This window comes from Myodes glareolus, chromosome 2, assembly GCF_982192425.1.
Source record: "Myodes glareolus chromosome 2, mMyoGla1.1, whole genome shotgun sequence".
NCBI classification, from domain to species: Eukaryota; Metazoa; Chordata; class Mammalia; order Rodentia; family Cricetidae; genus Myodes; species Myodes glareolus.
Genome location: NC_142027.1, coordinates 124,177,318 through 124,248,481, shown reverse-complemented (window position 1 = coordinate 124,248,481; position 71,164 = coordinate 124,177,318). Strand labels below are relative to the sequence as shown.

At 45.5% G+C, this 71,164-nt stretch overlaps 1 protein-coding gene across 1 annotated transcript; it reads left to right on the top strand.

Annotated features, from left to right (window-relative positions):
• The first annotated feature begins 10,818 nt into the window (after window positions 1–10,818).
• Mlxip (MLX interacting protein) lies at window positions 10,819–70,813 on the top strand. The gene is made up of 17 exons (XM_048447166.3): window positions 10,819–11,351; window positions 53,034–53,140; window positions 53,805–53,890; window positions 55,205–55,294; window positions 55,656–55,697; window positions 55,961–56,132; window positions 56,799–56,888; window positions 57,346–57,437; window positions 58,791–59,445; window positions 60,157–60,278; window positions 60,397–60,553; window positions 62,045–62,169; window positions 62,717–62,815; window positions 62,915–63,042; window positions 63,246–63,369; window positions 65,273–65,402; window positions 65,999–70,813. Exons 1-17 carry the CDS (start codon window positions 10,939–10,941, stop codon window positions 66,118–66,120), a joined length of 2,754 nt encoding a protein of 917 aa, XP_048303123.2. The 5' UTR covers window positions 10,819–10,938; the 3' UTR covers window positions 66,121–70,813.
• The last annotated feature ends 351 nt before the right edge of the window (window positions 70,814–71,164 follow it).

Sequence of the window (71,164 nt, the reverse complement as noted above, 5' to 3'; positions counted from 1 at the left end):
CCTAGGGAAAGCCTTATCCTTCTGGTTCAATGTAAGAATTAAGTTGGGCGGTGGTAGCACGTCTTTAATCCCAGCACTCGGGAGGCAAAGGCAGTCAGATTTCTGAGTTTGAGGTCAGCCTGGTCTACAAGAGCGAGTTTCAGGACAGGCTCCAAAGCTACAGAGAAATCCTGTCTGGGATAAAAAAAAAAAAGAGAGAGAGAGAATTAAGCTTTAATTTCTAGGAGGAGCAATGACTGCTAGCCCTGCTGTGTGGTTGTCAAGTGCTCGCAGCCTCTCCGGAGTGGGGACTGATGGCCGTGGACATCATCTCACTTTCAGTTGGATCTTTTGAAAAAAAACTTGAAGTGTTGTCTATATTTATGAATGACGTAGATGGGATCAGGACTTCCCAAGATTTTAAATTTGTAATGAAAACCTCCTTGCCCCCAGACAGGATTTCTCTATGTAATAACCCTAGCTATTCTGGAACTCTCTCTGTAGACCAGGCAGGCCTCAAATTCACAAAGGTCTGCCTGCCTCTGGCTCCCGAGTGCTGGGATAAAAGGTTTGAAGACTTTCTAATGTCCTGCGATCCTAGCACGTGAGAAATCAGGCGGGATAATTAGGAGGGCAAAGTCATCTTCAGCTGTATAGCAAGTTGGAGGTCAGTGTCAGATACATAAAACCCTGTTTAAAAAAAACTTTTTATTTTATTTTATGTGTGTGAGTATTTTGTCTTCTCCTACGTATGTGTACTATGTGCCTGCCTGGTGCCCACAGAGGCCGGAGAGGGCTTAGATACTCTGAGACTGGAGTTACAGGCTGTTGTTAGCTGCTTTGTGGGTGTTGGGACCAGAATCCGGGTCCTCTCTTGAGACACATGTTCTTAGCTGTTGAGCCATCTCTCCAGCCCTGAATATTCATTTTTCATAAAACTAGAAAGAAATACACAAACCCAAACCCACAAGCATCTGTGTCTTCACCCACCTGTGCTTCTAGTTTCTTCTCTAAGACTGGAGTGACATTTGCTCTCAGCCACCTGAGTCTTGTGTGAGGACACAGAAAATGAGGAAATGAGAAGCTGTGTAAATTGTTGAGGGTACTCCACCACAGATTCTCCTGGGTCCTCCTAAGATTAGGAGCTGACTTGCAAAGCTGACGGTGTCTCTTTGGCCAGAGGTGACACCTGAGGCACAGGGGATCCTGTTTGACTTAGTGTATCCGACCTGCCTCGGCCCGGGCGGCCTGGGCTGCCCAGGCACGCGCAGCGGATGCACCGGCCCTGAACTCTTTCTCCGAGTGGTCCCCAGAGGCAAAGACTGCCTTTCAGTTTCTTGGCTTGTTTATTTTTGAAGGGATGCTGCCAGACCACAAGGCCACCTCTGCCCTTTCATGGTTTGCTCCGGAGATTTCAGGAAGAGAGAGAAGTAAAGACCCAAAAACAAATCCTCTGCCAGAAAAGAACTGCAAGAAGCCCCCCTCCCCGGTTGTTAGGTTGTAGGGGTTCATCCAGCAGATGAAGGATCAGAAGGTCCTCTAAAAACCAGGAACCTGGAGAATGCTGATAGTGTTGACGCTGATTGTGAACATTCAATAAGTGATGCTGAAATAATCTAACATCTGTCTATAAAAATAATGATTTGGTACCTTACCACAAAATTCACCAAAAATAGCCCACAGAAAGGGCCAGAGAGTCGGCTCAGCTGTTAAGTGCGTATACTGGCTGGGCATAGTGGCCCATGCTTTTAATCCCAGCCCTTGGGAGGCAGAAGTAGGTGAATCTCTGTGAGTCTTCATAGCAAGTTCCAGGGAAGCAGGACCAAATAGTGAGAACAAAACAAAAGCAGGAAAAAAAAAAGAGGGGAGGGGGCTGGAGTCATGACTCCAAGAGGATTGGAGCACTGGCTGCTCTTGCAGAGGACCTGGATTCAATTTCCAGCACCTACATGGCAGCTCACAAAGTTCTGTGACTCTAGTGCCAGGGCCTTTGTGGACATATGCACTTGTGTGCACATACCCACACAGACACAGAAATAACTAAGGAAATCTTTTCCCCCCTTGTTCCAGTCTTTTTAATTTTTTTATTGCTTTATAAATAATACCATTCAAAATTTCCACTTCCTCTCCTCCTCCCATTTCCCTCCTGCTCCCCCACTCACACTCCCCCCTCCCCTAAGTAAATCTTAAAAAAAAGAAAGAAGGAGAGAGAAAGACACAGAGAGAGACAGAGACAGAGACAGAGAAGAAAAGAAAGAAGGCAGTTTGGTTCCTTGAGATAGTTCAGTGGGCTAAGGCACTTGTAGTCAACTAAGTCTGTCAAGCTCAGTTCAGTCCCCAGACCCCGCCTGTTGGAAGGAGAGAAATGACTCCAAGTTTCCCCCTGATCCCCCTGTAGGTGCCTGGGCACTCTCACGCCCACACATGTATTAGAATAAACAATGTTTAAAGAGAAAAAAAGAGGCGAATTTCACAAGACAGAGGAACACCATTCAAGTGCCCCAAAGTGCAGTTCCCAGGAGAAGGTGGCCAGTCTTCTCTCGTGTTCCCAAGGGGTCTTTGGAACTGGAGACACCAGGGAGAGAAGAAAGCGAGAGACTAGGAATGGGGTGTGACGGTCAGTCTTCATTGCCCACCTAACTATATTTGGAATCTTCTAGAAGCACACACCTCTGGTGTCTGTGAGAGGGAAATTTGGAGACGTTTAAGTGAAGGCAAGAGAAGCATTCTGATTGTGGGTGGCACCGTCTCGTGACCGAGGACCCAGACTGAACAAGAGTCAAAAAGAAAAGATGAACTGAGTATAGCTGTTTGCTGACTTCTGAGGCAACCTGACCCTCCTCGAGCTCCCCCATCAGACCTTCCCGCCATGATGGACTGTATCCCTTCAAACCATGAGCCCAAACAAACCTTTCCTTCCGTTTGTTGTTGAGACACTATCTCATATAATGCCTTGAATTCCTAATCCTCCTGACTTTGTCTCCCAAGTCTCATGATGACATGCATGTGCCACCACAATGCCAGGTGTAGGGTCTCTGTAGACCAAGCTGGTTTGGAAGTAACTATGTCGCCTGGGCTGACCACAAACACATGGCAATCCTTAACCTTCTGAGTACTAGGATGGCAGATAAATGCCAGGCTGAGTACTGTATGTATGTATGTACGTATACATGTATGTATGTATGTATGTATGTATGTATGTATGTATGTATGTATGTATTTGTATTGGGGATTAAACCTAGGGCTTTGTGTATATTAGGTGAGTGTTATCTACCACTGAACCATATCAAATGATATGTTCAAATCAAATGATGTTGCAGGATGTTTAACTGTGCAAAGATGGTTTGCATTTGTTTATGTTGCAGAATATTTGTTTAACTGTGTAAAGATGTGTTGCATTTGTTTAATTATGTAAAGATGTGTTATGATTTTACCTTGCCTGCATAAGGCACCTGATTGGTCTAATAAAAAGCTGAATAACCAATAGTGAGGGAAGAGGTATAGGCAGAATTCCCAGATAGGGGGAGTAAGTAGGAGGAGGAATTTAGACTCAAAGGAAAAAGAAAGGAAACACCAGGAGTCAGACAGACAGACACGGAGGAAACAGAAAAGTAGGACATATAGATTGAAATAAAGGTAAAAAGCCCCAAGACAGGGGCTGGAGAGGTGGCTCAGCTGTTAAGAACATTGACTGTTCCTCCAGAGGACCTGGGTTCAATTCCCAGCACCCACAAGGCAGCTTACACCTGCCTGTAACTTCAGTTCCAGGGGAATCTGGAGTAAGGGGAACACTTACACAGACATACATGCAGTCAAAACACCAATGCACATAAAATAAAATAAATAAACATAAAAAAAGAGTGAGTTCCCAAGTCAGCTTGGGCTGAAAGACTCCCGAGGGCGTCTTCCTTCGGGAGAGACCCTGTGCCCAAAGATCAGTCGAAAACACGCAGCCAGATGCAAACAGCAAGAGGTTTATTGGATACGCAGGTACCTGGGGCGACAAAGTCTCTCAGAGGACTTGTGCGCCCACAGGTTGGGGGTGAGGGGTTTTTATAGGAGAGCAAAAAGCAAGGTTTACAGAAGCAAGATGCGGGGTGGTAAATTCTTAACCTAAATAACAATGAGGGGACTACTCAGCGGTTTACTGTTCCTCTTATCCTGCCCCCCCCTTTCCTGGCTGGCGACCAGATGTCTGATTGCACAGCCCCTGACTCGTGACGAGCCCCGCTTTATACGTGACTCAGGCCTCGCAATCCTCTCTTTCTTTGTTTCTATGACCAGTCCATAAATCTCCTGTCTTGCAGCCAGATAAGGCTGTCCTTGCTCTAACCTCAGGTATCTTTGCTCAGCATTCCGGAGGCCCTGAATTCCGGAGGCCCTTAATTAAGCCTGTTATTTGCTCAGCATTCCGGAGGTCCTGAGCTTGTTATCTGTGAACCTTTGCAAAACGGTATAACTGTGGTTAAAACGAGTTGGGGTCCTTCAGGGCTACATAGCAAGACTCATCTCACAAAAAGGATCAATGCAAGAAAAGAGGCCAAGTGTGATTAAAGAATCTCAGCACATGGGAGCATGGGAGGCAGAGGCAGGCAGATCTCTGTAAGTCTGAGAGCAGCCAAGTCTACATAGTGAGTTCTGGGTCAGTCAGTCAAGGCGAAATAGTGAGACCCTGTCTCAAAAACAAACAAACAAAAAGAAAAGGGGGAAAAATGAAGTTGTACCTCATTATTCTTATAAAAACTGACAGATGATGTGATCACGTCATGGTATGTAAGGTTAAAGGGAAGGTTTTTATTGTAGATATAAGAGAGAGAACAGATAGAAGCATCTGGAAAGACAGAGAAAAAATAGACTGAACATGGCCCAAAGACTGGATCTGACTGTGAGAAAAACAGGAGCAGTGTAGATAGAGGGGGAGGGGAATAGAGGAACAAGGGAGAGACGACGGGGGTGGGGGGAGAAAACATGGAGAGAGGGAGGGGGACCTAGCCATGAGAAAAACAGGAGCAGTGTAGATGGACTGGGGAGGGGGATAGAGGAACAAGGGAGGCAGGGAACCATGGAGAGAGAGAGAGGAATAGAGGGAGAGAAGGAGACAGAGCAAGAGACAAGGGAGACAGAATGAGAGCGGTGAGGTAGAGGGAGACAGAGAGAGCATAGCAGGGTTATAAGGAGAAGAAGTAGCTGAGGGAGAGAGACCCATGAGCTGGGGGAGTTTAGGGAAGAAGGGGAGGTGAGAAGGGCTAGGGTGCTACATGATTGTGAAATCGGTAACTGGTGCTTGTGGTACTGAGGGAACCTGGAGGCCAGCATGAGCTTTGGGGAGCTAATTTGTACCTTCTGCTGTTTGGAATTTGGGGAAATGGTGTTTCCTTTGGACCTGATGGTGCTAAGTTTAGAAAGCTACTGCAAAGCACATACAAGGTGGTACCTGCAACCCCAGCACTCCAGAACTGGAGGCAGGAGATCAGAAGTTCAAGACCAGCCTGTTTTACATGAGATCCTTTTTGTTTTTTGAGACCCCTTTCTTAAAGATTTATTTCTTTTGTTTTATGTGTTTGAATGTTTTATCTGCATGTATACCCCATATGTACCACATGTCTGCTTGTTACCTGTGGAGATCAGAAGAGGATACCAGAACACCTGGAACTGGAGTTACAGACAGTTGTGAACCACTGTGTAGGTGCCCGGAATTGAACCCAGATCCTTTAGAAGAGCAGCCAGTGCTCTTAGTTGCTGAACTGTCTCTCTTTCCAGCACCAAAACCCTGTCTTGAAAAAACAAAATGAGGAGCTGGAGAAAGGGCTCAGCAGTTGAGAAAGCTCGCTGCTGCATGTGTAAGCTAATCTTGGCTGTCATCTCCACACACTTGTAAAGAAGGAAGGTCTGCTGAGGAATTGTCTCTATCTGATTGCCTGTGGGAATGTCTGTAGGGCATTTTCTGGACTGCTAACTGAAGTTAGAGGGTCCAGCCCATGGTGGGAGGTGTCATCCCTAGGCACACAGACCTGGGCTGTATTAGAAAGGTATCCGAGGGGGCAGTGGTGACAGTGGTGACAGTGGTTCATTAGGGAATGCTGAGGCACAAGCCAGAAGGCAGGAACTGAAACAGAGGCAATGGAGGGACAGCGCTTACTGGCTTGCTTCCCCTGGCTTTTTTTTGTTTGTTTTTAATTTTATTTTTGAGACAGGGTTTCTCTGTGTAGTCCTGACTGTTCTGGAACCCATTCTGTAGATCAGGCTGGCCTCAAACTCACAGAAGTCCACCTGCCTCGACTCCTGAGTGCTGGGACTAAAGGAATGTACTACCACTGCCCAGATCAATTATTAAACTTGTAAGGAGTATGATTTTAAGGTTGTATTGTGTTTTATACTGTAATGTCAACATATGATCTTGGGAACAACAAAAGAAAAGTTGTGGTTTTCATGTTATTGTATTTATTTGTTTGTTTGCTTATTTATTTATTTACATATTTATATATTTATGAGACAGGATCTTTCTACATAGCCCTGTCTGTCCTGGAACTTGATCTTCAAATTCAGAGATCTGACTGCCTCTGCCTGCTGAGTGCTGGGATTTAAGGTGTGAGCCACCACTGCCCAGCAGAAAGATTATGGTTTAACACTGACATGTCAGGGATTGTCATGAGCCACTGTGTGGGTGCTGGAAATCAAACCCAGACCCTCTGCAAGACAAGTGCTTTAAACTGCGGAGTCACTTCTGTAACCCGTATCTGAGCTCCAGATAAAATAATCGGAGCAGGGGCAAAAGCTCTGCCCTAATTAAATAGTCCCATACAAAGTGTGGCTTGAGCATCGTCTCAGTTCAGGTTCTGTCAGGAGGTCAGAAGAGGATGCTACAACCGCCAACACCAGCGGGGACCAGTAAGAAGACCTGCTCCTGGGTGGAGCCTCCCTCCCCATCCTACACTATTTCGGTGGTTTGGAGTGGGTTGCATCGGTATAGGGAAGACGCTGTCCCTGGAGGCTTTGTTCTGGAACCCAAGGTGACTGCCATTTAGGAAGGAAAGTGACTTATTTTTGTGTCTTCAGCCTTGAAGAGGGATGAGGAAGGTTAGGTAGACTTACACCTCTTGAGAGATTAACGTGCCTCTGCAGAGTTAAGCAGAGACAGAACTAATGGAGGCAGAGACGCTAGGCTTTCATTTTGCTCTTAGTTCTCTGATGCGCCAAAATGAGGAGTCGATGTTTTTTTTTTCTCCCTCAAAGCAGCATGTGATGCCTGTGATGATGCAGCATCCCTTGCACACATGTCCTTAGGATACCCCCTTCCTTAAAGCTTTGTCCATATTGTGTTTAATTATGTGCATGTGTGTGTCTGCGTGTGGGTATGCACATGAGTACAGATGCCTGTGGATTTATGAATGAAATTATTTTTAGAAATGTAAAACAAAGCAAGCAAACTAACATGGCTGACATAGCTAGTCCCCACCTGCTAAGATGCTGAGGCAGGAGGATCATCTGTGGGCCAGGAGTTCAAGACTAGCCTGGTGTGTGGGCTAGTTTTATGTCAACTTGGCATAGACTAGAGTCTTTTTGGAAGAGAGAGCCTCAACTATGAAAATGCTCCGACTAGAGGGGCCTGTGGTGCATTTTCTTGATTGACAAATGATGGGGGATGGTCCAGCTCACTGTGGGTGGTGCCTTCCCTGGGTGGGTGGTCCGGAGTTCTGTAAGCAGCACAGAACAAGCCTGGAGAGATCAAGACAGTAACAGTACTTCTCCATGGCCTCTGCGTCAGCCCCTGCCTCCGAGTTCCTGCCCTGTTTGGGTTCCTGCCCTGACTTCCCTTCCCTCAGTGACGGACTGTGCTGTGAAACTGTAAGCTGAAATAAACTCTCTCCTCCCCAAGCTGTTTTGGTCACAGTGTTCATCCCAGCTATAAATACTCTGAGAGACCTGGGCAATACAGAAACACTGAGTCGGCCGGGCGGTGGTGGCACACGCTTTTCATCCCAGCACTTGGGAGGCAGAAGCAGGAGGATCTCTGTGAATTTGAAGCCAGCCTGGTCTACAGAGTGAGTTCCAGGACAGCCATGGCTACACAAAGAAACCCTTTCTCAAAAGCAAACAAACACAACAACAAAAAAACAAACAAAAACATTGAATTATTTATTTATTTATTGAGACAGAGTCTCACTATTTTAGGATAGCTCTGGCTATCCTAAAATTCACTATATACACCAGGCTGGCCCCAAACTCCAAAGAGATGTGCCTGCCTCTGCTTCTCAAGTGCTGGAATTAAAGGCATGTGCCACTCTACCTGGCACCTAGGCTAGTCTTGCACTCTTGCCTCAGTGTTCCTAGTAGCTAGGGAACTACCTGTGCCAGCCATAACCCCATTACTGTTTCCAGGAATTTGTCTTTGTCATTTGCTTCTTCCTCTCTCCTTTCCTTTCTTCCTTTCTTTTTTTCTTCCACCCTCCCTCCCTCCCTTCCTTCCTTTCTTTCTAAGGGCTCTGTCTGCACGAATGCCTGCAGACCAGAAGAGGTCATTAGATCCCATTATACATGGTTGTGAATTACTATGTGGCTGCTGGGGATTGAATGCAGAACCTTTGGAAGAGAAGCCAGTGCTCTTAACCAGTGAACAACTTCTCCAGCCCTCAAATTTTATGCCTATGGGTATTTTTGTTTTTTGATTTTTTGAGACAGGGATTCTCTGTGTAGCCCTAGCTGTCCTGGAACTCACACTATAGACCAGGCTGGCCTTGAACTCACATGGATCTACGCTTCTCTGCCTCCCCAGTGCTGGGACTAAAGGCAGGCCCCACTACGATGCCCTGTTTTACACTTTTTGATACAACTTCACACCCGAGTACTGCCTTTGCATCTCTCACACTCCACTCAGCCCCCTCCAACCGCACCTGTCCTCTCACTCCCTCTGAAACATGACCTCTTCTTTAATTATTATTTTTAAACATGTAGGCACACACATATGCATATATAAAAATAGCCTGCTGAGTCCATGTAGTGTTGCTCTATCTTCTTCCTGGAGAAGACTGATTTTCCCTCTAAGCAGTCGTTCACAGCCTGTAGCTCTTAATTTAGGAGCGGGGTCTTGTGAGATTTCCTCCATCTATGTTGGGATGTTAGCTGGTGCTGCCATTTGGTAGGTCTTGTTTAGGCCATGGAAATTACATCAGTGTAGTTACCCTGTTATATAAAGAAGACACCCGTTCTCTTCTCTCTTATAATCTCCCAGCTTCCCTTCCACTTTTTTTTTTTCTTTTTTTGAGACAATTTCTGTTTGTTTCTGGCTGTCCTAGAACTCATTCTGAAGACCAGTCTGGCCTCGAACTCAGAGATCTACCTGCCTCCGCTTCCTGACTGCTGGGGTTAAAGGTGTGCATCATCACATCACGCTGCTTTCACTTTTTTAAAGGTGGGTGTCTCTATGTAGTCCTGGCCGTCCTGGAGCTTGTCCTTGAATTTGGATTGATCCTCCTAAGTGCTAGGATTACAGGCCTTATTTTTTATTAAAAAAAAAAAAAACAAACCAAACTTTTGGGAGGCAGAGACTGGAGGATTTTTGAGTTTAAAGGCCAGCCTGGTCCACATAAGGACTACTACGTAGGGACCCTATCTCCAAAAAAATAAACAAATACATAAAATTATTTATGTATGTATGTATGTATGTATGTATGTATTTATTTATTTATTTTATTGTGGTCGTAGGCATGGATGCCGCAGTATGGCGGTCAGAGGAGTTTGCTGGAGTTCTTTTCTATCATGTGGGTCCAGGGCTGGAACTAGGGTCTAATTTGGCACAAAGTGCCTTTACCTGCTGAGTCATCTCACTGAACTTCTTTATTAAAAAATAATTATTTTATTTTTTGAGGCAGGGTCTCCTGCAGTCTAAGCTAACCAAGGATTTCAGCAACTTCTTATCCTCCACCCTCTGCTTCACTCCTGTTGGGATCGCAAGCATGCGCATGCGTTACCATGACTGGCTCATTGCTATTTTTAGGTTGATACAACTTTCTGGGGCATTGGAATTGCAGTGAAGAAAGCTCAGAACTTCCCTTTTTGGAATTTGGTTGCTGGGCCAAACTTCCAAACAATAGCGAAGTATTTTGATTTGTAACTGAAGTTGCTGGGTCTGGATGCAGACAGCTGGGCCCCTGCTGGAGCAGGATTGTACTCTTCAGGAGTGGTGATGCCCAGGGGACATGCCTTAATCCCGGAGAGCCAGTTTCCGCCACGAAGGATGGGAGGACTCCATGTGCCGTGCTCCTGGTCGGTTTCGTCGGAACATCCCTTAGATGTCCCTTAGGAGCATCCCTTAGAGTTCAGGCGACTCAATCTTCGCATCAACAAAATGGGAACGGTAGTTTCTACGCTCCACAAGATCAGGAAGGCTTTTGAGGACTCAGTTCCGGGTACGGAGGGAGAAAGAAGACCGGAGGTGGGGGCAAGCGCTCCACCCCTACCCACCACGTGGAGTGCCCTCCTCGCCCGCAGCGAGGCCTCAGGGCGATTCCCGAGCTCCGGGCGTGGCGGAGGCGGGGCAGGGGCTGGGGCCAGACTTCGTTGGAGAGAGAGCCAACACCTCCCTGAACCCGGACACTGGGAGGGGCGAGGCCTGGCTTTCTGGTCCCCCGGCTCCCCGGCCAGCCCGGAGGGGGAAAAGAGGACAGCCAGGGGCGGGGCATGGAGGCGTGGCCTCCGGTTTTTTTTTTTTTTTGTCCTCCTAGATAAGGAAAGGTTCCCCTGCGCCTTTAAGAGTTAGACGCAGGAATCCGATTGGCTGAGACGAGCTGTGACATCACGAGGAGGCGCCCCCCCCCCCCCCCCCCCCGCTTCTGGCCGCGCGTTCCCGGGCAGTCTGCGCGAGGGCCGGGCCGGGCCGGGCCGGCGGCCTTTCAGTCCCCTCAGCCTTTTCGCTCCACGTCGTCCCGGCTCCCGGGGGATGCCCCGGACCAGGTTCTCTTCATGGCTGCCGACGTTTTCATGTGTTCACCGCGGCGGCCCCGCAGTCGGGGCCGCTCGGTGCTGCTCAAGCCTCAGGTGCCGGAGGACGACGACGACTCGGACACAGACGAGCCGTCTCCGCCGCCCCCCTCCAGCGTGGCCACCTCAGCCCGGGCCCACACGAGCACCGCGCCGCTGCCACCCCGGGCCGGGCCGGGCCGCGAAGAGCCTCCCCGCCGACAGCAGATCATCCACAGCGGCCACTTTATGGTGTCCTCTCCGCACCGCGAGCACCCGCCCAAGAAGGGCTATGATTTCGACACGGTCAACAAGCAGACGTGCCAGACTTATAGTTTCGGCAAGACCAGCTCCTGCCATCTGTCCATTGATGCTTCGCTCACCAAGCTCTTCGAGTGCATGACCCTGGCCTACAGGTAAGGACCCGGTGACGCCCCCAACCCCACTCCCGGACCTGGCCGAGGCACCCCCCTTCCCATCTTTACTCCCTTCTCTTTGACAAAACCATCGGGGGCATTTGGCTTCACGCTTTCCCTTTGGGGGCTGCTTCCAGGAGGATTTGTGGGTCTGGGGTCTCCATAGTTAGGAGAGGCGCCAGGGTTGTGGCCTGTAGTTCTGTCAGCAGTGCCTGGGTTCTTCCGGCTTCGCGTTCCCCATCCAGGCCCTCCCCTCCCCTGGTGCCTGTGGGTCCGGTTTCGGACAAGAACTAGGTGTAGCTCCGGTTTGCGTGTTGTTTCTCCTGGCTCCGTGGACCCCCTTCCCTCCACTGCTTTGTGTGTTACCAGCACCACCCAACGGTTAAGATCACCTGTCCAGGGTGGCTAGGGCGCTGGCTGCACTATCTAACGATTGTGTAACGCCCTGGAGCCTATTTCCTCGTTTCTAAAGAGGGGTGCCGGTGGTATCGACCTCCAGAGGGCTGTCCCAGGGGTGGACTGAACTAGGTGGGGCGTGCAGTGTGTAGTAGGCACTCTTGAAGTGTTAGTGACTTTTCCTGCTGGTCCCGGCATCTGCAGCCTGGCTTCTTTCACCTCTCAGTTGCTGGGAAGCTCCGAGGCAGGGCTCCTTGAAGCACTGAGGAGGACTTGCGGATCTCCAGCTGCCCTCCCCTCCCCCGGACCGTCTATTTCCCTGGCAAGTAGGAAGGTTTTTCTATTTTTCTTTCGGAGTCAGGGTGTCATTGTAGCCCAGGAGCCTCCCAAACTTGCTCTTGTAGTAGGGGCTGGCCTTGAACCCCTCTTGACCTTCCTGCCTCCACTTGCCAAGTTCTGGGATCACAAACATGCCTCCCATACCCAGGTCTAGCTAGATGATTTTTTGGTTGGTCCTAAAACGATGTATGTGTGACATGTCCGTTTGTAAGGTTGACATCCCAGACTCTGTCCTGAGACGGGGACAGAGAACCCTTTCTTCAGAGTCACAGAAAGGCCTTTCCTGGGAGGTGAGCCTTTTTTTCCACACTCACCCTCTTGCCCAGTGTGTCTGCTAGGCATTCACCTCAGGTAGTTTTTCTGCCTCAGCTGCAGGCCTTCTCGGAGCTCCTGCTAGTGTCTGGAGCTGCCCAGTGTGTAGAAGCTTCTGTGGGGATCCTTGTTGTTTGGGCCTCTTGCTTTAGAAACTGTACTAACTTGGGCTTTGAGTCCTGCACAGCTGGCAGCATCAAAATCGTTTCCCAGATGACTCCAGCGACTGTGGAGTGAAGAGTAGGAATATTCCTCGTCCTTTTTGGGTTATCTTGAGACACACTGTCTCAAATATCTAGAAACTCACTGTATAATCTAGACTGGCCTCGACCTTGCAGTAATCCTCCTGCTTTAGCCTCCCAAGGGCTGGGATTACAGGCATGTGCTGCCACGGCCAGCCCTGTTTCAGTTTTATTTTTAAAAATAATTTATTTTTATTCTATGTACATTGGTGTTTTGCCTGTGCATGTTTGTCTGTGTGAGGGTGTTGGAGCCCCTGGAAGAGGAGGTACAGACAGTTGTGAGCTGCTGTGTGGGTGCTGGGAACTGAACCCAGGTCCTCTGGAAGAGCAGCCAGTGCTTTTAACCACTGAGCCATCTCTCCACTCCTTTTTTTATGGTTTTTATTATTACTGTTTGAGTTTTTGAGACTGGTCATGCTTTGGGAGGCTGGTCTTAAATTCGTGGGTTCAAGCAACCCCTCCTCCCCCCGGGAGGTAGATAATGAGCCCTGATAAATCCAAATTAAAAGCATTACTCAATTGCCTGAAGTTAAAATACTAGATAGTTGGCTCTAAATGGCATTTTCCCCTCTGGAATAAATGGTTAGCCAACTCATTCCTTTGTTATGTTTCTGAGATGCACCTCACCCCCATTTCCTCATGTGGAGGTTTCCCTGCTAGCTTATTCCTATAGCATAGCTCTTCCTTCTGTCACCCTCCCATGGCTCGGTGGTCAGACTTTGCTCCGATTCTTAGATCTTGCCAGTTTGAGCTGGCACTGAGCCTGTGAAGACAGTCTGTTTTCAAATAAACAGATGACAGTGAAATTGCAGTCCTGCGCACCCTCGGTCTCTTATTTTGAGCACTTATATTGGTATCAAACTCAATTAGATTACAGCATCAGCTGTTCTTTACGAAAAACTTCTCAAACAAAACTAGAGGCAAAAGACAGCAATGTGTTTTATTAAGAGAACATAATCCTCCTTTTTTTTTTTTTACTTTAATATAAACTTCTTCATGTATAGGGAGAGAAAGCTGCTTGAGCCTTTGGAGGCTTGGGCTAGAAAGATCTCTCTTAGAAAGCTCTGCCAGAGGAAAAATAAGCCGTCTCCTTTTGTGCTCTATGTGGATAACCTAAAGGATTATTAAATAACACCAACAGAATAATCCTCCCTCCCTCCCATTTCTTTCAGAAATATTTTGGCACCTGGCCATTACTGAGTTAATTTTCTTGATTGCAAAATGTATTACTAGTTTGGTGCAAGAAGCTTACCTTGCCCTATGGTATCTCCCAGCCTCATGGGCTCACTTGCTTTTGTTGTTGTTCCTCATGCCTACCTAGTACCTAGCTAGGTTTACCATCAAAGGTTCCTGGATGACCACCTGCTCGTAACTTCCTGTGAAGATGCTATTGGTGTCAGGAGCATGATTGAGGCTGATGTGGCCTTCACTGGGTTTAATTGGCAGTGTGGACATTTGGTACAGATTAACTGAGAAACGAGAGAAAGCTGGGTTTCTGCATTCAGTTTACCTGTCACGGCCACCAGCTGCTTTCAGAGAAGTAAGCTCCCAGTGGGGGAGGAAAGCAGACCGAGCTCAGAGTGCTTTGGCTTGACCTCATATAGGGTTAGAGCCTTCACCTCTTGTCCAGGTTTCTTCTGCTTGGCCTGGGGAGGAAGACCAGCTGGGTCTTCTATGTGACTGTTTCTGGCCTAGGTTCTTCCTAACTCCAGCTTCCAATCTGTTCCATGGGCTCTTGGTTCTACTGCCTCACTCTCTAGTACACTCTGTGCTTTTTGTTTGGTTTGATTTCCTGTTAACTGCTCCCTCCCAGCTGTTTCCAGATGAGGCTCAACAGCTTTTTGGAGGAGGAACCAAGTACAGGGGAAGTTGTTATTTTTTACCCAATCCTGAGAGGTGTTCTAGGAATCATAAGCAGTATCAAGCAAAGACTTTTTTTCCCTTTGGAGATGAACTTGGATTTGTTTTGTAGGTCAAGCTGGCCTGAAATGTATTGAAATCCTCCTGCCTCAGCCTCCCTAGTGCTGAGATTACAGAGGTAGCTGAACCGTTTGACCAGACTCTTGACGATGTAGTAGGTTTGGGGGTACTGGGAACTGTGAATATGTTTATTGGTCTGTTTGATAAGTGGTCATAAAATGGGATTTCAGTTTCCTCAGGGATAGTTTTTTAAAAACCCATGTCTTTCCCACTCTGGTAAGTAGCCCTGTGGATAAGCATCCTCATTTAGTTCTAAAACATGTGCTCAGTTTCTGGGACATCTTGGAGGGAAAGAAATTGCCTTTCTTCAAGGCAGACTTGTGTGATGGATGGCAGGGGAGAGCAGCCTGGTTTTCCTTTTCTAAGCCATCCTGTCACTGCTCTAGAATGAAGTGGATAAAACTTCCCTGCAGGGCAGAGATGAGGATTAACTGTGATAATGTCTGTGACTGGGTCTGGTTCCTGGCAAATTACAGGCAAAAAGAAGTTTATAAAATTGGATGTAAAGGATGGGCAATGTAGAATTTTAACTCTCTATCCTCAGTCAACTGATGGTTGAGCTAGACTGGTGGTACATAATGTCAGTCGCAGCACATGGAAGGCTCCCTAAGACAGGAGCTTGGCAAGTTCATGGGCAGCCTGGGCTGTCGGGGCAACCCTAGCTCCAAACAAACAACACCACCCAGACATCTAACAAGACCTAAGTTTCTCATCTATAAACTAAAGTAAACAATGTGTCTAATTGGAGTCTTTCAGTGATACTCTTAAGGGCCTGCCTAACAAATACTACACAGAAGCAATCTTGATTTGGCTGGGTCTATCCAAGGCCCCTATAGTGGAGCTGCACACTAGTTCATGGTTCTTAACTACCATTTAACATTTTAAGGCATGCCATGCATGTACACCCCTCCCCCTCTTACAGATTCTGAATACATCTTGTGTGTATCTTTTTGTGGTTGGTTTTGGTTTCACTTCTCTCTTTATTATCTTCTTTTGGTATAGATTAAAGGGTAGCCAGTGGTCTTTTGAAAAAATTTATTATGTTTATTTATTTAGTGTGTATGTTGGGATCAGAGGTCAACTTAAAAAGTTTTCTACTTCCATTATATAAGATCCCAGATATCAAACTCAGATTGTCAGGCTTGGCAGCAAGCACCTTTTATCTGCAAAGGCACTTTGCTGGACTAGAAATGACCTTTCTTATATTTAGGCGTAAGTAATAGGTATTTTTGGCAAGTGACTATTTAAGTGGATATTTGAAGAGACATTTTTCTTTTTAAACATTTATTTTATGTTTGTGTGTGTTTTTAAACATTGTGCGTGTGTGTGAGAGAGAGAGAGAGAGAGAGAACAACAGCTCAAGAGCTGAGTTCTTTCTCTCTACCATATTGTCAGAGCTTTTTTTACCCCTCTGAGCCATCTTGCCAGCCCTCAAGATTTTTAAATTAGGAACTGTCAGAGTCTAGGCTATGTTTTCAGGATGTAGCGCCCATGTGTGTGCCCTGTGTGGTAATTGTTCATGGCCCAGGGTGAAAAGCTATGCCAGACTTGAGGAATAGCAAGGACTAAAGACTTAGCCCACAATGTCCTGCAAATTTTAGGTGTCCAGTAGAGAAATCTTTTCTTTTCTCTTTGAGGCAAGGTCTCATATATACCAGACTGGTCTTGAACTCATATAGCTGAGGCAAAAAAAAAAAAAGAACTATCATTTCTTTTTTCTTTCTTCTGTGTGTGTGTGTATATGTATACATGCAAGTGTTTTGTGGACTTGTTGACTTAGCCCACAATGTCCTGCAAATTTTAGGTGTCCAGTAGAGAAATCTTTTCTTTTCTCTTTGAGGCAAGGTCTCATATATACCAGACTGGTCTTGAACTCATATAGCTGAGGCAAAAAAAAAAAAAAGAACTATCATTTCTTTTTTCTTTCTTCTGTGTGTGTGTGTATATGTATACATGCAAGTGTTTTGTGGACTTGTTGATGTGTGTTGCACTTGCTCCATGGTTCATATGTGGAAGTCAGAGGACAACTTCTGATGTCTATACCTCGCTTTCTATCTTGGGTAAGTCAGAGTTTCTTGTTTGCCATTGAATACACTAGTCTAGCTGGCTTTTAAGCTACTGGAGATTTTCCTGACTCCACTGTAGGAGTACTGGGATTATTACAGAATGTTTCATTTTACTTGGGTCCTAGAGGGCAAACTCAGGTCCTCACACTTGTACACCAAATACCTTATCTCCAGAGCCATCTCTCCAACCCCAGTCTTGAATGTCTAATCCTTTTGCCTCCCTCAGAATGCTGAGATTACAGGTTTATGCTACCATACCTGTTTGGTTTTTGTTTTTTTTTTTCACGTGGTACTAGAGATCAAACCCAGGGCTTTGTGCCTGGGATGTAAATACTAGGCAAGTACTCTACCATCTGAGTTACACATTCCACTAGAGCAGTGGTTCTCAACCTGTGGGTCCTGCATATCAGATATTTATGATTCATAATAGTAGCTAAATTACAGTTATGAAGTACCAATGAAATAATTTATGGTTGAGGGTCACCACAACATGAGGTACTGTATTAAGATGTCGCAGTATTAAGAAGGTTGAGTACCACTGTTCTAGAGGAATCTTTTTTTAATTAATTAATTAATTTTGGTTTTTTGAGACAGGGTTTTGCTGTAGCTATCGAGCCTGTTCTGGAACTAGCTCTTGTAGACCAGGCTGACCTCGAACTCATGGAGATCTGCCTGCCTCTGCCTCCCAAGTGCTGGGATTAAAGGCGTGCGACACCACCGCCTGGCTTTAGAGGAGTCTTATGATAGGCATGATAATAGGACTCATTTATAGAAATTACTTAGTTTTACAGTTTTGCTCCCATGTCACTGATAAGCTGCTTTTCTTCTCTTTCTTTCTCTTAGTCTATAATCATTAGACAGTGTGCTTACTATTATAGAGTGTGCACTGGCGTTGGCTACAGAGACAGTAATTTGAAATAGCTCAGAAACCAGGGATGAGGGAACAGGCACAGTTAGTTGTAACTGTCCTGTAGGATAGATGTAAAAGATGTGACAAGAATGACTCTGATTTAAGGGCAGTATTGGGAGGCATGTCTACACCAGGTCAAGTGTGTATGAGTCTGTGTCCAGAGCCAGTGTGTGGATGGTTTTGCTGATCTAGGACTCAGTGCTTATCCCTTTTCCCCAGTGTTAATTATCAGAAATAATGAATTCTCTTCCCTAAGAGAAGCCTATGTACCTCTTAGTCTAGGAACAAATTTCTATTTTAAGTAGCGTCTACTGGTTAATTGCCAGTCCAATAGAAGGGTGAGGAAGAGTTAATAAAATTGGAAAAGAAAGTTGAGACTGTCGCTCATTCGGCACAAATGAGTGACGTGGTGGTAGATACCTGTAGACCCAGCACTCTTGGAAAAGGGAAGTTCAAGGTCATCTACAGCTACATAGTGACTTCAGGGCAACCTGGTTGCCATGAGACTTTGCCTCAAAAATAAGCAAGCAAGTAAGTAAGTAAGTAAGTAAATAAATAAATAAATAAATTTGGACCTAGAAGTTAAGGATTAAATTTGTGTGTATGATGCCAGGCAGTGGTGATGCACGCCTTTAATTCCAGCACTTGGGAGGTAGAGGCAGGCAGATCTCTGCGCGTTTGAGACCAGCATGGTCTACAAAACTAGTTTCAGGACAACTTGGACTGTTACACAGAGAAACACTCTCAAAAAAATTTTTAAAAAATTTGTGTATGTACACATGTATATGTAGTACTTGTGTGTGTGTGTGTGTGTGTGCATGTAGGTACACATGTACACGTGTGTGTAGGCATGCAGAGGTCAGAGGTAGTGTCCATTATCTTCCTCTGTTGACCTCTACCTTTTTATTTTTTAAATTCCTCCCCATCCCCACCTTATTTTTTGAGATATGGTTTCTGGCTAAACTCAGATTATTGACTGGCCAGGCTGGCTGCTCAGTGATCTCTAGGATGTGCCTATCCCTGCTCCTTCTGCACTACAGTTACAAATGACAGAGGACAACTCGTAGCAGTAGGCTCTCTCCTACTACCATGTGGGGCCTGGAGACTGAATTCAGCTTCTCAGACTTGGCAGCAAGCACCTTTACCCATTGGACCATCTTGTGTGCCCTAATTCGAAGGATCTTATGCATTGTAGATGATTACTTTACTACACCCTCAGACCAGGAAAAGTCTCTTGAACTGAAAAGACCCCCCATTCATCCACTTATAGAAGCCTAGAGGAAATGAAGTTGCCACTTCCTCTATTGCTATAAGGCACCCGGGGCATCCCAGATAGGAAGGTGGATGTCTTTGGCTACTTAGAATCCTATCCTCACTGGGTAAAACTGTATTTCCTTCAATCTGAGCCTTCCTCAAGTCAATGAACCTCATATACTTTGGAAAACCACCACCCTTATTTGATTTAGCCGTGTGTATGATTATGTGGTCCTGACTAACCTGCTGTTTTCACCTTTGAGTTCCCTGTGGAGGCTAATAGTACCTCTAAAACAGACTGTGTGATTAAGAAATGTATGTTGAAGGAGAGGGAGTGGGAGGAGGGGCAGAAATGGAAACTTTTAAAATTTAATAAAATTACTTTCAAAAAAAAAAAGAAATGTATGTTGAATTGAGAAGGGATTCTCTGTTATCTGGAACCAACTTTATAAACTTGCCTTTGTTGAGTCTTGCTTATCTTTCTTTCAGTTCTTTGAAGATAATTGTATGGATTGATGCTTTAGGGAATGTTGGTGTGGAGTGGACATTTGTGTTGTTGCCCACTTGGATGGTGTGATAGGCAGGTTAACAGTACCCTTGAAGATGTCTGTGTTGAAACTGATGAGACAGCTTGGTGGATAAAGGCATTTACCACCAAATCTGACAACCCACATGGTAGAAAGGGAGGACAGACTTCCAGAAGAAAAAAAAACAACTCCAGTAAGTTTTTCTCTGACCTACACACACACACACACACACACACACAAAGTAAATAAATGTAACAACAACAAAAGGATAATTATGTCCCAGTTTACGAATCCTATGAATATGTTGTTACACAGTAAGGTGGATTTTAGGCTGGAGATGGAATTAAGTTTGCTGATCAGCCAATATTATCTGAGTGGGCCCAGTGTAATCACAAGGGTCCTTAACAAGTGAAAGAGAGAGCTGGAAAGATCACAGTAGGAAAAGACTCATGTTGATGCAGCTAACTTTGAAGAAGAGGAAGAAGGAAACTGTGAGCTAAGGAATATGGGTAGCCTTAAAAGAGCAGGCCGCAGGAAGCAGCATCTCTGCTAGTGTTTTAGAAGGATACAGACTTGCTGGATCTTGGTTTTAGCCCCGTGAGACCTAAATTTGATATTTGACCTTGAAGATTATGAAATAATAAATTCATTTCTGTATCTCTAAGTTATAACACAATAGGAAACTAATGCATATTAGTTTCAAAAGTTTCTGTTCTTATTTTCTTTCTTTCTTTCTTTCTTTCCTTTTCTTCTTCTTCTTTTTTTTTTTTTTTGCAGAGGGTGGGGAGGGTGGGCAGGGTTTTTCTATATGACCCTGGCTGTCCTGGAACTCACTGCACAGAGGTTTACCTGCTTCTTCTTCCCGAGTGCTGGAATTACAGGCACGCACCACCATGCCCAGCTTTTTTTTTCTTTCTGTGTTTTTTGAAGTGTCTCAGTATGTATCCATGTGTATGTTCAGGGTGTGAGAGGCTAGGGAAGGATGTGAGGTGTTCTGCTCTGTCACTCTTAGTCCCTTAGAAAGAGTCTCTCAGTAACTTGGAGCTGAACTGGACGCCAGAGAACCCTGCTGATCGCCTTTCTCTGCGCTTCACAGAGCTGGGGTTGAGTATGTGCACAGCTCCACCCAGCTTCTCTATGTGGGTGCTGGCTCTGAATGCTGCATGCTCACTGTGCAAGTGCTCATATACTCTCACTGTTAAGCCACCTTCCTAACACCTGTTTTTCTTCTTTCCTATTGACAGCTTTTCACTGAACTCACTATCCTCTTGTCTTAGCCTCTCAAGTGTAGATACTATAGTTGTGCAGTGCTCAGCCTGACCTGTTTCTTGAGAAAATGTTTCTAAGCACTTAACCTCTCTTTTTTACTCACTGAGCTTGGTAAGAATATCTTCAAGCCTTCTTCCTCCACAAAAGAACGTGCAGCCCGCCATGGAATGATAGTTATGCTGAATGGATTGGCCTTGGTTCAGGGGTCTCTAGTGACAGGAGAGCCCTGCTCAAAGGAAATGCCTGTAAAGTGTACTGTGGCCTTATTCTCTGCCTGGTATAATTTCTGTAAGAGGGTGTTGTTGAAAGTCAATTTGACGTTTTTGTTTGGGTCATAGAACTTAGGGCTTAATGCACTCTGGCCCAAGTACTGTCCCTCTTTTATTTTGAGAGAGAGTCTCACTAAGTTGCCCAAACAGGTCTCCTGTCTCAGCTTTTCAGATAAGTGGGATTATAAATCCAAGCCACTATGTCTAGCTTCAGTTTGACATTTTTGTTTCATTATGTTTTTGAGACAGGGTCTCATATAGTCCTAAGTGTGTGTATGAGAGAGTGTGTGTGTATGTACACATGTGTGTACACTCAGATCATGTGGAGGTAGCCCTTCCTTGGTGTTGGTTCTTGTCTTCCACCTTGTTTGGGACAGGGTCTCTTATTTGCCACTGCATATGCTAGGCTACCTGACTCTCAAGCTGCTAGGGATTTGCCCATCACTGCCTCATAACTTGCTATAGAAGTGCTGGGATTACAGATGCCGACTCTTGTGTCCAGCTTTATGGGGATTCTCATTTACCCATTGAAGCATTTCTCCAGCCTGACCTTTAGCTCTTTTTAAAATTTATATCTTGACTTTAATTTTTTTTTCTTCTTTTAGATTTGTTTATGTGCATGTATGTCTGTGCACTATGTCATGCCTGGTGCCCATGTAGATCAGAAGAGTGTGTCAGATTTCTTAAAAACTGTAGCTATGAATGAGTTGCCATGTGGGTGCTGGGAATGGGAATGATTCTCTGGAAGAACAAGTACTCTTAATAACTGAGCTTCTTAGCCGGGCTGTGGTGGTGCACTCCTTTAATCCCAGCACTCAGGAGGCAGAGGCAGGCGGATCTCTGTGAGTTTGAGGTCAGCCTGGTCTACAAGAGCTAGTTCCAGGACAGGCTCCAAAGCAACACAGAGAAACCTGTCTCAAAAACTAAAGACCAAACCAAACAAACAAACAAAAACCAAGAACTGAGCATCTCATCATCTGACTTTGAACTCTTTTTTTTTTTTTTTCCAGATAGAGTTTCACTCTGTAGGCTAGGCTGGCCTCAAACACACAGCTTTCCACTTGCTTCTGTCTCATGAGTGCTGGGACTAAAGGCATTGGACTAATCCTCCTGTTTCTATGTCCCAAGTACTGGTATTACTAGCATGGACCACCACCCATACACCAATGGATTTGACTTGTTTGTAGGATTCCTATAATGGCCCATGAAAGATGCAGATTATTTCTTCTCCAGAATCAAATTACTTATTGGGTATAAAATCTGCGGTTCAGGCAACCAGTGTTTGTGGCAATCTGTCTTTTGTTGGTTAGAATTCCAAGCCACAAAGGCTTGTGTTTCAGGTTGAGCTTATTTAGGTCACAAACTCCCTGATGCCAACCTCAGGAAGGGTTCTTGTTAATTCTTCACCAATTCTGGCACCTTCTGTACTACCAGAGGGCTGTGGAGACTGGAGCTAGAGCCAGGTGACCCTTATTCCCAGCAGGAGAGAGAACCTTCTTTACTGTTCCGTTTAGAAGTGACTTTCCAGCTGGTCAGTGGTAGCGCAAGCCTTTAATACCAGCACTTAAGAGGCAGAGGCAGGCAGATTTCTGAGTTCAAGGCTAGCCTGTCTATAGAGAGAGTTCCAGGACAGCCAGAGTCACACAGGTAAAACCAGTCTGGAAAAACAAAAACAAAAACAAAAAAACCAACAAAAAAAGTGACTTTCCTTGACAGTCTCACTCTTGCTGTCTACCAGTACTCCCCCCTTTCCTCTCTCTTGTCCTTTGCTACAGGAGCCTCTGCATCCTAGAGTTTGCTAAACTTCCTGTTACTATTAGAGCTCTTCAGCCTTATGACATTAACCCTATAGTCTCCAATCTCGATGTTTAAGAAGGAGGCAAGGAGGGAGGCTAAGTGGCTCTCTCACTAAGTAGAATCTCTTCAGCCACAGAGTTGAAATCTAGCTGTGATTTTGGTTTGTCTGCTGCCAAATCAAGTGCTCATTTCCTAACATATATTCACAAGGTCACCTTGTGTCACAGGGCACAAGTCAGGCTTTTGAGGTACACGAAACTTTTCTTACAGAAGTCAGTAAGCAAATTTGATTTTGTCTTTGAGTTGCAATGAAGAACATAAAACAAAACAAAAGATAGTATAACGAGGTTGGAAAGGTGGGTAGATACTTTGAACTGCTCAGGGAAGTGTTCTGAGGAGGTGACATTTCAAGTTAACCTGCAACCTGAGCGGAAAATAAAAGTCAGGCGTGAATGGTAGAAGAGGCCCAAGGTGGAGTGAGCATGGCACATTTCAGCATTAGAAAGACCAGCAGAACTAGATATTGGGCATGGACAGTGAAAAGAGGTGAGCTTGAAGAATCAAGAGGATTTATAGTGGGAGCGAGGACATTATTCTTACTGAATTAGGAATACTGATTTACCTTCATTGTGGCTCATCTGCTGGTGATTACTCTTAGGGAACTAGAAGCCAGAGTTGAAATGAGCATCTTTTTTTTTTTTTGACAATGTCTCTCTCAACATAGCCTTGGCTGTCCTTGAGACACACTACCAGGCTGAGATCTACAAGATTCACCTGTCTCTGCCTCCCCAGTGGTGGGATTAAAGGTGTGTTTCATCACAACTAGCGAACATCCCTCTTGAAGCTGTTGAACTCTCTTCTCAGACCAGTATGTCCACAGTCGGATGGTGTGAATTCAAGATGGTTTTGAACTTGCTGATGAATTGGACGTGGGAGAACAAGGGAGGGAAGGAATGAATTGACTTTCCAGGTGATGGCTGAGCCACTGGGACTATCAGTACCCTGTGTGGCTGGTATGTGTTATGGACCTTGGTTCCTAGGGTGTGTGTTGGCTGCCATCAGAGTAGTGGGCCTCACAATCACACTGAATTCTGATCCTGCCCAGTCTGAGAACTTGTATTTGTTCTATAGGCTATGCTGCTCTGTTTTGTCTCTCTGAGCTCTGTGTATTTATATTCATAGTCATATATTCTCCTCACCCCAATTCATTTGAGACAGGGTTTCACATTGCAGCCCAGGCTTCTCTCAAACTCATGATAATCCTCCTCTCCGCTGTGCCTCTTTTTTTCTTTTTCTTTCTTTTTTTTTTAAAGACAGGATTTCTTTATGAAGCTCTGACTGTCCTGGAATTCACTTTGTAGATAGGCTGGTTTGAACTCAGAGTTCCTGTTTCCCTAATGCTGTGTTTAATGAGCATCACACCAGGCTTCTTCTATTGGGCTTTGTGAAGAGGCTTTTGGGAGGAGAAACTTTGAGTTTGGAGATTGCTTTCTGAGTGACAAAGCTTTTCAAAATGCCGTGCTCCTAAATGTTATTTTTATTTGTATGGTTTAGTGACAGGAATATGGTTTGATCTCAGATTCCCTAAAGAAACCTCAGCCTAGTGTGCTTGTTGTCTTTAGGGATAGACTGTACCATCAGAACAATCTAGAAGGAGTGACATTGGTAGTTCCAGGGGAGGCTCTCAGATCTGAAAGATAATTTCAGAAGCAAAATTCCTTGTCTTTAGCTTTTGAGCCCTAGACATGAGCATGAAGATCCTGTTTGGATGACAATGAAGATACTAACTCGGAGATGACAGAGGGAGTCAGGTGACTGGTACAAACAAAGGATTGGGGAACTCTGAATTAGAGAGAGAAAATCTTGGAGATTTTTATGGCACTCTGTTGAGGAATATTCTGAGAACAAGAGATCAGATTTTTCTTTTTAGACAGTCTTCTAATAGCCTGAGCTGAATGATGTCAATCCTACCTCAGCCTCCTGAGTGCTGGCCTTACAGGCATGTAGCACTACACTCAACTCCGATGTGGTATTGGGGACTGAACCTTGTACTTGGTAGACAAGCTAGTGACACCCCTACTGCATGCATTACATGTATACCTGGTACCTGTGGAGGTCAGAAGAGAACATTGAATCCCTTGGAACTGGAGTTACAGAGGTTTGCTAGCCACCATGTGGGTTGTAGGAATTGAACCTTTGTCTCCTGGAAGAACAGCTAGTACTTTTAACTGCTAAGCCATCTCTCCGTCCAATATATACTACTTTTTGTTTATTTATTCGTGGACATACTTCTCTCTCCCTCTCTGAAACAATGTTTCACTGTATGACCCAGAGTGGCTCAAACTTGCAATATTCCTCCTGCCTTAGCCTCCAAAGTACTGGGGTTGTAGATATAAGCTACCATGCTTGATGATAGACTTCTATGTTGTTATTATTGTTAGACAGGTGGAGTCTCAACTATGCAGCTCTGGCTAGCCTAGAATTCATTTTCTAGACTGGGCTGGCCTCAAACTCTCAGAGATCCACTGCCTCTTTTGTACTGAGATTAAAGGCATGTGCCACCACACCTGGCTACAGACATTTTGTTTTTAAATTTTATTTTGTGTTTGTGCACATGCAGGGTGGAAGTCAGAGATTGATTTCAAGTGTACCTGTATTGCTCCCGTTTTGAGAAAGGGTATTTCTCTGAACCTAAAATTTGCTGATTTGGATAGACAAGCTGGCCCGTGAGCACCAGAGTTCTTGTTACCACTTCCCCAGTACTAGGATTATAGCTGCGTGCTGCCCTTGCCCAGCCTTTTTATATGGGTTCTATGAATCAAACACAGCTCCTCATGTTTTGTGTGGCAGGCACCTTACCAAATGAACCATCTCCCTAGCTCTCAACAAACATATTTTTGAGGAGACTTGAAAGTATTTTGTTATTTGGACATTGATTTTTCCATATACTGTAACATGATTCTCTTATGGCGTCAGGTAGGAACTTTCTTACAGGGTGTGATGGTTTTAAAGAAAATGGCCTCCAAAAGGAGTAGCACTGTTAGGAGGTGTGGCCTTGCTGGAGGAAGTGTGTCACATGAGGGAGGGCTTTGAGGTCTCTTTCACTCAGTGTAACAGTCAGTCGTCTTCCTGTTTGTTGTCTGAAAGATGTAGGACTCTTAGCCATGCCTGCCTGCATGCTGCCGTGCTCCCCACCATGATGATAATTGATGATTATCATCTGAATTGATGATTCAGAGGACTGAACCTCTGAAACTGTAAGCGAGCCACCTCAATTAAATGTTTTCCTTATAAGAGTTGCCATGGTCATGGTATATCTTCACAGTAATAAATAAAAAAACCCCTAAGACATAGGGCAAATGTAAAATATCTCTGAAACATTTGAAATTACATGGGACTAGAAGCCTGAGGTCAGTGTGACCTTGGGTAGGTACTTCTTACTTGGGTCCTTTAGGTCATGATGTTCAGGGAGAAAAATGACTAAGATAGACTAGAGTCATGGTTACTACACTAAGTTTTCTTCCACAGATATAGTTTTTGAGTGATATTGTCCCAGGAACAGATTACATCCAATAATAAAAAAATAAAAATTATTGAAAAACAAAACAAAAAGCCAGGTGGTGGTGATACACGCCTTTAAGTTCAACACTCAGGAGACAGACAGATCTCTGAGTTTGAGGCCATCTTGGTTGACAGAGCGAGTTTCAGAATAACCAGGAGTACACAGAGAAACTCTTTCAAAAAACCAAACCAACCAACAACCAGCCAACCAAAAAGAAAGTAGGGGGGAGAATTGCTCAGTGGTTAAACACTAGCTGTGTTTCCAGAGGACCTAGGTTTGATCCCAGCACCCACATGGCAGCTTACAACTAACTGTCCAGAACTCCAGTTCCAGGAGATCTGATACCCTCTTTTGGCCTCTTGAGGCACCTGCACACATATGGTGGTGTACAGGCATAAAGAAGAGTAGGACTGGAGAGATGGCTCAGTAGTTAAGAACACTAACAGCTCTGCCAAAAGACCTGGGTTTAATTCCCAGCATGACCTGGTAGCTCACAACCTTCTGTTCCAGGAGACCTGAGACCCTTTCTGGTCTTCACAGGCATGAGGCATACACACACAGTGCAGGTACATACATGCAAGCAAAACACTACATAAAATAAAATGAATTAAAAATTAAATAAATACATAAATATAAAATAAATATAAAAATTTATAAATATAAAAATAAGAAGTAACTACGTGGAACAACATGCTTGAATTTGGGGGGGGGTTGAGACAAGGTTTCTCTGTAACTTTGGTGCCTATCCTAGAACTAGCTCTTGTAGACCAGGCTAGCCTCAAACTCACAGAGATCCACTGCCTCTGCCTCCCAAGTGCTGGGATTAAAAGTGTGCGCCACCACCACCTGGTTCCAACGTGCTTGAATTTACGAAACCTGCCAAATAAGGAGAGTTTAAGGGACTGGGCTTTAGCTCAGTTGGTAGAATGCTTATCCTGCCATTCATTAAGCCCATGGGTTCAATCTCCAGCACTGTATACACTGGACATGGGGCAAGTGTCTAATCTTAGCGCTCAGGGAATGAAGGCAGAAGGATCAGAAGTTTAAGGCCATCCTTGGCTACATAGCAAGTCTAAACTTGCCTGGGATCATGAGAACCTGCCTTAAAAAAAAAAAAAGCTTTTAAGTATTTGACGCAAAATAACACCATAATTCAGAAGAGTATCCAGTTCCATTTACATGAAGTTCTAAATGGGCTAAAGGAGATGAGTACTTATGAATCAGGTGTGATGGCATGGGCCTGTAATGCCTGTGCTCTGGAAGATCCTAAACCACATAGAATGTTCAGGGCAGCCATGCTGCGTGAAGCCCGCTCAAAGAAAAACAAAAAACTGGTACTTACTTCTGAAGTACTAGAGCAGAAGCTGACTGGGAAAAGACATAAGAGGTGTTCTGGAGGATGCTGATTTTTAGCTTGTTTGTTGTTATCATTTTCATTGTTGTTCACCTTTATTTTTTATTTTGTGGGTGTGCACATGCACTCCCACCCGTGTGCACACATGTGCATATTGTAGGTCACATGTGAGGTCAGAGGAAGACTTTATGGAGTTAGTTCTTTCCTTCCAGAAATTGAATTTAAGTCAAAGGCCTGTATGGCAAGTGCCTTTACCTTTGGAGTCCCTCTAGCTATCTTGTTTTTGTTTTTGAGACTGGTATCAACTTTAAGCCCAGGTTGATCTGGAACTCACTCTGTAATACAGGCTGTCCTCAAACTCAGTGAAATTTCTACCTCAGCCCTCCAAGTGCTTTGATTTACTTTGTCTTTGTGGTGCTAGGATAAAACCCAGGGCCTCATTAGCACTGCACCACTAAGCTATATCCCTAGCCCTCTTTTGTCTTTTTGAGACAGGATTTCACGCTGTAGCTTAGGCTGATCCTGAACTCATGAGCATTCTCCTGCCTGACAGGTGCTGGGATATGCTTGGCCATTAAGAAAGAAAAAGAAAATAATTCAGATATTTCTGTATGTCTAATGTTATCTATATGAAATCTTATTTGGAACATGCAGGACTAGATGTCCTCAGTATGTCAGTAACTAGAAATCCCGTTATTCTGTTTTTTGTATATGCGGTAAGTACAGAAATAGTTGGGAAGTGACCTTGTCTGAGGCTTCCCCTAGAACAGAGACATGGGAATTGATTTCTGCATCTTACACAGGAGCTTGCCAAATTACTGTCTGCAAAAATTATCTCTTTATGACTTTTCTCTTAATATTGTTAATCTGGGTCAGAAGTCACAAACTTGAATGGCCACAAGGGCCAGGATATAAAACAGGCCATTTCTGAGATCAAGAGGCCCTCTGGTATTTTTTCTTGTCCTCTTTTGGAAGTCATAGTTACAGGGAAATATTTATTAGGAAATATTTAAGCAGCAGTGGACTCAGCCTCAGTGACGAGAAGGCAGCAGGAAGTGATGAGGACTGCTGTGAACTAGAGTCTTGGCCTGAGAGCAGTCGCCCCTTAGCCCCATGTGATGCTTGCTGTCTGGGAATATGAGCTCAGCGTAACATCTGGCATATCTGAAGAGTTGGAAGAATAAATCTGGATTTTTTTCCCCTTTCAATATTGTCCTATGTCACTAGACTACCTGTAGGTAATCTGAACCCTGTAGGATTCTCTGACCCAGAAATCTAGACTTTTATGAGGACTCTACTTTTAACTTTTGGTTTTGTTTGTAATTTAGAGTTTAAGCTTAGTTATCAGATATTAGGCACTTGGGGATGGGGGAGACTGAATTTAATCTAGATTGAATCTAGGTTAGACCTAACTGATAAAGGTAGTGTGTTGTTTGCTACCATTTGACTTTGGCCCAAGGACCATTCTAGAGGGGTCCTTTCTGTTTTATGTACCTTCTTGTTCTGTTTGAAGTCACAGGATCATAATCTCCTGATAATAAATCTGAGATTGCCTAGTGAACCCCAAAGATGTGCACGTTTTTTGAAGACCATTATTACACTGTGTTAGGATGTGCTGAAGCCCTGGTTTTGCCCTAAAGATGGAAGGTTCACCCCTCCCTTTTTTTTTTAATCAAATTCTTGGTTCTAGGTTGATCTTAGTTTTACATTATCTCTCAGTCTCATTGCCATGAGTGACTAGAGTGGGGTGGTCAGATTTGGATGGCCTTTGGTCACAGTTGAAACAAAGCTATAACTTTTAAGTTAGGCTGTGATGGTCTCCTGCTTAGTTCTCAACCCACATATTTTTCTTATTGTACATGGTGCTGGCCGTGTGTGTGTGTGTGTGCCTGTCTGTCTGTGTGTCTAGGCACTTACGTTTGGGGTGGCTTATACCGCAGTGGTACACCCGACAGGTCCCTCAACATGTGTGTGACTGACAGCACTGCACACTGTTCGCTTGTGCAGCTCACCTGGGGTGAGCTTCTTAGGCTTTCCAGCTATTTCCTTTTTTTCATCTCTTTGATCTGCTATATAATGATGTTGTCAGATAGCTTTATGATTTATAAGTGCCATTACTTCTGAGAAGATGAAAGTAGAATCTTTTCATCAGAGATGTAGTGCTTTCTCTGCTGAGACATGTTTGCTGAGTGCTGGGTAGCTTTTCTCAGCTTAGATGCTTGCTTTGGAGTTTTGTCTCTATTTTTAGTCCTCTTTCTAGACTTAACTCATCATTATTTCTGTGTCCATAGTATTCCATTTTTTATTTTTATTTTTAGTGAGACAAGATCTTAACATTGTAGCTCTGAAACTCACTGTGTGGTTTACGCCTGTCTTAAACTTGTGCCAATCCTCCTGCCTCAGACTCCTCTTTGAGATTTTTAGGTGTGATCTGTCAATCCAACCATTATAATTTTTGAACATTTTAACTTTAAGAGATGTCTCAGTGGATAAATATGCTTGCTGCCAAGGCTGATGAGCTGAGTTTTATTCCTGGGACCCACATGGTGGGAGAACTGAATTCCCAGGTTGTCCTCTGACCTCTGTATGCTCGCTGTGGCATGTGAGTGAGTAGATAAAATGAACAGACAAAAAAATTTAAAAAACCTACCCTTTTCTTTTAAATTCTACTTTTATTTTACTGTAGAAAATTTAGAAACTATGACTGTAGATAAAAGGAAAGCTAAGAATCGGAACCCGCAGGGGTACCCTCTCGGCTCCCCGGTAGTTATCCTTGTTTTTAAATTGTTTTTGGCGTGCTGAGTGTGCACTCTTCTTCCTCTTAGCAGCTGCTGAATACCTCCCCAAGTCCCCAAATGCTCATCAGCAGTGTTTTCAGTGCTCAGTAGGATCTCATTGTGGGATGTGTTGTTATTTATTTAATCTCTCTGTTGATCCTCGGGAATATTTTCATGGTAATTTTTTTGTAGAACCCCAGGGCCCCTGCTGTTTTGTTTGATTTTGGTTTCTGAGAAAGGATATCAAGTAGCCCAGGCTGGCCTTGAACTTACTGTGTAGCCAAGTATGGCCTTGACTTGATCCTTCTGCTTAATGCTGGAATTATGGGTATTTGCCACCACTCTGAGCTATGTCCTATTCTGTTCATCCCTGTCACATATTCTGAATTGGCTCCATTCTCTGAAATGTCCCTCTGCCTCCCTTTCCTTACTGATAGAACCCTTTACCCTGAGAACATTTTGGCAGTACCCTGTGTCACTACACTAGGCACCCTTACCTTGTCACCTGACCCTCTACTCATTTGGGCAGGCATGGGGGGATCATGGTTTCAGTTGCACAGTTGAACAGTGCCTCTTCTGTGCCCTAGGTTGCTTTTTTGAAAGCTTCTCATGTTTTCTTTTCTTTTCTTTCTTTTCTTTTTTTTTTTTTCGAGACAAGGTTTCTCTGTAGCTTTGGAGCCTGTCCTGGAACTAGCTCTTGTAAACCAGGATGGCCTCGAACTCACAGAGATCCGCCTGCCTCTGCCTCCCGAGTGCTGGGATTAAAAGTGTGCGCCACCACCGCTCGTGTTTTCATGTTTGTCTCTGTAGTTGGCAGAGGGGTTGGGGACAGTGACTGTCAGCAGCTTTTATGTCCCTGTTGTGACTTGAGGGCTGACAAACCCCAAAGACACTGGAAGCATTATCTTTGTCCCTGAGTATTATCCATTGACCTTTTATTGTTCTAGAGGCAGGGAGGAGGGCAAGGGCTTGAAGAGTGCAGTCTTACAGTGGGTGCCTAGTAGAGGCTGCACTCTGGCTGATTCAGGAAAGGAAGAGCTGACTAAATTCTGAAACACTATTTAAACACTTTGTCAGGAGGAGTCCTGACTGTCTCCAGATTTGTCAGCCATCTTTTTTTTTTTCTTTTTTCTTTTTTTGGTTTTTCGAGACAGGGTTTCACTGTAGCTTTGGAGCCTGTCCTGAAACTAACTGTTGTAGACCAAGCTGGCCTTGAATTTGCAGAGATCTGCCAGCCTCTGCCTCCTGAGTACTGGGATTAAAAGTGTGCACCACCACTGCCTGACTTTTGTCAGCCATTTTTAGAGCTGCTTAAAGAGTTTTCTACCAACAGCACTCTGGGGGACGTGCTGGACAGAAGGCCTGCTGAGCAGACTTTGGTTGTCTGACTTGCCCTGAATTGAGGTGGGGACCAGGGGAAAGGATTGGAGCCCAGGTGTCCATCCATGTTTTGCTGTTCTTCTGACATCTTACTGAGGGCTCAGTGATTGCTTTCTTAGAGTGGCTCTTGTCTACTGGACATGTTCCTGTTACCTTTTAATTTTGAGTGTGAGTGTTGTTTGTGATGCTAGTGGTCAAATCTAGGGCTTCATACATGCCAAGGGCACAGTCTACCCCTGAGCTCTATCCCTAGTGCCCACTGTTGAAATCCATTGGTTTTTCTCCGATGAGAAGCACTAAAAGAGATCACTACTGCACACTTTTAACCCAGCACTCTGGAGGCAGGCAGATCTCTGTGAGTTCAAGGCCAGCCTGGTCTACACAGCAAGCTCCAGGCTAGCCAAAGAGTACATAGTGAAAAAGAAAGAAAGAAAAAGGGGAGATGGGGAGGCCAATCCTGATAGAAAGCCATGCAACAGGAAAATCTGCCTTCACAAAAGCAAAGAACACACTTATCAAGTCAGCTGCATATTGTCCTTGATGTTGTCCTTGCACAGTGTGAGAGCAGACAGGCAGGTGGGGCTTACCTGTGCCTGCACAGCCTCCTCCAGCAACCAGAGATCTGAAGATTGCAACGGAGCAGGTGTGGCCCATGTGTGGCCACCTGCGTTTTCCTAGATTAGTCTGTGCTTATCTTTGTTGTGCCCGCTGCTGGCTCCTTGGGTGCTCTGGGTGTATGTGAAGTACAATCTCATTGGTAGAGTGGGCACACAGTGAGCAGCCAGGGTGTGGTGTGAGAAATACTGTAATCTGCTTCCCCCTGTCTGCAGGGGGAATGTTCTTCTGTTTCGTGTCTTAACAAATCCCAAGGCAGAGGTTTTAGGGTCTTATAGTGATGGGAGCAGCCACCCCAAACTGAGAGCCCTCATCAAGATCTTGACTGTGCTTTCCTCCCAAAAGCTCCTAACACAGGTGGCAGCACTGTGGAGACGATAATGTTTCAGACTTTTGTTCCTCTTGGCTAGGATTACGGAGAAATTATCGGCAAGTCAGATTTAAACAGTCCCGAGAGCCTGAGAAGGGCTTCTGAGGTAGGAGACAGAGCATAACAGCTGGCTGTGGTGATGTGTCATCTGCAAAGGGCAGCTGGATGCTCCTCCTGTGAGTTGGCTAATGGTGGTTTATATGCATAATTCGTTTTCCTCTTTTTTAGCATGATGTCTCAAAGTCACGGGGACTAGAGGATAGAAATTAGGAGGGGAGGGCAGGTTTTTCAACCAGCTCTTGTTGGCTGTTGCAATCTCCTGACAAAGCCACCATTGTTTTGAATCAAGTGCCAGTTGGTTTGGTTTGAATCGCTCTGGTGCCCTGAAACTGGCTTCTTTTTTCCTACCTCCACCACTGTTCTTCTTGGGGGAGGCCTGGAAGAAGGAAGACCACCAGTCCCATATGGGGAGCACCATTTCCTTTGTCCTCCTAGAGCAGACAGCTGTGGCTGGTCCCATGGTCATCCCAGTCCTGTCCTGCACCTTGGCTGGGCTGTAGCCCAGGCTGCTTATTAATGCTCCCGAAGCATCAAGTTTTCAGGAATCATGCTGCCTGATGGTGGCCTTGGCCTTACTTGGCACTGGCCTGCTTCGTGCAAGGACCGCCTGCTCTGGTACAGCTGTCTGCTTGCTGTTGCCACTGCCACCACTGACCTCCCAACCAACTTTTTGGCCTGATGCCTGTCCCTATCTTGTGTACATGCTACAGAGATAACCAACAAAAGCCAGGAATTCCTCTGGCTGAGCTTCCAAAAGGCAAAGAGTGAACCTCAGAGCCTCATTTGGCCCCTGCGCTAACTTGAGAGTGCATTTTCTCACTTCCACTCCTCGGTGCAGTTTCATATCTCAGATCTGACTCCAGACATTTGGGAACTCCCAGCCCCAGAGGAGGAGAACATCAAGAACTCTGCTGGGTGGAGGTGGCCTCCTAGGGCAGTATTGGTAGTGACCAGGTTAAGATGTTCTTGGTACAGTAGAGTTAATTGCTCTTCAAATGCAGTATGGTTACACACTGACTTCTGAACAGCTAAGAAGGAAAATGTGCATTGTGGTAAAAAAAAAAATTGTATCAACTACTTTTGTCTCAGCCAAATTAAAAGTTTTTTAAGGCTCTCCAAATCCCCAAAAGTGGGCATAGAGTACATGACAGCAGAGCTGGATGTAGAAGGGTGTAAAAGGACGTTCTCCACAAACCTAGCTGTTGTTCAGAGACAGTTTTCAGAATTATTTTCATACTTTGACTTGAGGGACATGGGAAAATCTTAAAGATAGGTTACAACCTAGATGTGTTGGAACATGCCCTTAGGCCCCAGCTGGTAGGGAGGTCGCGGCAGGAGTCCACTAAGCTCAGGAGTTTGAGGCCATAGCCAGATCTCATCTCCATCTTAAAATAAAGAAGTTGCCAGGTGGTGGTGGTACACACCTTTAATCCCAGTACTCAGAAGACAGAGGCAGGTGGATCTCTGATGGATCATGGCTACTCAGAGAAACTTTGTATCAAAAACAACAACAACAAATAAAAATAAAGATAAGAATAAAGAAGTTAGATAATTCTTAGTGGGGTGACTCATCTATAATCCCAGGATTTGAGAGATAGAAGGAGAATCAGAAATTCAAAGTCATCTTCCACTACATAACAAGTTTGAGGCTAGCCTGGGATACATGAAATCTTGTCTCAAAACAGCCGCCACTAAGAAAAAAAGGTTTTTCCTAGGTCAATGCTTTGATTTTGTGGAATTAAAACTGGGTTATTATTAAAATATATTTGCAAGGACCAGAAAGATGGCTCAGTGGGTAAGAGTGCTTGTCCCATGTCTTAGTCACTGTTCTGTTGCTGTGAGGGGGAATGCTGACCATGGCAACTCTTCTAAAGGAAGGCGTTTGAGGGCGTGCTAACAGTTTCAGAGGCCTAGTCCATTACCATCACAGCACAGAGCATGATGGCAGGCAGGTGCTGGAAAAGTAGCTGAGAGCTACATCCTGATCTGCAGGCAGGGTGGGGGGTAGTCACTGGGGGTTCTGACTTGGGCTTTTGAAACCTCCAAAAAGAGGCCACACCTCCTAACCTTCCTAAATAGTTCACCAACTAGGGACCAAGCATTCAAACTTAAGAGCCTATGGAAAGGCATCTTTAAACCACCACAGCCAGTTTTAGATTAGTGTTGTTTATTTCTTTTCTTTCCTTTTTAAAAAGATTTATTTATTTATTATGTATACAGTGTTCTGTCTGCATGTATCCTTGCATACCAGAAGAGGGGACCAGACCTTATTACAGATGGTTGTGAACTGCCATGTGGTTGCTGGGAATTGAACTCAGGTCCCCTGGAAGAGCAATCAGTGCTCTTACCCACTGAGCCATCTCTCCAGCCCTGTTGTTTATTTCTTTAATTAAAATTTTTTCTTTTTGTTTGTTTTTCATTTTTGAATTTGGTTCTCACAAACCCAGGACAACTTCAAATTCTTTGGTCCTTTGCCTCCATTTCCCCAATTTTGGGGTTCCAGGCATGCCTGAGCCATCTCTCCAGCCCCGCCTGGGGCACCTTTAAGTTTATTTTTACTTTACTGTTTTTGAGACAGGGTCTCACGATGTCCCCTTGACTGACCTGGAACTCACTATTTAAATCAGTCTGGCCTCAGACTCACAGAGATCCTCCTGCCTCTGCCACCATGCCTGACTAACTTTGTTTTTTGAGGCAGGGTCTCATATATCCCAGGCTGATCTTGAACTTAACTGTGAGACTGAAGATGATTTTGAATTTATGACCTTCCTGTCTCTGCCTGCCAGGTGCTGGGATTATAGGTGTTTACCACCATGCCTGGTGTGGGGGAGGGGGTCAAACTTAGAACTCCATGCACGTTAGACCAGCATTCTACTGATTGAGCTACACTCCAACCGACAGTGAACCATTTTGAACCATTTGAAATAGGATATGGAAATCTCTCATGCACAATAATCTTCACTGCTTTCTTCAACAGTGAGTATAGTATAACTTATTTCTGAAAACCAATTTGTTATTTTTGTGTATGTACCAGTGCATGCCACGGTGTTTGTATGGGGGGAGGGGTGCAAGCACCTTCATCCACTGCACCATTTCAACAGTCTTACAAGTTATTATTTTAAAATGTTGTGGTGCTGAAAATAGAGCCCAGGATCTCACACACGCTAGGCAGGCACTCTTCCCATTGGGCTACACCCCTCAGCCTCTGTGTTTTGTTTTTTTGAGACAGGATCTAATGTAGCTGAGAATTATCTTTTTGATTCTCCCCTCCCCCCGGAGGTTTTCTCTGTGTAGTCCTGACTGTCCTGGAATTTACTTTGTAGACCAGGCTGGTCTTGAACTCATAGAGCTCTGCCTGCCTCAAATGCTGGGATTAAAGGTATGTGCCACCACCACCTGACTGCTACCTTCTGCCTTCCAGGTGCTAGAATTATAGGTGTTTTCCTAGTAAAATTGAGCATTTAGAAACATATTTATGAATATTCTTTCCTGTATTATTTTTTTTCTTGTCTGTGAGTGGGAAGTATATTTGTGTGTCCATGTTTATATATCCACACCCATGTGTGGAAACATGGAGTTGACACAGGTGCCTCTCAATTGCTCTATACCTTATTTTTTTATTAAAATTTAAATTTAGTTATTATAACATGTGTTCATGTGATTTGTGTGTGTGAGCAGAGGTGCACATATGCAGGTGAGAAAGACCCTTGTGGGAGTTGGTTCTTCCACCCTGGGCTCCAGGGATCAAGTTCAGGTTGTCATGCTTGTGTGGTGAGTGCTTCTCACTGTTGAACCATCTCTCAGACCCTCTGTATTTTTTGAAACTGTCTCTCATTGAACCCAGAGGTCACTGGTTGAGTTGGATTTCAGGCATGTACCATCACAATGGTGATTTTATGTGGGTGTTGAGCATCCAAACTTAAGTCTTCATGTATGTGTGGCCAGTACTTTATAATGGAGCCATCTCCCCAGCCCCTTAGTAGCATAATTTCTAATAATTTTCCACTGTTAAGATGTATGTGCTTCTATGTGCAGTGCTCCTGGACTCTTCAGGAGTTGGGGTTTTACACATGTCATCAAACTTAAGTGGCCACTCTACCCTAAGAAAGCGCCTAGCTTTCAGATACCTGTCTGTCCACTGCAGTGAGTTCTCAGCTTCCTCTCTGTCTAGAGTTATTCTTATTCTGTTGGTTTGCACAACTTGTTAAGCTGAAAGTAAAATAGGGATAATTAACTTAGTAAAGACTTAGAAACTCTGAGTCAAGAGTACAAACCTTGTTATCATCTTGAATTACTTTGACTTATTTGTGTGGAGATGGCTGGGGATAATATATCTTTTCTGTAATAATTTAAAGCCACTACTATCCGGTCACATCACCTGACAGTGTCTGTATGATAGTCATGCTCAAAACAACAAAACCACACACACGGGAAAGGGCAGTAAAAGGTACCCCGTAAGAGGACCACATGACTGATGTTTTCTTGCCACAGGAGCTAGGATAGTGCTGGTGTTGGGGGTACATTGCTAGGAAACTCTCACCTTCAGGTCCTGTCAAAGAGCTGTGAAGCTTTGTCACCCTGCTGCCTTTCTTCTTTGGTGGTATGGAAATGTTCTGATAAACAAGAAAGCCATCCTATGATCATTCCTTTTCTGCGTTGGCTACAGTGGCTCAAATGCCTTTTAATTGTCTTAACAGTTCTGCGGGGCACAATAGTGTCACCTGAGTGCAAAAATCCTTGCTCTGAGACACTGGTGTGTTCCGGATGGAACAGCAGCTTGCTCTAACCATCCACATCTGTGAAATCCGGTTCTCACAATCTCAATTAAAGCAAAATTCAAAAAGGTTACCTGTGTGCCCAGACCCTGGAGCTGCACTGAAGTCCCCTCCCTCTGTCCTCTGACCACAGATAGCAGCTTGTTGCTGAAGTGTCTTCAGACTAGAAAAACTGCTTCTTGATGCTGGTTAGGAGGTACTCTGTGTTTCCGTGAGTGAAGGCTGTCCTGACTACTGTTCTGCTGAAAGGTGAGGTGGGTTTTCATTACAGGCTCAGTGGACTAGATCAGGTCCCTGTCAGGTCTGGGATTGTGACTTTTGTGTTGTCAGGTAAGCTTTTCTGCAGGCTGAGGAAGTGCTATTGCCCTTAAGGCAAATAGCTACAGAAACCTCAGCCATAAGCTTCACTTAAAGTTAGACATAATGGCTTATGCCAGTATTCTCAGACCCTGAGAGGCAGAGGCAGGAGGATCACTGCAAGTTTGATACCAACCTGGTCTCTGCACAATAAATTTTAGTTTAGCCATGTCTGCATACTGCATACCGAGACCCTGTCTCGAAGCAAACAGATGAGGAGTTGGCTTAGTTGGTGACATGCTTTATGGACAATCATGAGAATGTGATTTTAGACCCACAGGACTCACATAAAAATCACTGCCTTCCCAGTGCAGAGACAGGAGGATCCCCAGAATTCTATGGCCAGCCAGTCTAGCTGAATTGATGAACTCCAGGTTCAGTGAGATACCATCTCCAAAAATAAACTTTTCTTATGTGTTTGCATTAGATATTAAGGTAGGAAATACCTATCATGGTTAATACTATCCACAGGGCTCAGGTTATAATTAGGATATGATGATTATACTAGACCTCAGCTTACCTCCTAACTGCTGTTTAGGATTTGTTGAAAAGGAAGGAGTTTAGAATGGCAGCCAATTTATAGAAGCATATGGAAGGGAAGCCATCTGTAACATGCTATAGAGGACTGATTTGGTGGGGGGAGGTGACATTTTAAGACAGTTGCATATAGCCCAGGATGGCCTTGAACACCTCATCCTTCTGCTTCTGCCTCCCAAGAGCTGGGATTACAGGTGCCACTTTGCCTGACTAGTAAGGACAGATTTTATCGGAATTTTGGATTGTATGAAGAAGGCAGTATGAGGAGGTTGTTTGCTTTGCTGAATTGCTCTCCTCAGAGATAGTCAAAGACTGTGGTTAGGGTGTTATATACCCATCTAATACTTTTTTTGTTTAATGTTAGTTGGTGTAATCTCAGCCACCCCTACTTTGGGCACCTCTTATTTGTGAGGTGTTTTTTGTTGTTGTTGTTTGTTTTGTTTTTGAAAACATCTTGCCATGTAACTTGGGCTGTCCTGCAACCTTCTAAGTAGGCAATACTGGCCTTGAATTTGTGTCTTTGCCTCTGCTTTCTGAGTACTAAGATCAGAGTATACCACCATATTTGGTTCTTTTGTGTTTCTTTTTTTTTTTTCTTTTTTTCTTTCTTTTCTTTTCCCCCTTGAGACAGGGTTTCTCTGTAGCTTTGGAGCCTGTCCTAGAACTAGCTCTTGTAGACCAGGCTGGTCTCGAACTCACAGAGATCCGCCTGTCTCTGCCTCCCCAGTGCTGGGATTAAAGGCGTGCGCCACCACCGCCTGGCTTCTTTTGTGTTTCTTACATTTAGCATCTCTCTCTGGAGTGTACACTTCTTCTACTCTTAAAGCTGGAAAGCAAATTGAATTCTTTCTTGTCTAAAATGAGAAAAGCCACTAGAAGCCTATTTATAGGGTCTTGGCTACCTGGGGAGTGTTACTTTATCCTTGAGATGGATCAGTCAGCTTCAGATTTCCCTGACTGCTAAGTAGGTTGTGGAACTGGCAGCCCTCTGAAATGACTAATGATGGCAAAGGCGTGATAACTTTATAGGGCTCAAAAATGTTTTGTATTTGTTGTGGTCGTCTAGAGGAACGGAACTTGCAGGTGAATAATACTAAAATGGCTTACAGACTGTAGTCCAGCTAGTTCAACAATGGGGCTTTCTACCAATAGAAGGTCCAAGAATCCAGTAATGGTTCAGTGCCCAAGGCTGGATGTCTCAGCTCATCTTCGGTATACGCCCGAATCCCCAAGAAGTAGGCTCTAATGCCAGTGAAGGAATGGACTTGCCAGAGAGAGCAAGCAGGCAAAGAGAGCAAGCTTCCTTCTTCCATGTCCTTTTTACAGGCTACCAGCAGAAGGTGTGGCCCAGATAAATGTGGATCTTCCCACTTGGGATGATTTAATTAAAGGAAAACAAAACAAAATAAGAACAAAAAACCCTCACAGGCGTATCCAGCCACTTGGGTTTTACTTAATTGCAAATGTAGTCGAGTCAAGAACAGCTGTCACAGTCTCCATACATGACTTCTGCTGTTATTTTCATAGCTACTTTCTAGAACCTTTTCTCTGCAGTGTGCTCTGTCCTGGACTCACTGCCTCTGTGAGCCAGGTGTCTGGCACTGGGTGGAAGTTTTCTTTCTTTCTTTCTTCCTTCCTTCCTTCCTTCCTTCCTTCCTTCCTTCCTTCCTTCCTTCCTTCCTTTCTTTCTTTCCTTCTTTCTTTCTCTTTCTTTTCTTTCTTTAAATAAATCCTTTTTAAAAAAAAAAAGATTTTATTTATTATGTATACAGTGTTCTGTCTGCAGGTACACCTGCAGGCCAGAAGAGGGCACCAGATCTCATAGATGGTTGTGAGCCACCGTGTGGCTGCTGGGACTTGAACTCAGGACCTCTGGAAGAGTAGTCAGGGGCTGGAGAGATGGATCAGAGGTTAAGAGCACTGACTGCTCTTCTAGAGGTTCTGAGTTCAATTCCCAGAACCACATGGTGACTCACAACCATCTGTAATAAGATCTGGTGCCCTCTTCTGGTGTGCAGGCATACATGGAGGCTAAATACTGTGTACATAATAAATAAATAAATCTTTAAAAAAAAAAAGAAAATATTCCCAACACTTACTTAAAAAAAAAAAAGTAGTCAGTGCTCTTAACCTCTGAGCCATCTCTCCAGCCCATGGGTAGAAGTTTTCATTCTTACCTAAAATCTTAACTTTTCCCACAGTGGAGAAATCACTCACGGTACTGAATACATGGAACCAACTCATTTGTACCTGTTGTTCAACTTTACTGTTCCCAGGAGGGTGGAGGTTGCCTTACCTACATGGGGCTGTACTGAACACAATAAAATGGACAGTACTTCACTTTGACCAGGTGATTTGATTTTTGTTTTGCTGGTTTCACTTACTAGCACTTTGTTTTTATATTTTATTTTAAAGTAATTTGAAAGTAATTGTGATCAGAAATGTCAAGTGCATACGCGACAAAGTTTTTAGAAAACCAAACATGTCTATATGACATGAAAATAGAAGCAAAGCTGTCTCGGAGACAAAAGGACTAACGAGAATGGAGAGTATGAGACAGCGGAGGGTCAGGTTGTGGGAGGAACATGGTCAACGTACATTGTATGTGGACATGAAAGTTTCCTGACAAAGCTTGGTACTGTGTACAATAAATATAACCCAGACAGGTGGTACTCACCTTTAATCCCAGCACTGGGGAGGCAGAGGCAGAAGGATTTCTGTGAGTTCAAGGCCAGCCTGGGCTACAGAGTGAGTTTCAGGATGGCCAGGGCTACAAAGAGAAACCCTGTCTGAAAAATAAAAACAAACAAACAAAAAAGTATAACCCAATTAAAATCAAATAGCTTCAGATCCTTCCTTTCTCCCTTCTCCCTCCCTTTCCTACACACATGCTAAGCCGGTATTGTACCACTAAAGCTGTGTGAATTACTGTTGTTATAGTTTGTTGCTGGGGAAAGGATTCAGATTATTATCAGACAGTTGAGAAGCTGTGGTAGGAATTCCAGGCTAGTCATAATTCAGTAGTAATGACCCTGTCCAAAGCAGAGCAAAACCCAGAGTCATCTAAGAACAGTTTTTGCTGGGACAGCATCACCACTACTGTTGACCTTTTACCTCCAGCCCCTCCAGCGATATGACCAATACCTCCAGTTACTTGCTCCTTTGGAGTCTGGAACTGATTGATAGTCCTCGCTCCACAGCCTCTACAGCAAGTCACCTATATAGTCTTGTGACTGAAGCCTCAGGCAAACACAACACTCAGATCAACCAGATTATTCCAAGGGCCTGGAATTCACTACCCAAAAGCTCAACCTTCTTTATTACACAAGATTTTTATTTTTTATTTTTTAGCTGGATCTTGCTATGTCTCAGACTCTTCTAGAACTTACTAGGTAGCCCAGGCTATCTTTGAACTTAGGATGATCCTCCTGCCCAAGTACATTAGAGCTCTTTTACCATGTCTCACTTCTCTCTAAAATTTGAGCAGTGTTATTTCTAGGTGGTAAAGTTGTTCAGTTTTGCTTGTCTTCCTTACAACATTCACTGTTGTTTGACACTTCATTCGATGTGGATAATGCAATAGTCTAAAAAATTAACAAAATTGAAAAGTTTTTAAAAGAGATAAAAGTGAAACTAATCTGTGGGCCAGCAGGGTGGCTCTGTGGATGCAGGTGTCACTGCCCAAGCCTAGTGACCTCACACTCACTCTGGAACTCACAGAACTGTAGGAGAGAACAGAGTCCAAGGTTCTTGATCTCCAGCATAATGCCTTGCATACACACAATAGTAAGATTTTATTTAAAAAAAAAATCAAAAAGAGCTGGGCAGTGGTGGCACTTACTTTTAATCCCAGCACTTGGGAGGCAGAGGCAGGAGGATCTCTGTGAGTCTGAGGCCAGCCTCAAACTCTCTGTGAGTTCCAGGACAGTCAGTGCTACACAGAGAAACCTGTCTAGAAAAACCAAAAAAGAAAAAAATGGGAAAAAATAAAATAAATGATAAGAGGACTATCAAGATAGCAAGTGTAAAAAATTGAACAAGTAATTCTCTGACTGGGGCAGGTGAGCAGGGAGGGAAGCAATAAAAGAAATGGAACAGTAGATCTCCCTCCACAAATATATAACCTTTAAAGACAGCTTTGAAAGTAGAAGACAATCAGAAATCAGGGAGGGGTGTGTAGCTCAATGGGACCGATTTTCCTGCTATGCATGAAGGCTTGGTTAAATGGCCAGCTCAGAATAAAAGAGGAAGGAAAACTAGCTGGAACATTCATAGAAGCTTCACAAATGGTAATTGTTACTATAATTTTACAAATATAAAAAAGACTAACTTCTCAGTAGATGGTGGAAAAATTGAATAAGACAGTAGGGCTGGCAGGATGAGTTACATACACACATGTACACACACACACATACACAGTAAATGTTTAAAAAACAAATGTGTTACTTCATCCTCCCTATTACAAAAAAGACAGAGGAGCTGGTCAGTGGTGGCACATGCCTTTAATTCCAGCACTTGGGAGGCAGAGGCAGAGGCAGGTGGATCTCTGTGAGTTTGAGGCCAGCCTGGTCAACAAGAGCGAGTTCCAGGACAGGCTCCAAAGCTACAGAGAAACCCTGTGTAGTGGCATTTCAACTGTATTTTAATAAATAAAAACTGCCTGAAGATCTGAGAGTAAAACAGTCCCACTGGTCAGCCTTACAGACCAGGTAACACCTTTAATCTCAGTAGCCACACTAGTTGCCATAGAAACTGGGCGCTGCATGCCTTTAATGATTATGCACACCTTTAATCCCAGCCCTAGAGAGAATTATAAAATGGGAGGAAACAGTTCTTAACATAGTCTCATTCTGGGGACTGGAGAGATGGCTCAGCGGTTAAGAGCACTGACTGCTCTTCCAGAGGACCGGGGTTCAATTCCCAGCACCCACATGGCAGCTCACAACTGTCTGAAAATCCAGTTCCGGGGGATCTGACACCTTCACACCAATGCACATAAAATAAAGTTAAATAAACCATAAAAAATATTAAAAAAGATAAAATTAAAAAAAAAAACATAGTCTCATTCTGAGATTCCTGGAGGCAGGATCGCCATTTCAGATGAGACCAAGATAAAAGCCTGTGACTGGTTGTTTTGCTTTTTGGATCTTCATGTTGAACCCCAATTTCTGACCTTGAGTTTTTATTAATCATGCTTCAACCCTGCCTCAAAAAATAAAACAACAACAAAAAGAACAGAAAAGACAGAGGGCCTGAAAAGGCTATAAATGAAACAGATACAGATACACAGGTAGGTTTTTAAGATCTTTTAAAATAACATTTATTTATTATGTGTATGGGGTGGGGTATGTGTGTGTGTGTGCGTGTGCTGTGACAAAAGTTGAGGTCAAAGGACAACTCTCAGGATTCAGTTTTCTTCTACTATGTGAGTCCCAGAGATGAAACTCAGGTCCTTAGTGGTAGCAAACATCTTTATCTGCTGAGCCAGCTTTTACAAACCTCAAGGTGAGGTTTTTTTGTTTTTTATTGTTTTGTTTTTTGTTTTGAGACAGGGTCTTGCTATGTACCTGTCTGGCTTGCTATTTGCTTTATGTGGCCTATGCTGGCCTCAAACTCACGGTAACCTTCCTGCTTGAACCTCCTGGTGCTTGGTTTACAGGAACTCTCGCCACACCCAGTCTTCCAGAGATTGAATTAATTATTAAATTCTTTAACAAATGGTCCAAATTGAGCCCTCCCCCAAAGACTGTTTCTGTTCATATTCCAGAGGAATTAGAAGCACCCAGAGTTCAAGGTTCAAATTTATTTTCTTGGCACATAAACCTCCCCCAAACATCTTACTAGGAACTGAACCTAGAGTCTTGTACGTGCTGAAGACATGCTCCATCACTGAGCATTTGACTGTGACATTAAGTGGTGCTGAGCTGCGCGTCTAGTGAGGGCCAGAATGTAATGCCCCCAGAACCAGGAACAGCACTTACTCTGTGCCAAACCCAGATCCCCACACCTGCTTATGATTCACCCAGTGCTCCCACTCAGTGGATAGAGTCGCCATTTTGTAGAAGGCGGGCAGGCAGCTCATGTGATTTGTTCAGAAATGGGTCACTCTGCTTTCTAGACACATACTCTACCACTGGCCACATTACTGCTCCTCAAGCCGCTCCGCTCTCTGCATTTGCTTAGGAGTGGTCTGAGTCTAGGGTAGTCTGTCTCCACGTGGATGTCAAGACTGCATGCCATCCAGATGACAGGATGAAGGATGTGAGATCATGCCATTAGATGGGCAAACTTTGTCTAATTTTTACACAGGTTGCCATGTTTTTGTGTTTGTGAAAATGCTTATTTCCTGCTCTTTCTACTTAAGAACAGACATAAACCCTCATAAATATTTTGGTACATTTGAGCTTGTGTTCCAGCACACCTGTGTACTCTCACCCTTGAAATAGTACAGGTCTGGAATGGGGACCTAAGGCCCGTGTTCCTGCCCTGCTGCCTTGGCCCCCAAAGCCAACTTCTCCACAACACTTGCTCTTTATTTTTGAAAGTAAGATTCCAAGTGGCCCCAAGGATGATGAGTTTGAGACAAACAGATTGGTTCTGAAAATCTCCCTGGCTTCTGTGGGAGGTGCCTCTGCTGGGCAGGTATCTACAAGGTGCCAGGAGGATTCTTGCTTTGTACTCATGGTAACTTGTCCCCTGTCCTGGCTCCTCAATGAGCCTTTGTCCCTCTGCAGCCTGTTAGTTTTGGCTCCAATAGCCTCTGGATCAAACCCAGATCCCAGGACAAGCTAACAGAAACGACTCTTTGAAGACAAAAAGTTGGAGTACTGGAGGAGAGACAAGGTGGAACATTATCCTTCGACTCACTTTTTAAAGGCAGAGTTTAATAACCACATCTGCCCGTCTGAGTTTGTGACAGAATTGACTCATTCACAAGTTTCTGTCTCTGTGTGTGACTAAATGCCTTTTGTGATTAACTAGAAGGCCTATAAGGTAGGTTGTGCCTGAACTTTTATCCTTGTTTTAAAAAAATAATATATTCCTATGTTTTTAATTAACTCTACTTTTTTTAAAAAAAATTGTTTCTCATTTTACATACCTATCCCAGTTCCCACTCCCTCCCCCTCCTCCTGTTCCCCCCACATTCTCCCTACCCCAGCCCCCCATCCACCACTCAGAGAGGATAAGGCTTCCCAAGGGAAGTCAACAAAGTCTGACATATCACTTTTAGGCAGGACTGAGGTCCTCCCCCATATATCTAGGCTGGGCAAGACACTCCTCCAAAAAGAATGGGCTCCAAAATGCCAGTTCAAACACTAGGGATAAATCCTGGTCCCTCTGCCAATGGCCCCACAGACTACCAAGCCACCCACATTCAGAGGGCTTAGTTTGGTCCTGTGCAGGTTCCCCTGCTATCAATCCAGAGATAGTGAGGCTCACTAGCTCAGGTCAGCTGTTTCTGTGGGTTTCCCATTATGGTCATGGCTCTTTGCTCGCTTACTTGAACTAGACTCTGGGAGCTCAGCTCAGTGCTTAGCTGTGGATCTCTGCATCTGCTTCCATCAGTTGCTAGATGAAGGTTCTATGATGACAATTAAGGTAGTCATTAATATGATTACAGGGGAAGGCCAGTTAAGGCACCCTCTCCATTAGTACTTAGGATCTTAGCTGGAGTCATTCTTGTGGATTCCTGAGAATTTTCTTAGTGCAAGGTTTCTTGCTAGCCTCTCATTCCTATGTTTAATTAATTAATTTTTACCCTCTCCTTTTGTATGTATATGGAGACCTAGAGAGGTGGCTCAGTGGTTAAGAGTGTTTGCTGCTCTTACAGAGGACCTGATCTCTTCTAGCAGACCTGAGTTCAATTCTCAACACCCACTAGAGGCAGCTCCAGGGAATCTGACTCCCTCTTCTATCTACTCTTCTACCTTTGCAGATACCGTGTGTGTGTGTGTGTGTGTGTGTGTGTGTGTGCGCGCGCGCGCATGCTTGCACACACAGGCATACACATAAATAAATCTTAAAAACAAAAACAAATGGAGCCACAGTGTAGTTCACTGAAATTGCACCTGCATAAGGTCCTACAGTCAATACCCAGCATGGTTTTTAAAAAAAAAAAAAAAGAAAGGAATTGCTGGTTTTGTTCTCATTTAACAATGTCCTCTATAGATTTTTGCCTATATATCAGCATTATATGTCAACATACTTATGTTTTTTAGATTACCTTAGAATGTTCAACTATGTAGATATACTTGTATTTTAATTAATCTCTTTTATTGAACATATCCTTCATTTCCAGACTCTTCCTACAATTTAATATCCCTTTATTTATGGCTTTGTGCCCGTGGTTAAATGGATTTGCAGAATTAATTCCTGCAGGGGAGATTTTGGCTTAAAGGAATGTACATATAAAATATAAATAGACAGTTGTCAGCTTTAAAAAGACTCGGTTGTTTTTGCCCATAATTATCTTCAATGGCAGCTCAATGGTTAGACACCTCTTCCCTGTCCTGGACTGGTTTGGAAAGGCTGTTAGCTAGGATTTATCTTGGCACAGGTTTTCCAAGAATTTGGAAGGACATGGTGGAAGTAAATTCATGGTGGCCAGGGTACAGAGAGACAGAAAGAGACTGGGGGCAGGGTATTTCTGGGATGTTTCCCCAGACTACTTTCCTTCATCTAGACCAGTGACTCTCAATCTGTGCGTCCTGACCCCTTTGGAGGTCGAACCATCCTTTCATGGGGGTTCCCTAAGACCACTAGGAAACATAGCTACTTACATTATGATTCATATCAGTAGCACAATTACAGTTATGAAGTAGCAATGAAATAATTTTATGGGGTCACTACAGCGTGAGGAACTGTATTAGAGGATCACAGCATTAGGAGGCTGAGAACACTGGTCTAGGTACTTCCTCATTTTAAAATTTTATGTGTATGGATGTTTTGTGTGCATGTATGTCTATGGACATGTGTGCCTGGTGCCCTTGAAGGCCAGAGAAGGCATCAGACCCCTTGGAACTGGAGTTACAAATGATTGTGAGCCATCATGTACATGTTGGGAACCAGACTCAGTACCTCTGGAAGAGCAGCAAGTGCTCTTAACCTCTGAGTCATCTCTCCAGCCTCCTAGACACCTAGACACTACCTCTTAATTTTTTTAGTTTTTATTTTCTTATTTTTATTTTTTGGTTTTCTCTGTGTTGTTTTGGAGCCTGTCCTGGAACTCGCTCTGTAGACCAGGCAGGCCTTGTACTCACAGAGATCTGCTGGCTCTGCCTCCTGAGTGTGCCACCACCGCCCGGCTCTCCCTCTTAATTTTCATCAACTCGCAACAATACCTTCAGATTCTAACTATTTATCAATGGATTAATCCATTTATTGAGAAAGTCCTCAAGATCCAGTCACTTTCCCCAAAGCCCCAGCTCTGGCCATGCTACATTGGGCAGCAGGGATTCAACACTTGAGTCTTCTGGGGAAACACACCTCATAGCTTCGTCTGTTTCTGGCAGCACTGTTACAGCATCTCTAAGCTATTGAGATATCCATTTATTATAGCATTCTAATAAATTATCCATTTATTAGAATGGATAAACAGAATGCAGTCTGGCATATGTTGTGTGGCTTTTCCTGGGAGATGTAAACAAACATTTATCACCCTAGATAGGATACTCATGACAGCAGGTGTGATTCCACTCACATGCGTGTTGTGAAGCCTATGAATTTAACTGGGGATACACAGAGACCCACCTAAGCTTACAGTTCAGAGGTTTAGTCCAGTTAAATGTTTTCCTTTATAAGAGTTGCTGTGGCCATAGTGTCTCACAGCATTAGAAACCCTAACTAAGCCGGGCGGTGGTGTTGCACCCTCTTAGGTTAAAAGGCAGAATAGGCAAATAACTCATTCCTGGGGCTGAGTCAAGTATCAACTTCTGCAGGACTTTTCCTCTGGAAGTGCCCAGCTTCTCCAGAGCATCATGTGTATTGGTGAAGCCTGCCCATTGATTTTTGGGAAAATAGGAAGAGATGGGAACTGGAAATTTCATATTGAGTATTTAGACTTGTACTTAATCCTGCAGGCTTCAAAGAAAAACACAGTGAATAAATAAAATGAGCTACCAGATGATGGTTAAAGTATTCCCTTCATTGCTGGTCACACCGGGAGTGGATTGTAAGCCAGTTACCAGCTGGTTTGTTTGTTGGTTGGTTGGTTGATTGTGTGTTTTGTTTTTTTGTCCAGTAACCAAGCAGGGTGAGTTTGGGCAGGAAAGGAGAGGTCAAACCTGACCATCTCTGCCTGGTTCCTTTTATACTGGTGATGCCCACTCCAGTGAGTGAGGCAGGGTTGGGGTGTTTTACCAGAGGGTAGTCCTCCTGGAAACATCAGGAAGAGTAAAGTAATGAAATTTGGTTGAATTGAACAGATGAATGGACCCAGAACTCTAATTGGTGGCCTGTACTCCCCCTGCTTGCTTCCTTTTGGAGAGAAGGCTTGAGCAAGAGTCAGTGTCTAATTCTACCCCGGCGAGCAGAATCCATGACCCACTCCCGCTCTCCCTGTTAGTGCCTTCTTTTTAAGGCGTGCACTTTAATTTTCATTCTAAAGCAGTCTTTTGCCAGACCTTTGAAGAATTCATGGTTTGCTAGTTCTGTACAACAGACGTTTAAGACGGGCCTTTGTTGTCCTGTGAACTTCTTGTTTTGTGTCAGGAACCCTCCTTCTAGGAACGGGGCACGGCAGAGTGTATGAAGACTTCTTCATGGAAACATTAAGCATTTGTTGAATAACTGAGTTTAAAAGCACCTGTATGCCTGCACTGGGCCAGCAGTCCCAAGATGAGTCAGAGCTAGACCTGGCCTTTTCATAGGTTGGGGGCGGGGCTAAGTACTGGTGCGAGTTCCTTGAAATCAGGGCTGTGACATAAGGACAAAGTTCAGAAGTATGAGCAGGAAGAGGCTTCCAGATACTAGGGAGAGGATCTTATTTATTTTCTTTAGTATTTCTGATTATGTTTTTAGGGAAGGCTTATGCTTGGACTATCTGAAAGATATAGGTGAGCGTGGGAAACAGAAGTCTAATCAGAGAGACTTCTGGGTACCCTGCTTTTGGTGTTCTCTCGGGGTGACTGACCTGCAGCTGCCTCGTGAAGTCTTAAAGCAGCTTTTCCTAGTTTTGTAGGAAATGAGACTTGTGGTATGAGAAGGACTCTTGTATAGAAAGCGTCTCTTCCTTCTGTAAGGTGCCAAAGAGCCCAGTAGGAAAGAAACTGACAGAAATTTATAGTACTTCTACCACTGGGCTATATTCCCCCACTTTCTTCACCGTTTGTAACCTTCGATATCGTGTAGCTTTGTGAACCAGACAGGTTTTTCACTAGTTTCTTTATGTATCTATACCGCCATCTGCTGGCTGTAGAGATATTACAGAAATTTTCAGTGATGGTAGACGTTTAGAAATTGTGTGTTCCTGCTGAAGTTTTACTGTATTTGCCATAAGTATCCTGAACAAGAGAAATGTCTCAGCAAGCAGTAGGGAAGAACCAAGAAACCCTCACGCTGTTTATGGTTCAGTATCTTTCTCTATATATCTTCTACTCCCATCATGATACCTCCTTGAAGGTGCTATGTAGTCTGATGGAAAAGAGGCCGTCATAGCACACTGGCCCTCTTTTTCTTAGGTACACAGCAGAGGTAAGATTGGCGTAGGTCAGCTCAGTGGTTGGCATAGGTCAGCTCGGTGGTTGGCATAGGTCAGCTTGGTGGTTGGCATAGGTCAGCTCAGTGGTTAACTCCGCACAGATATTGCCAAGGCCTTAGCAACTGTTTCTTCCTGGGTCCATGGTTCCATCACAGCTCTTTTACAAATGTCTCTGAAGTAGTTAGTACTCAGTCAGATTCTGGTACTGCTGAGCACATGGTACGATCCTGGAATCCTAGGCTTCACCAGGAAGGAGTTTCAGATATAGCAAAGGAGTTTTTAGTTTAATTTAGTTTAGTTTAATTCCTTAATTTATTTGCATAATAGAACTGCATGCCAGCCAAGCCTGGAATTGCTGGAGGACCTTGCACAGGCTGGGAAGGAGGAGTACTTTGTTGAGCTAATAGTTCTTGTCCTCTGTCTGCAGTCTTGTCTGCACTGGCCCCACAAGGATCTTCCATCTCTGTCCAGGTCCATTTGTGTTAAATCAGCAAAGTCACGAGCCAGTGGAAACAGTGGTGCACTTCGTTTTCTTGGCCTTAGCTTAGGTTTTAGCCCTTGCGTTGGTCTTCTTTCACACAGGACCTGTTCCTCACCTGCATCCTTCCTCAGTCCATAGGTCTTTACTCACAGAGTAGGTGTTTAACACTTGTTGACTGAGTAAATGGAAAGCCCATGGCTCTGTACTGCATCCATATGTAGTAGGGCCGCTTTCCTCGGGTGTCCTGTGTTCCTAAGACTGAAGTAAGCACAAAGAGTCTTCCTTTTCTGCATGCATACAGATGCTTACATGTACAGACACACCCTCATCCAAATATTCTTAAAAATACTGTGGAAAGTACGTTATTGTGATTTTTACCCAGCAAACAGAAGCACTAGAACACCTCTTTGCCAACATAGATGTGCAGCAGTGGGCCAGAGGCAGTGAAGACTCCACACCTGTAAGGCTCAGCTATGGCCTTAACGTCACAGATGGAGCTGAGCTGATCAGTTCCAGAGGGTGGGTTAGACATGCCTTTGGAGTGGCAGCTGGAAGAGGAAGCAGAGAGACTCTTCAGAAGCTCCTGACCCTTTGGGAGAGACTGCTGCCATTGTGTCTCCCAGATACTAAGAAAATGTGCTCCCTGGACAGTGGTGGTACACACCCTTAATCCCAGCACTTAGGAGGCAGAGGCAGGCAGACCTCTGAGTTTGAGGCCAGCCTGGTCTACAGAGTGAGTTTCAGAACAGCCAGGGCTACACAGAGAAGCCCTGTCTCGAAAAACCAAAAAAAAGAAAGAAAAGAAAAGAAGAAAGAGGATGTGCTGTGACATTTTCTAGGGGTGGGTCACAGTTCTCTTTTCTTTTTATCAAAAATATTTATTTTTTAACGTATATTATGTGTATATTTGTAAGTGCATTGTATGTCTGGTGTCTGTGGAAGCCAGAGAGAGGCCATCCAATCTCCTAAACTGTAGTAACAGGCTGTTTAAGCCACTGCATGGATCTTGTAAACTTAACTGGTCCTCTGCAGGAACAGCAGCTATTGCTCTTTCGTCGCTGAGCCACAGCTTTCATCTGACATAATCCAAAGCCTGAGCCCTGAAGGTGTGGTAGAAAGCAATGAAAAGTTCTGCCAGGCGTTCAGCAGGAAGCTTTCCTTGTATATCAAGCTTTTAGGCTTACTTAATATCTTGCTCCGACCCCTCTTTAAATACTTGAGCTTCCATAACTGGGTACATCTCTGCTACTCATGTGTTCTTTCTGAGGAAGTTTGGAGAAGGAACAGGGCTGTGACCTGCCATCAGAGAGATGCTCCTCAACACCCATATGAACTAAAGTACCTTACTCTCTCAAGCCCTCAGAAGGACCTGCCTCGGAGAGGCCAGCACTGGCCCAAAGCAGATGGTCTGAAGGTAGAGCTGGGTCATGGGAAGAGTTCTTTAAAGAGGAAGGCGTGTGTGTGTGTCAGACACAGGGCAAAGGGGGGTGGACGTCTCAAGACTGGTCTCAAAGCCCCTATTAGTGCTATCTTTAACTGTAAGAGTATGCCTCAAAATTCTTCTAGAATTAGTTACTGGGGAGATGACTCAGTGGACCCAAGTTCAGTTCCCAGCACCCATATCAGGCAGCTCACAGAAACCTATAGCTACAGTTCCAGAAGATCTAAAGCCCTCTTCTGGCCTCCGTGGGTACCCACACATAAATCTCTCTGTCTCTCACACACACAAATTTAAAAATAAAATTTAAAAAGTTCTGTACGGTAAGTTGAAAGCACTCACAGACCAGGCTAATAACCGGCAACATGAGTTCTCTGGTGGCACAGCCATCATAGTAGTTCAGTTTCCCAGGTGCTGTACCAGCAGCCCCTCCAAGCAGCTGAGAAGAATCACCTCAGATGACTTGAGATGGGCTAGTGGTGACTGAGAACAAAAGAAGTGGGCCAAGACCTGGTTAAAAAAAAAAAAAAAAGTGCCTGGTTTCCATAGTCAATTGATGTTAGTCTAGGCTGTCTTTGAATTCACAGTCCTCTGCCTCTATCTCTCGAGTATTGGGATTAAAGATTTATGCCAACACACCTACTAATGTGCCTTTTAAATGTTTAATTATGAGAAACTTTAAGGGTAAGCAAGAGCCCAAAGTATTCATGTCTGATCATCCATTGCAGCGTGTCCTCGAAGCCTGAATATTGTCATGCTCCGCTCTCTCCGTATGCTCTAAAGAAATCCTAGAGTGACTGTTTGGTCAGGCTTCTCCTGTAATGGATCAACCAAGGGTTCTTGAGTCTGGAATGATTGGGTCTCACTTTTACTTTCTGAAGACCTACTGACTCTCTCCTCTTTGTCTTGCTTTCCAGTGGGAAATTAGTGTCTCCAAAGTGGAAAAACTTCAAGGGCCTGAAGCTCCAGTGGCGGGACAAGATCCGACTCAACAACGCTATCTGGCGGGCATGGTACATGCAGTGTAAGTGTGTTGCCAGCCTGGCAGTAGGTGTGCTATGCCACAAGGGCCCTTAATTCTGTGGGATCAGAGCTCTGCATCTTGGAGGCCCGAGTACCTCGGATCTATAGCCTGCTCTTAAAAGATGTTTGCAGCAAAATATTTCCTTAGCAGTCTGTGTTAGGAAACCAAGTGATAATACATCCTAGGAACATTCACCAGCCATCAGGCAGAGTCAGCCAACAGAGCCCAGAGTCTGAAGGAACAGACATATGAGACCCTGACCATAGTGTGTAGTACATGCGGAGTTCTTGTACCCTAAGGAGTGAGGGATTCTTTTCAGGAGAGTTGGGAGAATGTAGTCAAAAGGTGACACCTGAAGAGCCAAAGAGCGCTTCTGTTTCTGGCAGGTTAAGAAGACATGAAAGCTACTGTAGAGCCCTTATTCCTGGCCTAACTTGAGGATGGGAGGATGTGGGTTTGAGGAGAGGGCTGGACTTTCCTACTCACTAGCTGCCTTTGTATTGATGAGCAGCTTCATTTCTTACTTAGATAATACTGACGTCCTATGCCTTGGGCCTGCATGCTTTTAGTTCTCAGCTCTGCATTTCTCCGGTGTGTAGCAGTTTGGGTGGAGCTCCTTCAGGGGTCTTGGTGTAGTTACAACATCTCTCTTCTCCCCAACCAGACTTGGAGAAACGCAAGAATCCTGTGTGCCACTTTGTCACTCCGCTAGATGGCTCTGTTGATGTCGATGAGCACCGCCGGCCAGAGGTACTTAACCAGCAAGTGGCTGAGCAGAGGGTGTGGAAAAGGAAGGCTGCCTTCATTTCTCGAAAAACAACCCACCAAAGGACCAAGTTCTCCAGGAGAAACCGCAGGGAATAGAGGAGCCTGTGCTGTGCTAGTAGTTGACATGACCTTGAGAAGGAACAGTGGCCTCCAGAAGATTCTGTCCTTAGACAGACTGACCTTATAGGGCTTCAGTCTCTGCTTTCACTTAAAATTGGCGTTTCTTCTGAGGGTTACTCAGGGAAAGCTGACTCTGTAGCAGATGAAGAAGGCACACACTCATGCTCTGGGTCATCCCTAGTACCACAAGCAAAACAACCTCTCCAGAAATGTCAGAGAGAACTCAGTGTCCTGCAGCTCACACTGCAGGTGCAGCCCAGCTGGGACAGTACTCTCCTAGCATGCACCAAGCCCTGACTGCTGTCTCCAGTACCACATAAACTGAGCATGGTGTCAGAAGCCTGGAATTCCAGCTTGCGGGAGGTAAAGGAGGGAAATCAGAAGTTTACGGTCATTCTTGATATACAGGGAGTTTGAGGCCAACCTGAGCTACATGAGACCCTATTTTGGGGCGGGACGGGACGGGACAAACAAACAAAACCCTTAAGATTGGGGATGAAAAGAGGTTGAAGAAAAAGTGGCTTATTCTTTTTATATTTTGTTTTATTATTTTGGTACTAAGGATAGAATCCAGGGCCTCTTACATGCCAGGCAAGTGTTTAACAATTGAGATACACCTCCTGCACCAAAAAACTAATTAAAAAATTTTAAATTAGATTTATTTATTTGTGTGTGTGTGTGTGTGTGTGTGTGTGTGTGTGTGTGTGTCACAGCATTTGTGTAGAGGTCAGAGGACAACTTCTGAGAGTTCTTACTTTTCATCATGTGAATCCCAAGGATTGAATTCAGGTCATCAGTCTTGACAGCAGGGGCCTTTACCCACTGAACCATCTCACCAGCCCTGATTTTCAGTCTCTGAGAGCATGGTAAATGCTGCTGGAGAGGGGTATTGGTAGACCATGTGTGAGTTTCCTTAGTATCTTCAGGCAAGGAGGAATGCTCTCTGCCTTCTGAGTGCTGTGTGAGTACCCTGTACCCAGTGCAGAGTCACCCTTGGTGTCATGGGTGTTAAGCAAAGGTACATTTTTAGCTAGAGTTCAGCTGTAGCTCAGAAGAGAAGAGATGCCCAGCGAGAGAACCTTCTGAGGCGGTTTCAGTAATGGGTACTGGGTGGTCATGGGCTGGGATTTGATCATCATCCAAGACCTGATTTTCATTTTGGCCTCTCGGTTATAGGCCATCACCACAGAGGGCAAATACTGGAAAAGTCGCATTGAGATTGTGATCCGGGAATATCACAAGTGGAGAACCTACTTCAAGAAAAGGGTAGATATTGGCAAGGGGCTCTCAAAAGAACATGTTCTAGAAGCTCTGGGGCAGGGTTGGGGCTGGGTAGGCAGGAGGTGGAACTGTATTCAGAATGTAGTCTGAGGCCCTAGACTCCACAGCTACCCCACTGTCACGGAACATGATGTGGGAATATTGTACTCAACACCAAACAGTGACTGTGGTTTCCTCAGCCATGAATAGGGTTAATTTCTTCTTCGGGCCCACATTCATGGGATGGTGGCCAGCAGAATCCCATTCCCCAACTCGCTTTCCATATAGTTCACTCACATGTAAGGAGGGGAAGTTGGGGCATTCCAGGGGTCTTGGTGGCTGCCTCACCTGTTCCCTTTGCCCACAGCTCCAACAACACAAGGATGAGGACCTCTCTAGTCTGGCCCAGGTGAGTGAGCTTGAGAGCCCTGCATCTTGTCAGATGCAGCAGTGACTTCTGTGCCCCAAGAGAGTCCTGTAGTAGAAGGCCAGACTCAGGAACAGCTCCTTCTCACATGGAGGTCCTGCAGGTGGCCAAGAAAACAGGCACACTCTCTGCTGGGTAGGCTAAGGGAATAGCCTTTGCCTCTTACGAAGCATGCTCCTTTCATGCATGCCAGGACTAAGGATAATAAATCCAACTGCTTTGAGTCTTCTTCCCCTGTTGGCTAGGATGATGACATGCTATATTGGCATAAACATGGAGATGGCTGGAAAACCCCAGTCCCCATGGAGGAGGACTCACTGCTGGACACAGATATGCTCATGTCAGAATTCAGTGACACCCTCTTCTCCACACTTTCTTCACACCAACCGGTGGCCTGGCCCAACCCACGAGAAATAGGTAACTAGTCTCTGTCCTTGGACAACTGGATTCCTTCTCTGAAGATTCCTCTAAGCCAGGCTTTAATCAGGGCACCTCTGAGCTGTTGCTTGGCACTTATTTAGGCTACGCAAGGGAAAAGAGAAGGATTGCCCAAGCGCCTTGTCTGGGGTCCTGTGCAGTTGCATGGGAAGAGACTAGAAATGGAGTCTTACAGGGGTGACCACTGTTCTTTTAGTCCCACTGTGAGAAAACAGCAGGCTCTGATCTGAACCCGTCTGTGTTTCTGATACTGTTCTTGTAGTGCAGGATGTGTCCGGTGAGTACTACACTCATGACATCCCACCTGGAGACCATCAGTCTTGTAGGTCCTCAGGGCAGAGCCACAGATGGAAAGTGAGAGCAGGGCCAGAGGACTGTGGGGACGTAGAGTGGGGTGGAAAGTTGGGGTTACTCCTAGCTTCATGGTGATCCCAGTACTGCCTGTCTTTTCTCTCTCCTGAGGGTAGAGAGGGCATAGCTATCACAAACACCTAAGAATGTAGAAATCTCAGTCAACTTCCTAGAGTTCTTCAAAGGTTCTAGAATGGCTAGCCAGGAGGATCTGTTCCAGAACTAATTGTTTATTTTCCTTTGACCTTATTTGAGGTAAAAATCATTCCCTTCTCTAACTTGTAATTCTTGCAGCACATTTGGGAAATGCAGACATGATCCAGCCAGGCCTGATCCCTTTGCAACCCAACCTGGACTTCATGGACACCTTTGAGCCTTTCCAGGGTGAGAGTAGCTCTTGCCCCTCCCGTATCAGACTGGTGCCCCTTTTGTAGAGAGGACATTAGAAATGGGTGTAAAGGAAAGGGTTGGAATTTTTCAAAACTGAAATTTTTTCTGATAGTAACTGCAAAGCCTGGAAAAGCTTTCTGAGACATTTGAAGGGAGTTGACATTCTCAGAGAGAGTGTTCGTGTTTTATTCCTGCTGGGAGCACCGCCTGGGCCTTGACTGTGGGCAGTTCCTTATGTAGACAGCAGGGAGCGCTGTGACACAGCCACTTCCCAGTAAAGTTCCTGCGGCTCGGTCAGCTCCTTGAGCTCTGCCGTTCTCCAGGCCCGAAACACTTGGTATTAAAAATTATCTTTAGGAGGGGTAGGGTGGGAGTCAGGCCTCTGTTTATGTGCCATAATTCCAGAAAATGGTAAGCTCATGAACTTAAAGACTCCCATGTTCTTTTTCAGATCTCTTCTCTTCCAGCCGATCCATTTTTGGCTCCATGCTGCCTACACCTCCGTCAGTACCTGCCCCAGACCCCAGCAGCCCACCTTCTCAGGTAGAGGAAGCTGGGGGAGCAGGCATGGCAGATACAGGGCTATCATTAGACTTTACAGCCAGAGCTAGGGTAATGCTGTGACCATAAACTGACAACACGCTGGGACCATTGCTGGATCCAGTACTGAATGCATGTGAATATGCAAAGAAATTGTGGAACCCTCTTTGAAAGCATCCTTAGCTCCCCACAAGGTGGGAGATTGTACCAACAAAGTCATTTTCCTAAGGCCCCACATGATGTTTGTCCAGACAGCTCTTTTATTTCCTTCTCTCTCTGTCTCTCTGTCTCTGTCTCTGTCTCTGTCTCTCTCTCTCTCTCTCTCTCTCTTTCTCTCTCTCTCTTATGTTCATTGGTGTTTTGCTTGCATGTATGCCTGTGTGAAGATGTCAGGTCCCTGGAACTAGAGTTACAGTTGTGAGCTGCCATGTGGGTTCTAGGAATTGAACCTGGGTCCTCTTGAAGACTAACTAGTGCTTTTTAACCCTTGAACCATCTCTCCAGTTCCCAGCCAGCTCTTTTCTAAGACAAGATTAGTTATAGAAGAAAAAAATGGATCACTAATACAAATATATTGTGTAAACTGGAGGGTGGTGGTGCACACCTTTAATCTCGGGAGGCAGAGGCAGGTGGAGCTCTGTGAGTTCGAGGCCAGCCTGGTTTACAGAGTTCCAGGACACACAAAGCAACACACAGAGAAACCCTGTCTTGAAAACAACAACAATAAAAAGTATATGGTTTTTATTTTTATGTAATTAATTAAAGGTAATTACAGGTGTTAGGGCTACAGAGCTGAGTAAGGCATAGTTCTTTGCCCTGGGGGAGCTCTCAAGTTGGTGATATATTCAGTTAGTCATCCAGTAACCTGGCACCTTCCTCACCTAGCTCAGATAATTGTTTCTTCTGTAGAGACTTGAGATCTGCACAGGTGATTCCTCATGGCTTTTCTACTCAGGAAGAGCTAGCCTGACTGGAAGTTGATACTTGAAGCTGTCCTGGGGGAACCCCTGAGCAGCTGTGGTCTAGGCTGCTTCTACTGTGTAACAGAAGATGGCAGAGACTGAGGGCAGACCTGGACCAGACTCTGGAAACCAGATACCCCTAGGCTTCTGTCCAGCTTTGTCTGAGCTCTGTGTTATCCTTAGTTCCTAATGGAAACAAGACCCCTGCTGACACCCATGGAACACAGCTCCGTTTCTCCAGCAGATCAGTGTGCTGGGCATGAGACATAGCTCTTTTGTCCCTTGGTCCCTTCATCTCCTTGTCCACAGTTAGTCTTTGTGTTATGTAGTGCTAAACGGTGAGAGCTAATCATCCAATCGTATCTTTGTTTCTTCGTGTTTCTTTCTTCCTCAGGGGAACATCTTGCCAAATACAGCTCTTCCCACTGTGAACCTGCCCAGTAGCCTCATTGAATCTTCTGCAGCCCCCTCCCTGAATCCCTCAGATGGGCAGGGTTGTGAACACACCTCCCAGACTGTGGACCCATTTATTCAACCTGCAGACTTTGGTCCCTCTGAGCCACCACTGAGTGTCCCACAGCCCTTCCTCCCTGTCTTAACTATGACCTTACTTTCCCCTGGCCCTGCCCCAGCACCTGTCCCAGCTGCATTGCCCTTAGTCTCCGCTCCTGCCTCTACTCTGAGCCCTTCAACTCCACCAGCTTTCCTGCAGCCTCAGAAGTTTGCTGGAGTCAGCAAATCAACCCCTGTAATTACCCACACAGCCTCTACTACTCTTACCCATGATGCTTCTGCTACCACCTTCAGCCAGAGCCAGGGTCTTGTTATCACAGCACACCACCCAGCCCCCTCGTCATCCCCTTGTGGTCTGGCACTGTCACCTGTACCCCAGCCACCAGTTGTGGGAGCTCCCCAGCCTCATTTAACTTTTATACACCCCAAGCCTGTGTCCTTGACTGGAATAAGACCCAAGCAACCCCCCAAAATAGTGCCTGCTCCCAAACCTGAGCCTGTGTCCTTGGTATTGAAGAATGCCTGCATTGCTCCAGGTGAGTTGGATTAGGGTTACAGCCCGCCAAGGAGTAATGTTTTCCTTACTCAAAGGCTTTACATTTGTGACACCTCCCCCCCACATTTAGACGGAACAGAACAGTATGGTAGTTCATATTGCACTCTTGCTTTCTATTCTATATGTTTAAACATTAGTCTAGTGTTATCTGGGTGTCGTGACAAGTGCATGTAAACCCAACATTTGAGAGGTTGAGGCAAGAAGATTTTGGACTTGAGGCCAGTCTGCGTTACATAGTAAGTCCCAGGCCAGCCAAGGCTATATAATGAAACCTTATTTAAAGAAACTAAAATTGGGCTGGTGAGATGGCTCAGTAAGTAAAGACATTTGCTGCTAAGCCTGACAACCTGAGTCTGATCCCCAAGATCCACATGGTGGAAGGTGAGAATCAGTTTCCATAAGTGTCCTCTGACTTCCACACATATACACATCACACAAAATGAATAAAATATAATTTGAAATCTAAAGGAAATAAAAATAAGAATTAGACTTGAAAATGTGGTTTGAGAATACATAGTCATGGTCATCTCTTTTTAGGGGCTATAGTAGGACTCAAGTAAAAGGTACAAAAATAATGCAGATGCCTTGATGCCCTGGTTTTCCTGGCCGTCTGCAGCTCAGCAGTTTTGTTAGTAGTAGCTGGGCCTCTGTAGGATCAGACCCTCACTTTCAGCTCTCTTCCTTCCTACAGCTGCCTTCTCAGGCCAACCACAAAAGGTGATCATGACATCAGCCCCTCTGAAGAGAGAAGGGATTCTGGCATCTACTGTGTCCCCATCCAGTGTGGTCATTGCTTCTGCTGCTATCACCAGGGTAAGGAGATCTAGCCTAGGCAGGCCTCTAGTGTCCTCACCTCTAGAGTGGCTTTCAGCCAATGTAACTGCTCTGCTCTGCAGCAGTGGTACATGACCTCCCTCATGGGTCTCCACAGGCTTCTGGAGTCACAGAGTTCCTCAGCCACAGTACAAGTAGCCAGCCTACCCCTGTCTCTCGGCTCTTCTCTCCAAGTACAGTGCAAGACTCTCTGGTGAAGGGCGAGCAGGTCCCACTGCATGGGGGTAGTCCTCAAGTCCCTGCCACAGGCTCTAGTAAGTATTTTCCTGAGTGGGGTGCTTCGGGCTTTATGGAGGAAATAAACAGCTTGCTCCTGATGGGGAGGCCATTCACAGCGTCCATAATCAAGCCTGGCCTACAGAACTTCAGTCTGGGGAAATATTACTGGGCATCAGAGTAGTGTAGCCATACCAGCAGAACAGGCACAAGGGGCGGCAGTTGTGTCCCAGCAGGGGCAGCTAGCACATTCAGGAAACCACGCTCAGAAGGCCTGGCTCAGAGCTGCCAGTCACATCCAGAAAGGGACTGAAGATTCTTGTCAGCAATCTAGAAAACTTGAGCCTGGGACTGCTGTAGCTGTGAACCAGCAGCAGGCTCGTCACCACACCACCTCTCCTAGTTTCTAAACCACTGCAGATCTGCGGTCATTTTCATATCGTACAGCTCGGGGCAGTCAAGTCAGGACTGGTTTTGCCTGGTGACTTGGAGAGTCAGAAGTAGGGACTAGAGGTCCTACGACATCAGTATTGGATTCCTTCTGGTGCATACTGGGAAAGGAACTAGAATATCTATGCACATCCCAGGCAAGCAGTCTGTCACTGTGCTGCACCTTAATGCCTTCTCTTTGCTAAAACCATGGTTGTGTCTGAGCATTTTACCGGGGAAGACATGATACAGAGGGGTTTCTGGCTGAGAGGGGTGGACTTGTTCAAGGGCAGGTTTTGAAGACTGGGACTCTTCAGTCTGGAAAGACACAGACTCGAGACAGGAGTCAAGTTTCTCAAATTATCCAGGAAAGGGAAGCCGGTCGTGGCCTGTAGAACTGAAGAATGCAACATTTAGAGCTGTGCACTGAAGTGAAACCTGGTGATCTAGGAGAAAATAGATTAACTGGAAGCATCTGTTAGAATAAAGTAAAACGGGCCTAGGAAATGGCTTCCAAGGGACATCAGTAAGTGGGACATGAGCCTGAGTGGGTCACAGCAATACTCTGGTGTATTCCGTGTGGGTCAAAAAGTGGTAGTACTTTTTATTTAACATTTTCAGAGTGGGTGAGATAAAGAGTAAGAAAATATCTATGTAGAATTTAAAGAGCAGAAATAAAGCAGAGTCCAGTGAACTGAGCACATGGATTAAGAGCTATTGCCTTACAAACCTGTAAGGGCCCTGGGCTACCTTGAGGTGGCATTTTAAGGATTGGGTTAGCAGTTCAATTCCTCCTCTGAGCAATTGCAGACACCTAGGATGGAGTAGCATTCATGTCATATCCCACATCTAACTTGCCTGCCTTATGGGTTGCTTTGGAAACAAGAAATCCCCTTTGGGATATGGGCAAGGGTTTCTTCAATATTTTCTCTGGGGTAGCCATAGAAAGTTAAAAATGGACTTCTAAGCCTAAGGGCTTGCAGGGGGTCCCTCTAATTGGTGAGGACTGCCGTGGGGACAGGACAGGGAAACCTCACTCCTTATTTTTCCAGTTCCCTTCTCAAGTGTTTTCCTGTTAAGAGAATTCCCCCCCCCCTCAGGCCGTGACTGCCCCAACTCAGGACACGCCTCTCCATGCCCATCAGAGCAAAGTCCCAGTCCTCAGTCTCCCCAGAACAACTGCTCAGGGAAATCTACAGACCCCAAAAATGTGGCTGCATTAAAGGTACAGTTTATTTCTCTTGAGCCTTGTTTGCCTTGGTGGGATGGGGCGGAAGAAAACATCAGGAAAGGAGAGCCACAGATCTAGCTGGTGTTGCAAACCCAGAACCACTAAGATTAAATTAACTCCGACCATTTCCCATCCCACTACAAGCCCATGACGATTAGGGCCTATTCAGAGCTCTGGGTGGGCATTCTGGGCCCAAGAACCAACAGCAAGTTCTTATGACATGGTAGGGGTGCATGCAACCTTGGCCACTCCAGCTGCAGGGAGGAAGCAGGATTGTAGGCACTAGGTTGTAGAGAAGCAGTAAGTCTGGCTGCCAGGGGCCAGAGCACATACTGCTTTCTAGCCCGTGAGTCCTGCCCACTCCCTGATGGCTCCTCTTAGAGCTTTTTGGCCATTTGCCTCTCCTTCTGCATAGTTTTCTGGCCTGGCTTGTCATGTGCCCCGAGACACTAGTCTCTCTCTAGCCTCTCAGCATTATGTTGTGCAGTAAAGAGGAACAAGGCCTGGCCTATGTCTCAGTGACCAGTTGATTCTCCAATAGAACCGGCAGAAGCACATCTCAGCCGAACAGAAAAGGCGTTTTAATATCAGGATGGGTTTTAACACCCTGAACAGTTTGATCTCCAATAATTCCAAGCAGGTAAGTTGCTTGAGAGTGTCCTGGAGGCGTGATAGGGCACCTTTCCTGTGTGCCACTGGCCAGCTAGGTACTGCCCCCTGTGCCTCCTGTCCTCTACAGACTAGCCATGCCATCACACTGCAGAAGACCATGGAGTACATCACCAAGCTGCAGCAGGAGCGGATGCAGATGCAAGAAGAGGCCCGGAGGCTTCGGGAAGAAATTGAGGAGCTCAACACCACCATCATGTGAGGTTCCATTCGAGTGTTCTACCCCATGCATTTCCATGTCTGAAAGCAGAGGGGACCCTTTGTGGCCTTTGCTACCTGTATTACAGCAGTTTAGCTTCTTGTCCTCCCACAGGCCTCTGCCTGTATCAGGCTGTGTCCTGCCTGTCTGCCTCCTCTACAGTCACCTACCCCAAAGCATCCCCTGACTACTGTTGTTTCAGCTCCTGCCAGCAGCTGCTACCTGCCACAGGAGTCCCTGTCAACTGCCGCCAGTCTGACCACATGAAAGACATGTTTGATGAATATGTGAGAAGTAGGGTCCAGCAGAATTGGAAATTCTGGATCGTATCCTTTGGTTTTCCTTGCTCTTCCGTTCCCCAGGCAGCACACTGAAACAGTGGACAGGCTCTCGGGCACCCTTGGAGAAAGACAGTTGTCAGAGTTCAGGACTAGCAATGCTATTTTCTGTCTCAGGGAGAGAAGACTCTAGACCGGCCCTAGGGGCTGGAGAGACCACATCCAAGAGGCTTTGCAGGAAGGGGCAGGGAGGTAGATGGTCTGCTTTACTCTCCAAACCTTGGTAAACAAAAGTAGCTCGAAAACTGGAAAGACAGCAAGGTGAGAAGGAGGGGACCTTCTGATAACCAGTGACAGAAGTGAGCCCTACCTGCTGTGACCTTGGAAAGAAACCAGGGCTTACTGAGTTCCTGAGAGGCCAGACCCTCATACGGTGGTGTGGTTTGTTTCTTCTTCTCTTCTTATTTGTGGGGGTTTTTAGTTATGTGTGTGTGTACACGCGAGTGTGTGTGTAGTACAAGTACCTGCAGAGTCCAAAGAGGGCACTGGGTCCATTGGAGCTGGAGGCTTAGGCTGTTGTGAGCCTCTTAACACAATCCCTGGGAACTGAACTTGAGCCCTTTGCAAGAGCAGTACACATACTCTTAACTGCCAAACCATATAGTTCTTTGTTTTGTTTTTTGAGAGAAGAGTCTTTGGTGCCCAGGGTGGTCTTGAACTCCTGAGCTCAAACAATCCTCCTGCCCCAGCTCTCCAAATAGCTATAGGTAGGGTTTGAAGCCTGTCCCCTCAGATTTTTCTCTGCCTTTGTGTCCCCTGGTCTTGAGTATCACAGTAAAGCATGTCCACCCAGGTGCCAGGACCTGTCTTCTGGACAAAGCTGCTCTGATCTCAGCCTTTGAGATGGCAGCATTGCTGTTACAGGATGGCTGCTGCCCATCTGTTTCCCAGCAGCCCTGCTCTGAACATAGTCAACTTATGTGACAGGTCACCTACAACATAGGCCAGTCCCTGGAAACACAGTTGTATGGAAAGAAGGATAGTGTGGTGAAGGTAGAGTGAGTGAGTGTGTGTGTGTGTGTGTGTGTGTGTGTCCTGCACTTCAGAAGCCAAGTTTGTTTATATTTTGTTTGCTTGTTTGTTTTTGAGACTGTTTCAATTGTAGTGTAGGCTGATCTAGGACTTGCTTTGCAGTACAGTATCCTCTTCCTCTTAAGTGTACCACCATGCCTGTGTGTTTGTACTACTTTTGTTACTGTTGAGAATGAGACTCAAGGCTTCACATATACTGTCTAGGTCAGGACTCTATCAGTGAGCCTAAGAGCCTGACTTGAGATGGCTGACAGCACACCTCTTCCCCAGCTTGCTTTGCTATCTTATTCTACCATTAGTAGAGCCTGGTCACATACGGAATGTGTCAGAAGTGCTTCAGTAAAATGCTACTTTCCTCATTTTTAGGCTAAAGTGGGTACTATAGGCATCAGACTTCAAGAAAAACATTTCTATCTCTACTGGACCCATCCTGTAATCCTTTGGGAGCTCTACAGGAAGTGGCGAACTTGAAGGCTGTGCACAGCATGAGTGTCAGGCTCCAGCTTCAGACAGACACTTTGCTTTTGAGTGTTGTGTGCCTCTCATGTTCCTGTCATGTCTCCTCTCTTTCCACACAACTGTCTCCTGTAACTGGCTAACCTATGGTCTCATGTTCACCTCATTGTTTACCCCTGTACCAGGCTAAAGAAACTGTCTTCTGTCTCCTCAAAGGTCAGTCATAGTAAGAGCAAACCACTGAATCGCATGGTGGGCACACCTTGCCTGACAGTAACTGACCTGTCCCTTCCTCTCTCTGATCAGTTTTCTGTAGGTAATTATTTGCCTGAGCTTGCCTTCCTCATCTGTGTGCTCCTTAGCCCTCCTCAGTGCTCACCTTTTCCTTAACACAGTCCTGCAGTTCAGCATGATCATCAAGCCACTGTTCGAGTCCTTCAAGGGAGTGGTGTCTACCAGCAGCTTGGATGAGTTTCACCGGACGACGCTTTCCTGGCTGGACCAGCACTGTTCTTTGCCTGTCCTAAGGCCAAGTGAGTCTGGAATGCCAGAGTTTGGTATTTCATACTGGTTCAGAAGGGAGAAGAACCCTTATGTGGGCAGTGCTAGAACAGTTTAAACTCTGCTGCACAAAGCCAGGCCAGAGGCACGAGGACAACACTGAAGGGATCCTAGAACCAGAAAAGCTTTAGGAGCCAGCCTGGGTCCCTGAGCTCCTCTCAGAAGACCTGCAGTCAGTCACATCCAACTTACATTTATTGAATATTTGTTATTTGTCAGACTCTGTTTTAGGTAAATTTTGTGCATTCTTACTTAATTTCTTATTTAGTTTTAAAACTACAACCATATATTAAAGTTACAGAAGTTCAGTATTAGAGCAAGAACAACACTCTGGCAGCAGGACCAGCCTAGAATCCTTGGACTACTTGCAGCCCCTGCTAGGATCTGCATAGGTAGGGTGTGAGATTGGGTCTCAGAATGGGGCCCCGTCATGTTCCCCATAGTTGAACTCTGGCCATCATCCTTAATGCTTGGGAATCACTAAATAGGGTTGCATGTGTGTGAAGTTTGCATCCCGTCATTCTGAGTCTTGTGCCCCAGGCTAATTACTGCCTCCTCTCTTTTGCAGTGGTGCTGAGTACCCTCCGGCAGCTGAGCACCACCACCTCCATCCTGACAGACCCATCCCAGCTGCCAGAGCAGGCGTCAAAGGCTGTTTCCAGGATTGGCAAGAGATTGGGGGAATCCTAAGATTAGTTGGCATGTGGCTGCATGAGATGCCTGAAGACCCCCCTGTACCCTTCCTGATGCACAGCCTCAGGGCTGCCCTTAACTCCTGGGGCTCACTGCACCTATCAGGACGATGCTGTGCTCAGGTCTGAAGCAGGCTGGGGCCTGCCCTCAGCAGTATCCCATCTTGGGAACCTAGCTGTGTCCTCTCACTCAGTGACTCAATCACAGTCCTCCCTGCATTTGGCGGGGGGGCCCAGACAAAGGGAAACATCAGCTGTTCTGCTCCTGCCCTCCTGGTGGCCTACTGGGGTTCAGGGCTAGCAAGTGCAAGACAAGAGACTAAGCCTATTCCTGCAGGTGGGATCATCCGGCGTCCCTCAGAATCCCTTTCTTGAGACTTAGAGACTTGGCCCTGGCACATCATTATCCACTTGTGCTCCTCTGGCAACCCCTGCACACTTTTGACCTCTGTAGCAGCAGTGATTCTTCCTCTCCATCTCCTGCCGGCAGCACCTGACCCTCTGGGCTACTGCTCTGACCTCTGCAGAAAGGAATGTGCCTCCTCCCTGGTGTATCCTGTTGAAGGGAAAATCTCCACCAACGCCTGAGCACACACGGAGAGTAATGGGTGTGGAGGCCAACTGGACAGGACAGCAGCACATGCAGTGCACTCGGAGACCCTCCAAGCAGTGTCATATCTATTATGTCTCAGTCCTACCTGGCATCACGGTCACCATGACGTTCCCAACATTGCCAGGGACTGGCCTAGAGCCTTAGCCTTGCCTCCCCTTCCATGCCTGTGTCCGCCCACTTGTACTCTGCAGTTATGGAGGAGGCAAGTACACTCCAGGACTGTCACCTTCTTTCTAGCATTTGAAAGGTCACACTCCACGATGCTGCTGTCATCCTGGTCATTTTATCTGACATTTGTCTGGGAGCTCCAAACCAGGACAGTTCTCAGACCAAAGATGTCATCCTACTAAAGAAGTCTGACCAACCTTGTGTGAGGAGGAAGAAACAGTTGACAGGCGGGATGCCAAGGAGTCAGCCGGTGAAGCTGTTTCCAGGCTAGATGGTAAAGAGCTGTGCTCAGATTTGAACCAGTGAAGCTTGGAGGGTGACGTGTGTCTGAAGGTTCAAGTGCCCTAGTGTGCGTGTTACAGTTGGTAGAGACAGGGAAAGGTTGGGGGAGAGGGCACTTGACCCTCATCCTTCTCCTTGCTGCCTCCAAGATGCCACAGGTGGTGAGGTACTCTCTCCAGCTCTCAGGGAGCCCAGTCAAGGGCACCTCTCGGGAAGAATGTGCTCTTTTCTCCTGCTGTGACACCTAGAGCAGGCAGCAGGCTTTCTTTTGAACTCTGTCCTCGCCCCTCCTCACCATGCTGCCTGTCCTGAGGGGACCACGTGAAGAGGGGAGCCCAGCATGTCCCCTGAAGTTCTGATTCATCGGAAGCTCCTGCTGATGCCCGAGGCCTGCCCTGGACTAACTAGGTGGAGAACAAAGAAAGGGTAGGGGCTGCTGGCTGTGCCACCGTTGATGCTATGAGCCCCTGACCACATGCTTGCTCCATTGTCTCATTCCTGTCCTGTTTGGGAATAGCTTGGTGGCCCTCCTCAGCTGACCCCAAAAAGCATGTTTACAGGTTGGAGGATGAGCACAAGGCACATGGGCTGAGCCTTGGAGTTTCCACCAGGCACCCCTTCCTTTCCCAAAAACATGGTGAAATCATTTTTCAGAAGATGCAGGCCACTATCATAGAAGGAAAAACTAAACCGCTGCTGTGAGGGCCTTGAGAAGCCCAGCCCTTCCTCTTCCCATGCCACGTGACATGGGACACACCATGGACTCCAGGTTTTCTCTGCCCTTGCTGGGGAGTAACCTTGTTTTTAAAACTCTGTGGGTATAAGATTGGCCTTTTGCTTCTCTTGCCTACCTCTCCACCATTTTGCTGAGTTAATCTCATCCTGTTCCATCAGACATTTAAGGCTGTTAGATTGTATAAAACTGGGATGAGAGGGGAGAGTGAGAGAATGTGCGTGCATGACTTTGTGTGTGTGTGTGTGTGTGTGTGTGTGTGTGTGTGTGTGTGTGTGTGTGTGTGTCCTGGTAGACTTTATTAGGTGCATTTTTTTTTTTTTTTTTAGTGACTCCATTTTCCTTTTCTTGGTGCTCACTTAGGCTATGGCTGTGAGGTCATGATGCTTTAAAGTCTCCAGGAATGATTCTACCTTAGAGATTTTCTTGTTTTGAAATCTTGCCTGATGAACCTGGCCAATCAGAGGGTCCTAGCCTTGACTTCTGTCCTGGACACCAAGGCCACTGTGCTCGGGATCTCCCTGGGTGCTGGCCACACTGTTGGACCAGGGCTTGTTTACAGTTCTTTCACTCCCATTCCTGTCCCCGCTCATGTGGTAGAAACTTCAGAATGTTGCCGCTTTGGAGACTAAGAATATCGGCCTAAAAGGATAACCCACAAAGCCACCTGGGAAATCTCTGCGAGGGTTTCCGTGAAATCTTCACAAGCCATCAGCGCATGTTCTGTCTGTTCTTTCACTATGAGTGGGTCCTGCAGAGGCAGGGTAGCTCTGGCTAAAGGGCTTCCTCAAAGTTAGCAGAAGGGTATGCACCAGTTGTCACCCTCGGGAAGAGGCTAGCCTTGCTCCAGTGGCTTTGCACAGCACAAAGGAAACACTGCAGCTTCAGAACTTGGTGTTGATGTACTGGGTCTTGTAAAAGAGACTGGAAGTGATCAGCTAGCACGGATTCTCATGTGACCCAACCATGAACCCTGGATGTTGTCAGTGTGCTCAGGACCTGTTACCCCCCAACATGCATACTTTAGAGATCAGTCCTCAGATCTATGCCCTGGTGAAGAGTGGCATCCCTGTAGATTCCTAGAGGGCATAGCATCTGTTTGCTGGTATAGTCCAGTGGCAGATGGCACTGTGACTGCCTGCTGGATCACCTGGCCTTGGCTCAGCCTCACCTCTGTTCACTTACTGACTCTTGTCTTCCTTCTACACTGTCAGAGATCTCTTTCTGTTCATTTTTTTTTTCTCGAGACAGGGTTTCTCTGTGTAGCTTTAGTGCCTGTCCTGGAACTAGCTCTTGTAGACCAGGTTGGCCTTGAACTCACAGAGATCCACCTGCCTCTGCCTCCCGAGTGCTGGGATTAAAGGCGAGCACCACCACTGCCCTGCTCCCTTTCTGTTCATTCTAACCTGGTTCCTCAAGGCTCTCAGTCCTACCTGAGGCATTCTGAGAGACCCTGGGTGTGTGGGGGGCTCTCCCTTTTCTCTCCTGAGGGTAGAAATGGCCTCTTAGACACCTAGAGACCAGGGCACAGTTGAAACCCGCCAGTGTGTGTGGAACTTGGTTTTAGTGCCATCATGTAGTCTGCTGACAAGGTGTGTGGACAGTGGTACAGGAATCGTCACCTGGAATGCCAGTGTTGCCAAGAAGTGCAACTTTGAGCTCAGTCCCTTGATGCTTTGTAGTGTTTCAGAGGACCTGTTTCTGGGTCTGTGCATGTCTGGAAGGAAAGGAAAAGTTAGGTTGCAATGGAAGAGCAGGAAGCTCAGGGCATGTGTGAAGTATGTTCCTCCAGCACACACCTTGCCTAGGATCTACTTAACAGGTTTTGAGATTTTTATTTGTTTTTTGATTTTCCCGGGAGGGTTTCTCTGTAGCTTTGGAGCCTGTCCTGGAACTCACTCTGTAGACCAGACTGGCTTTGAACTCACAGAGAGCCACCTGCCTCTGCCTCAAAAGTGCTGGGTTTAAAGGCATGTGCCACTACTGCCCGGCTAGGTGTTGTGATCTTAAGACCCATGGGCACCTGGTGGGAGACACCAGCAGTGTGAGAGAAGCCTTAGGAAACAGCCCTCACCCTGTGCCTCTTCAAATGTGGGCAAGAACAGGTCAGCTACCAGCTTTCTGAGGAATGGGCCCCCCTGTTCACTAGATAGGACTGACTGCTGTCAGAGCCTGCCAGACTCAACCTTCTGGGAGGAAAAGGGAACTTTCCATAATGAATGCTAACGTGTGTGTGCACGCACGCTTGCTCAAGCTTGTGTGTGTGCGCGTGTGTGCTTACTTCGTGGAATTTTATTTTTGTGAAATTCCTTTCCAGTTATTTAGCAGAATTCACCTATATCTTTCTGCCAATTTTGGTTCCACAATTATAACCCTGGGCATAGTGAATTTGGAATTCCTTTGGGATTTCTGATCTGGCATTCTCAAGAACTGAGATTGCGGAAGGGAGGGAGACACTGACATTTCCTAGTTTACATTCTGCAGGTTAAAAGGTCTCATGGCCTCAACTAGTCTGTGTCTCTCATAGAGGAACCCAGTATCCCACCCCCAGTATCTTGTCAGCTGGATCTTCACCCTATAAAGGGAAAGCAGGCTTGTTTGCCTGCTCTGTAATGCTCCAGCTGAAACAGCATGTTCTCCTTCAAATTCTTGAGCTTTCAGCTTCTGTGCACAGGCTGAGTGTCTGTCGTGTGCTTTGGTGATGGTGTAGGACTCCTTTCCTGGGTTAAGGTGGGCTTCACTTAAACCAGAGATCCTTGGGACTGCTCACCTGAGCTGGTCCTCTTGATGCCCTGCTGTTGACAAGCACGTTTCCACCAGCTGTACCCAACACTACAATGCATTTTTAAAACTATATTTGCATCTAAGACAATAAATACTTATTTTTTTTGGAAAGCTTGTTCTGTGTGACTTTCAATGCTACCCATCGAGCAGTGGGAGGAATGAAATAAGGAGATCAGAGCCATGTGATGTCCTGGCTGATTGGCTGACTGGCTCTCTGCTAGGAGTGGAGGGATATGGAGTGGGTGGGAGGGAGGCTTCTGGAGGTGTGCCCGTGAAGATGGTAGTCCTAGAAGCCTGCATGCAGAGAGAACTGGTGACAGACACTGGACATGCTGAGTGCTACCTACGAGCTCTTACACCCGAGGGTCTGGTAATTCATGAAGCTCTATGCCCATAATGTACATGACTGTTAGCATGGCCTACACTTTAGAAGGGTCCCAGTAGCTTCCTTTGCTAACTGTT

Bases quoted from the DNA above. Each gene is read 5' to 3' on its own strand.
- Mlxip (XM_048447166.3), top strand. From the start codon at position 10,939: ATGGCTGCCGACGTTTTCATGTGTTCACCGCGGCGGCCCCGCAGTCGG. The intron at 53,891-55,204 runs GTACTTAACCAG...TCTCGGTTATAG, and splicing joins ATGAGCACCGCCGGCCAGAG to GCCATCACCACAGAGGGCAA. The intron at 56,133-56,798 runs GTAACTAGTCTC...TAATTCTTGCAG, and splicing joins GCCCAACCCACGAGAAATAG to CACATTTGGGAAATGCAGAC.